The sequence below is a fragment of the Cibotium barometz genome, chromosome 48 (assembly GCF_041138505.1).
Source record: "Cibotium barometz isolate CiBa-2024 chromosome 48, ASM4113850v1, whole genome shotgun sequence".
Taxonomy (NCBI): domain Eukaryota; kingdom Viridiplantae; phylum Streptophyta; class Polypodiopsida; order Cyatheales; family Cibotiaceae; genus Cibotium; species Cibotium barometz.
Genome location: NC_141093.1, coordinates 10,050,886 through 10,122,974, shown reverse-complemented (window position 1 = coordinate 10,122,974; position 72,089 = coordinate 10,050,886). Strand labels below are relative to the sequence as shown.

Sequence of the window (72,089 nt, the reverse complement as noted above, 5' to 3'; positions counted from 1 at the left end):
CAATATACATTAGGGTTTGCTCCTGTGTGTGTGTCTCCTCCCCCTGTACCGATCTTTCAACATAAAAGGGCCAGTGCTGGGATAATATAGGCTGGATTTTTCGGGGCAGAATGAGTAGGGGAGCGGGCTGGAAAAAGTACAGGCGTGAGGGAAAAAACAGAAGCAAAGGGAAGCGGGGGTTATTCCAGAACAGGCCGCAAAGGAGCAGTGCTGGAAAAAGACGCGTAGTTGATGACGGGGGCAGCCAGGAAAGGGCGACGGGCTTGGCATAGCAGGTCGGCTTGATAGGCAGGTCTGGGCAGCGGCGCTCCTTGCAGCAGCTCTACACTTTTTTTTTTGTAAACCATTGATTTATTTACAACTGGGAAACCTCAAATCGAGGAAAACCCTGAAGTGACAAAGTAGCCTCAGACTGCATTATCTAAAAGCAGTCAAAGTAAATTCTAAAAGCAGTGAAAGTAGCCTCAGACTGCATTATCTAAAAGCAGTCAAAGTAAATTCTAAAATCATCTAACGTGATGTCTCCAGCATCATATGCAGAACGTAATGCCTGGCCAAGTGAAAACTTGAAGTAATGGAAAGGATCAATATCCATTTTGTGGAACAACATGCAGTTCCTTACAAATAGTCCAGAAAAGGCAAAAACGAATCCAGCAATAACACATCAAACTGGTGCTGAGAATTTTTCAATTTTCCAAACAGCCAAAACCAGCGCCCGAAATTGCCCGAAGGAAAGCGTAATGGAAGAGCATTGGAGATCCGACGAACAAACGATTTGGTCCGTACACAATACCACAAAAGATGCGGTACAGTCTCCAAATTACTTTTACATCTGATACAATCTGAGGGTGCAATACACCGAGCATGCAAAAGACTACCAACAGGAAGCACACCTACCAAACAACACCAAAGGAATAGGCGTTCTTTCAAAGGCAGACCACTTTTCCAAATACTAGACAACATTTTCTTCCACCACCTAGAGGGTTTGGATAGGGACCATAGTCGATTACTGTGAGTCACAATCCAAATATCCTGTTGTAAGAATGTGTAAACCGACTTGGTGGCCGAAATACTTCGCATACCCATGGACCCAAGTTTCCAATCAGACAGGCGAGAATCCTCATTTAAAGGAGGTACAGGAGAGAAATCATTGATCATCCACCAAATTTCTCCCCATATGCAAGAGTAATGATTACGTAATCCAAAATGAGCAACTGCAGCAGAAAAGGGCAGAACCTGCCCCGCATCATCCACCACCTGGCCTATGTTACATATTCCTTTTTGAGAAAGAAAATATGCCTGACGAGGCGAATAATCAACCAAGGTGGATGAAAATACTTGACTCCAGTGCAAACTCTCTAGGAGCACGGAATTGCCAAGCGAAGAGGTCGAACCATGCCAACTCATTCCTAAAGTCACCGCCTTCCAATCTAAGATAAGAGACGAGGTGAAAGGGCATCCTGGAATGTTTCCCTCAATCTTCCCGCAACAAATAACATCCCAGAAAGATGGTTGCCAAACAATGACCAAAAGAACGCGTAACAATGTGCTCACACACACAAATAAGAAACCATGAGAGCCCATGGCTGTTTCTGATCCAGCATTGTCGGTAGAAGGGAAGCCTTTTTGGCTAAAACATGACGTCTGAGATCCAGAATATTCAACCCTCCTAGACGCTTGGGGGAGCATAACTTTTCCATAGACAACAACCGAAGGCCCTTACTTCTGGGGAGGAGGTCCGCCAGAAATGTTCCAGAAAATTGGACATAAGGGACATCAATCGAGATCGAGACCAATGTAATAATGGAAAAAAGAACTGAACATAAGCTATGAGAATACATTGTACAATCCTCAAACGCACATGAAGTGGCCAAGTTGACAACTTCCAATAATGAAGCTTAGATTGCATTCTCAAAAGCACCCAATCCAGTTTTTGCTTCGAAGATACTGTCCAACCCACTGGATAACCCAAATGACGGACCATGATGTGCGAGGGAACAATTTCACCCGGCCAAAGCAGCTTATGCCAGTCATATTCAGTCAAAACCAATAACTTTGATTTCAAGAAATTCACCTTGAGGCCTGCTGCCAAGCCAAACAAATGAAGAACGTGCATAATAAGTTCGACATCATTCCGGTTATTACGAGGCATAAGCAAAGTATCATCTGCGTATGCTTGGCCAATAAATTGCTTGCTTGAAGGCAGTCTCAAACCCTGTAAACTTCCAGAGGAGGTCAAGGACTCCAAATGCAATAGGAGGGGATGAGTAACAATCGCATAAAGCAACGCACTCAACGGGCAACCTTGCCTTACCGAGCGACCCAACAGCCATGGCTCGGTGAGAAAACCATCAAGTAATCCGACACAGGTACTATCAGCATATAATAAAAAGTGAACGACCCGGGAGAGCTTCGGACCAAAGCCCAGGCGACACATGGTCTCCTCAATGTAATCCCAAAGGACCGAATCAAATGCCTTCTCAATGTCAACTTGTACGACCAAGACATCTTGCTTAGTATACTTGGCATACTCCATGCCAATGATGACATTTGCGAGATTGTCCATAATTTGTCTACGTGGAATGAACCCATACTGAGAAGGATGCAAACCGTCATGCAATGATTTTTTAATTCTATTAGCAATCATTTTAGCAAGCAATTCGTAGACAACAGGCATAAGAGTAATCGGTCTCGCCATTGTGAGAATTCTTCACAAAGCACGTGCTTAGGGAGCAACTTGAGCAATCCTTCTTTCCAGGATGCCGGCAAAGCTTGTTTTGCCCATGCAGTGTTTATCATGAAAAGCAAGGGTTGTTCTAGATATTCCCAAAAAGAGCGGAAGAATTCCACAGTAAGGCCATCCCAACCAGGGGATTTCCATCGTCCCAAATCATAGAGACTGGACTACAACTCTGTTTCTGTGAAGTTCTCTTCTAGACATTCAACCTGCTGAACCGATAAAATCGGAGTAACATGCGATAGGAACAAGCAGCGAGCCTGTCGGCCCTCCTGCGAGAGAACTGGCGGAGCTTGAAAGATTTTGCCATAATGATTTTCCATCGCCCTCGCTAGCTCGATACGAGATTTTGTCCAATCACCACCCGAGAGTCTAATTCATTTAATGGCTTGAGTCTGCCTGGAATAATGCAGATGTCGAAAGAATTGCTTAGAAGCACATCCTTTATCTGCCAAAGCATGTTGTCGTGCACAAATTTGCCATTTATCCAATTTTCTCTCGTCATTATGCCGTAACAACACTCGAGCAGAAAAGAGCTCTCCCATCTAGGAATCATTAAGAGGAGAGATGTTAGCAAGGTGCATTAAGTCTTGAACTTTGTCTTTAGCCTCTTTAACTCGTTGTCTCAAATGCTTCAAGTAGTGCGTGCCATAATCTTGAATCACACATTGAATACGCATAACAAAGCGAACCCAAGCCGTGTCCATATCCATACACATTTGAGAAGTCAATGGCAAAATAACCTCCACCACCATCTTTCTGTATACCTCATGTTTAAGATATCCATTATTAACATGTAAGAGCCGCTTTGCACACAAGGGATCATCAACATAACCCGAGGACAAATGTAACTTCAAAGCAATCGGAGCATGGTCCGAGAGTCCCAGCGTCGAGTAATCTATACTCATGTCACACGCAAAATTATCATACTGCTGCATTCGAAAGAGATACCATCTGTCCAGACGGGCCCGATAAGACGAAAGAGCATTGTGTTGAAACGTGAACCCTGGATTATTTGCATGCAAAAGGGGCCACAAATCTATTCTCTCACTTGTCCCTCACTTGTTTGCAAAAAAAGCTCCCAGGCTTGTCGTTCGACCTGAAGCATGTGAGAATGTCCAGAAGTATTATCCATCGAATTTGGTGCATTATTAAAGTCACCGCAAAGAAAAGCATTCGAACGCCAACAGTACGAGGAAATATCACACCAGAGATTGGCTCTGTCAGCAGAGGCTGTGTATGCATACACACCTCCGAATTCAAAAACTTAACCATTGATAAGGCATTGAACTACCATCCATCTTCCAGCAGGATCATTGAAAGCCAACGTGGGAAATAACTCATGGCGAATAAGCATCAATACACTAGAGTAGTTAGCAGTTCCTGCGTAGGCTATCCAATATCCAACAAAATGAGACGTTTGTCCTGCAAACTGATGCTAGTTATGCTCTTGAAAAACAACTATATCTGCTTTGCAAGTATATACATAGTGCCAGATGAGCCTCCATTTATCCAGATTACACAACCCACGCACATTGTATGAAATGCACTGTATAGAATTATACATGAGCTACAATATGTACATTAAGCAACCCAATCCACCGTAAAAGCTTAAGAGTATGTGCCCATGGGCACATCCTCATCTAGTCCAGAAGCGGTATTAACGACATTGGTACCGAAATCCGGTGCTCTGTCCAATGCCGAAGAGGGCGTCCCTGCAACAACCACCTCTTTGTAGGACCTAACAACTTTATCCCATGCGTGGGCCAAAGAGGTGTTATCATTACATGGCAATTTTTGCTGGATTACATTCTTTAAGGGGGGCACATAATTCCACGAGGAGGGTGCCTCACGTATTTTAATAGTTTTCTTCGGCGTGGTCCAAGCTTGAGAAGCTGGAAGCTTATCTTTCCCTTTCTCAGGTAATTTCGTGATAGCAGCAGCAGTTGACAATTGAGGTTGTTTCCCTTTTCCCTTATTTGTTATCACTGCCGATGTGGATCCTAAAGCACATTCAAATTGCCCCTAAGAGGAAGACTTCACAGGAGGCGAAGACAAAACAGTAGGAACAGCTGAAGGAGGTGGTTGCAGATTTGGTTCCAAGCATTCCGATTGCATATGACCAAATTTGCCACAGCGAAAGCAGGAATTTGCAAATTTTCCCCACTTGAGTTTGAAAGGGCGTTTTCCAACCACCGAGTCCCCTGAATCAATTGTGATGCCCGCAGGAGGAGGAAGATCAGTGTCCCATAAAATGCAGAAATGATTGGTGTTTGCATCTAGCTTCGGAGGACAGATCACTTTACCCAGCTGAGCCACCAGCAATGGGAGAAAGTGACGCCAAGTTCGGGGAAAATCTACCACCTCAACCCAAACCCAAACTGGGCACTTGTGCCGAATCAAGTTCTGATAATCCTTGGTCAGAGCCCAAGGAAGGACATGAGTCATCTGTGTATTAAAGTAAAGAGGGGACATTTCTAACAAGGCATCTCTAGCTTCCATGTCCGCCAGTAAAACCTCGTAGAATCCTCGTGCCCCAAAATAGACGCCCCTGACCACCTGTCTCTTGAGCAAGAAATCCACCCATTGCCCAATGTCCTGAGCAGTGGGCATCTTGCTTGGGAAGAACAATATGACCGCATTCAAGGCATATTGTGCCAACGGATCCATAAGTTCCTGTATAGGGATTCGTACTTCCATGATTGGAGAGGGGCCTTCCCAAGCTCCCCTTGCATCTTCAAAATCTTCATGTAGACATTCTTTGATGAGAGTCATCGCATCCAAATTAGAGGTATTCATCATGGCCTTGCGATGCTTATACATCACCTACTCCGGCGATTCCATTAAGTTTGCGAATTTCTGCAAGTTTCTTCTCGAACCTCTGAGTAGACTAAACCTGTAGGTAAAAAACACACAGACACACACACACTGTCGCAACATAGACAAAACACACACCCCACACACACACACACACTTTTTTTTACACTGCAGACAGACTCAGATTTTAGGGTTAACGCAGGAGGACAGTAGTACTGGCTGTAGGTCGCAGATATGTATAGGTTCTCTCTCCGCAGTAGCTCTACACACACACACACACACACACACACACACACACACACACACACACACACACACACACACACACCACACAGAGCATCGATACCCCAACACACACACACACATTACTTGTGCTGGCCGTGAGCTTGGGATTGTGAGAGGAAGTCGATTGTTTGAAGCTGCTACAGTGCGCGCGAAACGAAACTACACGCTGAAGTTTTTTTAAAGATTTGGTCTCATAAATGACCCAAATAAAAACATGGGTTATGCATCGCAATTTCGATGCTTATGCCACTCAATTCCAGTTTGCTATGGTCGCTACTACGGTGGCATATAAGACTACATTTTAAAGGTCGCATAAGCATCCACGAAAGCGACCCCCGCTATTTTCTTCATATTTGTATGAGGGTCGCTATGTATAGACCATTCTTGTAGTGTGGTAACAAGATACTCCCCGATCTTGTTTGACCATGCTCTCGGTGCTTGCTTCAAGCCATACAAGGCTTTGCATAACCTGCACACAAAATCTAGATGTGCTTCACTCTCATAACCTGGTGGCTACATCATGTACACTTCTTCTTGTAGATCACCATGCAAGAAACCATTATTTACAACCATTTGATGTAAAGACCAATCCTTCGCTGCTGCAGCCATCGCAATGACAGCTCTCACGGTTTCCATTCTTGCAACCGGGGTGAATGTCTCCTCATAGTCTATGCCATAAGTCTGCGCATAGCCCTTGGCAACCAATCTTGCTTTGTACCTGCTCAGTGAATCATCAGCATTGTGCTTGACTTTATACACCCACTTACATCCAATTGCCTTCTTTTCCTTAGGCAAAGGCACTAACTCCCATGTTGCATTTGCATCCAATGCTGCCATCTACACATCCATGGAATCTTTCCATTTCTTATTTCCAATTGCCTGCTCAAAAGAAGTGGGCTCAATCTCCTGTATTGCTTTTACCATGTAAGCATAATGATGGGATGTATATCCATCATATCTGAACTAGTCATCAGGGTATCTAACCCTCGTAGACCTACGTACACTTGGATCACTACTAGGTGTCCTCAATGCTTTCCAATGAGCCTTAGTTCACTTGATTCATGCATTGTTGAGTAGTGCATTAATCCCTTCTTGGTTAGAGAAATCTTGTGCAGAAGTACCGTGGACAATGGATGCCTTGAATGCATTGAATTGGGGCTTTTCACAATTTCAACTATGTTATACGGGACCACAAAACCCTCGGGGGGTTCACAATTTCAACTATGTTATACGGGACCACAAAACTCTCGGGGGGTTCACTATATGTAAACTCTCTATATCACCTGTGTTCAAGGCCTAATTTAAAAACCTCTTATCTATAATTTTTTCATGAATTAAACACACCCTTTTTCTATTCAATCAATAAATACCCCCCTTAAATGCTACCCTTATATATGTACAAAAATGTCTTAAAAAAGGATTTAAAAACCCCTTCTGTTGAACCCCCGTGCTACGCTTACATATTTATGAGTGACCCCCTGAGACAAAATCCTAATTTAGGCAAAATTGGTTGGGGCTGTTTTTTGAGTGTTTAGATAGCCTTTTAGAACTCCCTAAGAGCTATATCTACAGCTATCAAGCTCCCAATTTTGGTACTATTTGCTATTCCAATTGGTAGGTAAAAACCCTAATTCAGTCATATCATATTTTGTATTCTTGGCCAAGTGTTTATATATTCCAAGAGTACTCCTTGAGAGCTTTGAGAAAAGCCATTGAACTCCCTGATCCATTACTATATGGTTGGTCAATGGACATAGTTGACTTTTTTGAAATGGCCAAATTATATTTTATTGAGTTTCTACAAAAACATCAAAACAAAGAGCGCTTCCACTTTGACTGGGCACAAAAGCAAGTTGAAATTTGGCAAGTGCATATCTCTTGAAAGTGATTTCCAACAAGCCTTATTTCACTTGATTCTAGTATTCTATCATCTCGTGTCCCATTTGAGAAGCCATGGATTATGATTCTCATGATGATAGAGCTATGACTATGATGGTGACTCCTATAGCACCGGCAACGGTAGTTGCACTGATGAAGATGAAGATTGCATGGGTTCTAACATTGAAGATTACATCTCCAATGGGGATGGTGGAAATCTTGAAGACTCCACATGCATGGATAGTGACAATGAAGATGTAGGCTTTGATGCTTATGCCTATGATGAACAAGGTGATATAGATTATGTTTATGACCTCAAAGTCATATCGAAGATGTGGATTGTCCTATTGGATAGCATTTTTTGGCCAGATTTGCATTTTGGGTGCGAGCCTCGTTTCGTCACTTCAGGGTATTTTTGACAGTTTTTTAGATGTTCTGGGTAGAGAACTATTTCTACTCGAAATTTTACTGCAGTGCAGCAGTGCATTTTGGAAGTGCACACAAGGTTTGCACATGTATTGTTGATACTGGTTGTATGTACATGTACTACTCTGGTCACATTTGGTGACACACAAGCTGTACTGAAGTACCACTGTGCAGCAGTTACAAGAGATATTGTTGTATTATAGGTTGCATACAGAAGTTGTCTGTTTGTAAGTTATTTGATTGCTGCAGGAAAACATGTCTGACAAAATTAATCACATTTTTAGTGAGAAGATGGATAAGAATAACTTCCATGCCTGGAAGTTCAGGATGACCAATTTCCTAATGGGTAAAGAATTTTGGGATTGTGTAGAAGGAGACAATGAGGAGCCTCCACATTTATCTGAGGAGAATGCCACTCCTACAGATATAAAGACATTCAAGGATTAGAATCAGGGTGTAAGAAAAGTTATGTACTGGCTTTCAATTAGTGTCACAGACACTAGGATAGGACACATACAGGATGCAAACACTCCAGCAGTTCCATGGCAGAATCTGGTTCAAATGTTCCAGACACAAAGGCAAGAAAGTTGCAGTTAAAGCAAGACTTGCATACTATGGAAAAGAAAAGCATGTCCATTCAATGAATATGCCTTAAAGATCAAGGGCATTGTTGAATCCCTTGGGTCTATCAATGTATCAGTGGAGGATGATGATTTGGTGAGTGTCTGTCTAAATGGGCTTGGCAAAGAGTACAAGCCATTCAAGACCTCCATTGTAGTTAGGAAGAATATTCCCAAATTTCGGGACTTGATATCTATGCTGATCATAGAAGAAAAGGCTTTAGGTGAGGATTCTTCTTCACAAATCAAGAACACATCAAAACACGCCTTCTACTCTAATTTAGGTAGAGGGAGGGGTAGAGGCCCTGGTCGAGGCCAAGGTGGTGGCCGACAAGGAAATCAGAATTCTGTACAACAATAGTCCAATGATTCACAACAACAATCATACACAGGTGGAAGAGACCAATCTAGAGGCAAGGGGAGTCAAAGAGGCCTAGGTGGTTGGCAAAGAAATCAAAATACAAATAGCATAGAGTGCTATTATTGTGGCAAACTAGGACACATGGCAAAGGACTGCTACAAAAATCAGAATGACATTAAAAGTGAGAAGTTACAGCAAGGCAACTATGTATCATCTAGCAAACATGGAGGTGATGACAAAAGTAAGCAGCTACTTGTGATGCAGCACATGCTTAGTTCCATAACAGGGGATGTGTCAGGATATCAAGTTATATGGTATGTGGATTTTGGCACCTCTAACCACATGACCAATAATACTGAGTGGTTTAGAGATATGCAAAAATGAAAAACCAGATTATTTAGAAACAGGTGATGATACTGCGCATCCCATTGTGCATGTTGGTAAAGTGCCATTGTGTATGCAGGATGGCAAAATGATATACTTGGCTAATGTACTTCATGTTACGAATATTACAAAGAACCTGGTTTATGTTGGACAAATGGTTGAGCAGGGTCGGTAAGTGAGGTTTAATCCTCAAGGATGTTTTGTGGAAGACTTCAAAAATAAGTGTCGCTTAGTTGCAAAGGGTAACAAAAATGGCAGGATGTTTACTTTGGATGTGAACATGCCTGAGATAAAGGCAGCCATGCTTGCACATGGAACAGGTGTCATTGCAGATATTGACATATGGCACAAGCACATTGGTCATGTGAATGTACAGCGATTGAAGTCTATGCAGGCCCAAAATATTGTTGTAGGTTTGCCAAAGTTTCAGGTTGATGGTATGCATAAGGTATGTGAAGCATGCCAACTTGGTAAATAGGCCAACCATGCTTTCCCACATGAAAATCATGTCGGTGCAAGGCCATTGGATGTCATACATTCAGATGTATGGGGACCGACCAAGACTGCAACAATTGCAGGTTGCAGGTACTATGCTACATTCATTGATGATGACCACACTAGGAAAGTGTGGATTTATTTCATGAAGGAGAAAAGTGAGGTGGTTGCTCACTTTCAGAGATTTAAAGCCTTGGTCGAGAAGGAAAAAGGAATGCAAATAAAATGCCTAAGATCATATGGTGGGGGAGAATATTTCTCCAATGAGTTCATCGATTTCCTGAGAAAGCAAGGAATCAAGAGGCAGTTTACATGTAGGTACACTTCGCAATAGAATGGTGTTGCAGAAAGGAAAAACAGGCACATTGCAGAAGTGGCACATGCCTTGATGGTTGAAAAGAATATGCCACATTACTTTTGGACAGAAGTAGTAGCAACTGCTATGTACATTATGAACAGGACACCCATACAGCTGTTCATGGTATAGCTCCTGAACAGAAGTTTACAGGCATAAGACCGGATGTGTCTCACTTGAACGTGTTTGGGTGTATTACATATCTACATGTTCCTAATGAAGTGAGAACAAAGTTGGATCCAAAGGCAGAGAAATGCATCTTCATTGGTTACGCTATGGAGAAAAAAGGTTATAGATGCTATAACCCTACCACTCGTGATATGCGAGTAAGCAGAGATGTCTTCGATGAGATGAGTAGCTGGTATGAACCAGTAGTGAAGGCAATAGAAGATGCAGATGAAAGAAGTGCTGATGTTGCACCACATGTAGAGCAGCAATCATCACAGGTGCTGAGTGGACCTGGGGAGTCCTCAAGCAGTGGATCCAATGTTAGCCCATTGTCAAGCAGGTTGAGGAATGATGTAGGTGCACATGTATCACAGAAAGGGAAGGAAAAGGTAGATCAACCTTTTGTGCCTCATCTGCCACCACAGCAGGTCACTCATATGTGGATGGTGACTCTAGTGACTCTAAGCAGAGCCTTGATGAGGAGCTTGGCATTCCGCCTATGGTTACTCCTGGTGTAAGGAGAACCAGAGATTCACTTTACGAATTGAAAACCATTCCAATACCAAATAATAATGGATGTTGATGACATGCTACTGCCGATCTCCCGACCAAGTCTTCCCACTTTCTTACCGAAGTTTATGATCCAATGGCAAGGACCAGGGCCAAGTCTTCACCTCCATGTACCTAATACTCCATCTAATCACTTTTCCAAGGTGCTCTCACAAATAGGAAGATTCAAGCCATGTTCCCCTTTGGCTTCTTCACCAATGCCAAGGAATTTATACAACTTGCCAATCCAATCCAAAAATCATTACAAGATTTTAATATCAATGTAGAGGATAGCTTAGTTTAGTGTATTGTAGCTTCTCTAATAAGGTCACATCAACACATCAAGTCAAAGCCACCCAAACAGGTCTTCATCACAATATTAGCATGTGTATTTGTATTCTATTGAGTATGCCTTAGTAGTAATAGCATCCCCTGACTCGTCGTTATGTCCAATAGTATTGAATCTTCACCAATCATGGATATAGATGGCACAAATACACATGAAATGACTCAAGTGTGCTCCCAAATGTAGCCAATGCTCACAAGTAGCCAATGATGTGTTAAGATGGTCCAATCTTACATGATTGTAGATTTGAATCAACAATAAGCCACCAATGAAGTATTCAAGTGATGTAATCAACCATTGGTGTTACTAATGATGTGTGAATAAGGTATCCATTCTTCAAGAAGTTAGGGTTTAATGGTGATAAAGCCTCAAATATTTAACACAATATTGACTTCTTTGGGAAAAGCAATGAATCACAAGCTTATTTTGTGTCAGAGAAAGGTAAGAGAAGGGTAACAAGCTTCATCCAAGGTATTAAGGTAATCTTTAACAACCCAATTTATGAAGAAATGTCCCAATTTCAATATGAGGGAATGCATACGAATAAAATGCATAGATTCTTGATCTAATGGATTATTAGTGTTGTCATTCCAAGATTATAATAATTTAAAAATCTCAATCCTCATGAAATCCCACAAATGTTGATGCTATGTATTGAAATTTTCAAGAATTGATATAGAACAAGCATAGCATGCATCAATTAGCAACAAGTAATGTGATCTCCAAACCTGTAAATGCAATCTTGAATAGGACTAATGAAAATTAGTACACAACTTTATACCAATGTATGCATTAATAAGACTTAATGCATACACTTGAGGAGAAGCTTAATGCATATTCTTGAGGAAAAAAGGCTTCCATTAAAGAATTAAAGCACAAATTGAAGCATTAATCTCATTTGAAGAAGGTGAAGTGTGGAAACAACTTGGCAAGAAAGAGAATAATTATGCAAGAAATGATAAGGAAATCTCATCACTGGGTGGTGGTGAAGCTGTGTCTTCCATGGAACAATGAGGCGCGGTCGTGCGTAGATCCAAGGGTGGAAGAGGATGACACCATCAAACGTGCAAGTTTTTCCCTTTTTTTGATGCAGACGTTGATTCGCGCGATTTACTCCTCTCTATAATCAATGGTGTGCCATGTTTGCCTTTACATCAGAAGGCAAACAAAGGATCTTACAAGAGAGCTTCATTAAACCCTCAAATTGTAGGCACATGTAGCATGTTGCAGGCGGCCATGTTTTCCCCTTTTTCCATTTTTTTGAAACATTTTCACATCTCTTTGTCCAAAAACAACTCCACACTCCAATATGCCATATTCAAGATGACCAAATTCTCATTAACCTATCCAAGCCGCATGAAATTGATGCCCGATTTGCTTTTAAAACTCTCTATAGCCACCAATGACACCTAAATTCAACACTTCTATCTGCCAATGGATGACAAGCTACGTGACAACCACATTTTGACTACTAAAGTATGGCATAGTTACAGTGTTAGCTCATATAGTCAGGTTCACACTATGGACAGACCATTGTATGTTATAGTTGGGGATTACTTTTCCTCATAACATGTACTCTTATCCCTTTAGTTTATGGTTGTAGAGAAGAGTAGACAGAAGAAAATTTATCCATCCATCTCTCTTATGTCTTGTTTTCTCTTGTGTGTGTTTGCTTGCAAGAACGCAAGCGTTCTCTTTCCCTGGCATTCTCTTTATAGCACGTATCCCAAGACCATGCTATTTTCCTCCAAGTATGTAGACCTATCACAAGAATGTAAAACTACACCGTATCGAAACGGTACACCTAACTTGCTTTGATGATAAGTACTTGAGTGTTTGTTTTGTAGACTAGATTCCCTTCTCTGTGGGAGCCACCTACTATGCAGAGATATGTCTTGCCCGTAACTTCTCATCACCACCACTTGTGTAGAGGCCTAAGCCTCTGGCTGTGCCGTCGCCCAGTGCTGCCCATGCAGCGCCCAGTTCAGCCACGGTTGTGCCACCCTCTGCCGCCACAGCAGTGCCCAGTTCAGTCGATTATCGTCGATGTTCCACCTTGTGCAGCGCCTGTTCCGCCCACTGCTACCTGTGTAGCGCTGCCCCCTGCTCTGAAACTCCCTATACAGTGGTGCCCCCGGCCACTGGGACTCCTTGTGTAGCACCACTGCCAGCTACGGCCACTTCTGCACCTGTTTTGCGACGCCTCCTGCGTGTCATGCTCCCTTTGCAGCACCCAATACCACAGCAGTTGTGCCGCCTTCAGCTGGAGCGGTCACCTCACTCGTCTTAGTAGCACCGCCTGGTCCCCTGCTACGCAACGTAGTGCCTATAACTGTTGCCGTCGCCACCTGCCTTTAACAACAATGTGCTACCTTTGCTGCACCTGCACCACCTGCTAAACGACTAAAATGCTGCCACCTTTTGCTATGCTTGCTTTAGATGATGCGCCTGTGTCGCCTACCTGTTGCACAGCTTAGTGCAATCTGGTCCAAAACTTATAGAAAAGCTTCTGTTGCGCCTGCGTCGCCTGCCTGCTAAAGAAACACCTCTTGTGCCTATACAAAAGTGGGAGGAGTTTTACACAATAGCTTAAACCAGCTCTGATACCAAATGTTGGTGCAGGGCAGGGCAGGAAGACAAGAGCAGAAATGGAAAGCTTGTAGATACCCAGCTTGTAGATACCCAAAATAAAGCACAATTATCGACGAACATACAGAGGTTGGTAGTGGAATACCTCATGTAGGAGTCGTGAGTGAGATACTTTAGCAAAAGAGTAAAGAAACTTCTAAATACAAAGTACCAAATGGGGTCAAACCAAAGCGTGCCAAGTGTCCCCACTATAAATGTGTGAGTCCAAGGTTATAAATCATGTATAAGTGACTCAAAAAACTCTAGTGTGCCTAGCACATATTAACCCCTAACACCTACGTATATATCCACTACTAGTGTGCATACCTCCTACAGCCTCGCCAAAGCTCAAGAAGCATACACTAGACAAGTCAACAAGTCTAGAAGAGATGTCAGCTACAAAGAAGGGGATTCTGTGTATCTCTTGACCATAAAGCAGAGATTGAAGCAAGTGGGCAAATGTTGTCCCAAGCTCTCATTTCAAAGCTTTGGCCCTTTTCTGATCATCAAAAAAATCAGTGATGTCTCCATGAAGAAAAATCTACCAAAGTTAGACGATGCATATAATGTCTTTCATGTTTCTTGCTTGAAGCCCTATGTTGGACTAGCATTACAGGTGGTCTCAGATGAGCAATAGCTTGAGATGGTTGACGAAGCCAAATTCATCATCGAGCCTGAACACATTCTCCTCCACCAATGGAAGCATGGGTCCAGTTCGTCTCGCGGGACAAAGACAATTCTACATGAAGTTCAAGGACCAAGGCACTCATGAAGCCGTATGGCTAGATGAAACGTTCTTCCAAAAGTACTCGCACAAGTATTGTGGGCCTACTTGGAAGCCATGGCTAGGATCGATTGTGACATGCACCTTGGACTGTGGTGTTATGTGACACACTGGCCCAACATTTAATGTTATGTTACACATTATTAATACCCTTTTTAGGATTATTTATCGTATGTCATGGCCCCATTGTGATCCTCAATCTAGTGAGAGCGTTTTCAACTCTCACACTAGCTACAACTAGCTAGCACTACAAGAGGGCTTGATTACGCGAAGCTGACATGAGACACCACCCCAAACCCCACAAAATAGCCACACATACTGAAGGTCTTGGTGGCTTTCCTCTCTTCAACTCAATGGTTCTTGCTTAAATGTAGCTCCATACACCTCCTTATGCTCATTCAGACAACTTTTGATTCGGACGCTTCTGGCTCTGACTCTTTCTAATCTGACTAGTCTTGCTCGACGAGTGTCCTGATTCAACCAGCTCTCATGTTTTAGAAATCTATAAGCAAATATTCGTCGAACGAAATCTAGAAAAAGAGAAATTGAAATAGTACCTTTCGAGAAAAATAGTTTAGGAAGAACCTTTCCAGACCCAAACTCTGATTCAGACTATTGACCAAGACCTAATTCCTTTGTCAGTTTTTCAATCAATGACGATGTGCCCAGTTCACACTCAAAACACCCACCGAATCTGAAACTAAGTTAAGACTTTTGATTTTGATCTGAGGATCAAGTTAACAGAATTCGAGGAATTCTGTTTGGAATTCAGACCTGGATCTAGAAGTATATGGGATACGGATTTAAGATTTATTCATGGTATTCAAACAAAATCAAAACTGAAAACTTGCATAGAAACCTTGTTTTTCCTGAAGGACTGTCTTACGCTAGAACGCTGGAGGAAGCATTTGGCATATGTGTTTTCTAAGGGAAGTTCGGTTGCAACAGCTGGCGGGGAGTGTTCAAAGGATAGCTCACGCGGCAAAACCTGCGGAGGTCTTGACCAGCCTCGGTAAGGTTAAAATGGTGCGCTTCCGGTACGATGGACGAGGGCCGACGAAGTGGTCCCTGAGTGAAGTGCCAGGACACCTAAGGAGGATCCTGGAGGGTTCTGACCAGGCGATGCACGGGCTCGCGGTGCTGAGGACACCCATGCGTATGTCGAGGAAGATATTGTATGACAGACCAATGTTATTGTAATCTATCACACTGGATCTCGTTGTTGACTCGCTGGTCTCAACGGAGAGTCGAGAGTGATACTGTTTTGTGAGAAACAAAGACTCAATGGAAATTTTGAAGTATGACATGTGTAACCAGTAAATTATTTGTCAATGGATTGTTTTTTTTTATATTAGAGTTTTAAAGAGGAGTGTGTGCGTATCTGTTTTCTAAAGCTAAAGTTAAGAAAGGCATTCAATTATGGGTGGGTGAGTAATTGTTTGGTTCTACCGATTCTAGTGCCATGGGCCGGATGGGGTTAGGCTGGAATCAGTGGAGTTTTAATAATCAAACTAAAAAATCTTAGGATTACGCTAGGATTCAAGTAGATAGTTAATTCCCTGATAAATTTCTCGATTGAGTGTATCAACGGCTGTGCCTAATCTTGATTAGGAAAAAAGTGTTGAATTGCTCAGATGATCAAATTATATCAGTGATAGTTTCCTTCTATCTGGTTCATTCAGGTGGAGGATAGTTTAGATTTTGATCTCGTTAGAAAACTCGTTAAGAAAAATTCAAAAAGGTATCGTCCCCGCTTTTCGGGCATGGGAAATTTTCTCGGTTTCGGTTTTCGGAGTGACCAACCAGCCTAGTCTCGTGCCCGGACATTCGTGGGCGAGGCCCCGAGTGAGAAACCCTGCCCCGTGCATGAGGGGACTGCTTCCGCTGTCAGCTATACTGGGAATCCGGTGCGCGGAGGGGCGCGGAGGGGGCAGAGGGATCTCACAATTGGTATCAGAGCGAAGTTGAAAGATAATAAGGATAAACAAATTCTTATCAGAAATTGATAATAAAAACTCAGAAAAAGCATTTTTCATAATGTATTTTCATTTTGTAAGCTTCTTTAATGAAGAATTTTTAATCAAAGAAATTATTTTTATAGATGGAAATTTCCTATTTATCTGGTATTCCCGACCTCACCCAGTCTCAAGATATGACTGCATTCGCCTTCGAGCATCTCATTTCTTTCACCTTCAACTCGATCAAGCTGAGCAAGACTCGCACGCCATTTTGAGAATTTATATTTGCCTAACCTAGTGGAGAGACTACAACATAAGTGGTTTGCAGGGCAGTATGTCCACGCCTCTTGCGACCACCGTGCAATGCTGTGGCAGAACCTCTCATTGGCTATGATTCTGTTAAAGCTGAAAATGGTGCGTGGCGTCATTCTATATCATTCGACGCCTCGAAATTTTAGACTTTCATGCCAAGTCTACAGACTCCTTAGTTGTTTTATTCCTAAGGAGAAAATAATAGCTCCCTTGTCAGTAAGTGAACGTTTGTATCGGGGTATGCCTATGGCCCAGTACCGTCGTCTTATGCAACTCCCGAGGAGATTTTGAATTTTGGATCCGAGCTGCTCTATGTACATATTGCAACTTTTATATAAATAAAGAAATGTTTTTCGGAGAAAAATTCCCTGTTGTATGAGTGATTGTTTATATTTGCCCTTCTACTCAAATATTCACCACCTCTAGATGAAGACCAACTCATGGCCAGGTTCATTCGGGGAATGAACGAACCCTTGGACACACTGGTCAAAAATGCCAAGCCAGTGTCCATGGCTGAAGCAGTAAGAATGGCAAAGGATTTTGCCAAAGCCTTTGTAGTAAAGGTCCCGCCAAAGCCTTCACCTTCTAACTTTAAAAGATTCCAAGCCCAGGGAAGTACTTCAAACTTTCCACCCCCAAAGAGGTAGCAAGGCCCGAATCAGAATCAGGATGCAGGAAGATTTCGAAGAGAAGGAAGACCCTTCCCCTAGAATACTTTCTCAGGAGCCCCACCTCTTTCAAGAAATCAGAGGGATGAGCTCAGAACTGAAAACCGATGTTTTGGATGCCAGGGTTTTGGTCACCAGTTAAAAGACTGCCCGAATCCTGCCATGTCAAGGGGACAGGGAAGTCAAGGACCCCGAATGCAAAGACCAACCCCTTCATACCAGTCTAATCAGGGTCCGTGTCTCGCCCAAGCCAAGGTAATCCCAGAAGAACTCTAGCTCAGCCATCTGTCTCTGTCCAGAGTAACCTCAGAAGTCCTTCCCAGAATTGGGGCAACTAAAGAGAAAGAGTTCCGCCTTAGACTGCAGCAGCCAGAGCAGTCACAATTTTAGATGTAGTAGAAGAGGAAAGAGGGCAGATCTATACTGCAATTGAAAATCAAGGGCCTAACCATCAGTTCTCAGTCATCCATACTCCAGCAGAGTATCAGGGTAAGCCTTTTAAGCTTTTGATTGATTCAGGCAGTTCTCATTCATTCATTTCCCCTGGATGCTTGCGTAAGCTAGTCTTAGAACAGAAATCAGGGAAACCTATACAAGCTGAATTGGCCAGTGGGAAGACTCTTTTCACTCACCATGAGACAGATCTTATCCAGTTCAATCTAGATGGTAATGTAACCGACTATCAGTTCAAAGTCTTACCTCTAGGAGTTTTTGACGGGATCCTTGGAATGGATTGGCTCCACAAAAATCAAGCTGACATACATTGTCACAATGGAACCATTTCCTTCCATGACCTTCACGGGAACAAAGTTCAAGGAACTGGAGTTTTCGGATCCCCAGACCTTCAGTTAGTAAAAGCTTCCAAGTTGCTGAAAGGACTTAGGAAGAAGCAGCAAATTTATGTTGTCAAAATGAACCCAGTAGACTCAAAACTTAAGGCTAAAGAACCAGAATGGTTAAGTGAGCTTGATGATCTATTCCTAGCAGAACTAACTGAAATGCCTCCAATCTGGGAAGTAGATTATGTGATTGAATTAACCCCAGAGCTCAGTCCCAGTAGCCCTACGCACGTACAAAATGCCAGTTCCTGAAGCCATCAAACTCAAGGAACAGCTTAGGCAGCTGTTAGAACAAGGGTTTGTTATATCCAGTGTTTCACCTTGGGGAGCGCCAGTTCTCTTTCAGAAAAAGAAAGATGGAACGCTTAGACTCTGTGTGGAGTCTGGGACTACAGAGGTCTAAATCAGCTGACAGTTAAGAAAAAGTATCCTATCCCAAGAATTGATGAGCTTCTGGACAGGCTGAATGGAGCCCAGATCTTCACAAAGATAGATCTCAAATTCGGGTATTACCAGATCAGGATCAATGATCAAGATATACCAAAAAACAGCCATCAATACTCACTATGGACATTATGAATTTACTGTCATGCCGTTCGGATTAACTAATGCCCCAGCTACATTCAATTGCCTAATGTAGGACATCCTCAAAGAATACTTGGATGATTTTGTTCTAGTTTTCTTTGATGACATTCTGATTTACTCAAGGAATGCAGTTGACCATGAGACTCATGTCCGAAAAGTTCTTAAGATTCTAAGGAAGCATCAACTCTTTGCCAAAAAGAGCAAATGCACTTTTTCTGCCGACCACGTTGAATACTTGGGCTTTCTGGTATCCAAAGATGGAATTTCTCTAGATTTCGTGAAAGTCCAAGCTGTCATAGATTGGCCGGAACCAAAGACAGTGAAAGAAGTCAGAGGATTCTTGGGATTGACTGGTTTGTATAGAATTTTTATACCAAAGTATGCTCTCATAGCTTCCCCCCTGACTAACCTTCTCAAAAAGGATACCCCATTTTAGTGGTCTGCCAGGTGCCAGAGTGCTTTTGATAAGCTGAAGACCGCTTTGGTAACCAGTCCCATTCTGAAGCTGCCATATTTCTCTCTACCCTTTGAGGTAGTAACTGATGCAAGTGGTTTTGCCGTGGGAGGTGCACTCATGTAGGAAGGTCATGCAGTAGCCTATGAATCCCGAAAGCTCAGAACGCATGAGAGGAATTATGCTGTCCACCACGACCTAGAATTACTTTCAGTAGTCTATGCCTTAAAGTTGTGGAGACATTACCTACTGGGAAAAAGATTCACTTTGATGACAGATCATCAGAGCTTAAAGTGGATCTTTACTCAGAAGGATCTCAACATGTGCCAAAGAAGGTGGATGCAGACCTTACAGGAGTTTGATTTTGAAATTAAGTATTGCCCAAGCAAAGAAAATGTGGTAGCAGATGCCCTCAATAGAAAAGCCTCCTTGCTTGCAATTACTGTAGTATCAAATCCTTTGATTATTGAAGATAGAGAGAAGATCATGTAGGATAGATTCTTTGTCCCTATTGCTACCCTACTTATGCAGGAAAGCAAAACTCCTCAGGAGTTGAACAGAGTTCAAGGGTACAGCCTGGATGATGGCATTATGTATTATAATCGTAGGCTATGCATTCCCAACGAGGGAACCAAGGACCAAATTCTGAATGAAGCCCATGACAGCCTTATAGCAGGACATCCGGGTTTCATCAAAACCTACATGTCTGTAAAGAAAAGCTTCTTTTGGCCTGGTATGAAAAAGGATGTACTGAATCATGTACGTCAATGTCTGACATGCCAGAAAGTCAAAGCTGAAAGAGTAAAAATGCATGGGAAGTTACATCCATTGTGGACATCCCCTAGATGAAGTGGGAATGTATCAGTATGGACTTTATTATTAGATTACCTTCAGTGCAATCAGGTTACAACTCCATTTTCGTGGTAGTTGACAGACTAACCAAAGTTGCCCATCTGATCCTAGTAAAAGAAACGTACACTGCAGTGGATGTGGCCAGAGTGTTCCTCAAAGAAATCTTCAGATTGCATGGACTACCCAGGAGAATAGTAAGTGATCGAGATCCCAAGTTTACTTCAAGGTTCTAGACTGCATTTTTCGAAGCAGTAGGAACTTTCTTGGATCTCAGCACAGCTTATCACCCTGAGACCGATGGTCAAACTGAAAGGGTAAACAAAGTAATTGAAGATATACTTCGGTCATGATGTGGCAGGGAACCCAAGAAATGGCTAAGCTATCTGCACTTAATCGAGTTCGCCTACAATGCTTCTTATCACCGAAGTATCGGGATGAGCCCTTTTAAAGCTCTGTATGGACAAGATTGCTTAACTCCATTAACTTGGTCCGACCCATTGATTAGGGTCGAGATGTCCAGACAGATGCATGACGACATGGAGCAGCAGATGTAGTCAATTCGTAAAGATATTAAAGCTGCCCTAGGATCGACAGAAGCAGTATGCTAATAAGAAGAGGACAGACAGAAAGTTTGAAGAAGCAGATATGGTCTTCATTAGAGTACGGCCCAAAAGAAGTTCTCTATCTCTTGGAAAGTACAAGAAGTTATCCCCCAGATATTGTGGGCCATATTTGATTACAAAGAAAGTAGGTGACTTAGCCTGTAGATGAGCTTCTTCTGCCTCCTCATCTCAAAGTTCATAATGTATTTCATGTAAGTCTTCTAAAGAAATATGTGCCAAGCCCAAATCATGTACTTGATGATGAAATCCTAACCTCTTCAACCCAAGGGCAGATGGAACTCCAACCTGAAGAAATTCTTGATGTTCGAGAAAAGATTCTCAGGAACAAAATTCTCAGAGAATTATTGGTAAAATGGAAGTTCTATCCTTTTGAAGATGCCACCTGGGAGAATGAAGCCGATTTGTTGCGGGATTACCCCCAGTTTGCGAGATGAGGGCATCTCGCGTTTTTCAAGTGGGAGAGAATGTAAGATTCCTCCCCAGCCTCTCAAGATGTCCAGCATCTTCCCCTGTAATCAAATCCCTCTTCGGAAATATAAAGATCTTGTTTCTACCAGTTTCCATTATCCTGGGGGTGAAGATTTTTTTAAAATTTTAAATTAAGGTTCCTATGGACCAATAAGATTCATCCAAATGTAGGAAGGAGATAAATAGAAGAATAAAAGGAAAATCCCCCCAAAATGAGTAAATACTCAGTTGACTAAGGACAAGGTTAATAGTTAAAAAAGAGAGATATTTAGGTGAAATGATGTATTTTTGACACCTTTGCATGGGGGAATTCCCCTCATGAAGGAGGCACCTATTTCACATGCTTAAATGAGTTTTAAACTCCCAAATAATGAGATATTTTTATCTCTCCTCTCTCCTGTTTCAACTAGATCCAAAAAGTGAGCAAAACTGACCTAAAAATGGTCAAAAATTGACCAAATTGATCTGGAAAATTCTAGAATCAGTTTGCTTGGTTAGAAGCTCACTTTTTCCTATAAATAGAAGCCCTCCCCTTTGTTGAAACTCAATAGTGTTTTGCACTGTTACCCTGCCTCTCCCAAGTGCCAAAAACAGTGAATTTTACTCATAATTCATTAGTTTTCGACCTTCCCTCTTCCAAAAGATTGGTGGCCACTCTTGTTTCAAACAAGAGTTGAACCCTCAAACCATCAAGCCAAAGGAAAGCTCTCAAATTATCTATGTAAGTTGGAGATTCTTCTCTTTTCTATTCTTTTTATGGTTTTTATGGTTTTTGTCTTCTCTAAATTAAAAATGATGTTATGCCTCATTACAAAAAGGCATTCCCCTCTCTTCTCTAGTAAATCCAACCATTGTTTATCCTAGATGAATGATTAATTTTTTCATAATGTTTCTCCTAAATTAAGTAGAAAAATGTTTACTTTAGAATGATTTAAATACTCTTGGTGCACTTCTAATTAATTTTAGAGACTTAAAAATTAAAAAATGGTCAGCCATACAAAGGAGGTTATGGCAAAATTTTTCAATAATTTGGAAATAAGTATTATCTTTTATTATTCTAAAAGAGTAATCCTTATGGTTTCTATATTCTAAAGTGTCATTTTCATGCATAGAAGATGCATTTTGATTATTTGTATAAAAGAAAATTAGTTTTATTATAAAAGTATTACTTTCATTATTATTGATTTTTATGCATAAAAGTATGCATAAAAGATTATTTTTATTATTATAAAAGTGTTACTTTTATCATATTTGATTTTCATGTATAAAAGTATGCATAAAAGATTATTATTTTTATTATAATAGTGTTACTTTTATCATATTTGATTTTCATGCATAAAAGTATGCATAAAAGATTATTTTTATTATTATAAAAGTGTTACTTTTATCATATTTGATTTTCATGCATAAAAGTATGCATAAAAGATTTTTTTTTAAATTATAAAAGTGCTACTTTTATCATATTTGATTTTCATGCATAAAAGTATGCATAAAAGATTATTTTTTTATTATAAAAGTGTTACTTTCATCATAAATGATTTTTATGCATGAACATATGCATAAAAGATATTTTTTATATTAAAAGTGTGACTTTCATCATAAATGATTCTTATGCATAAACATATGCATAGAAGATATATTTTTTATATTAAAAGTGTGATTTTCTTCATAAATGATTTTTATGCATGAACATATGCATAAAATATATATTTTTATATTAAAAGTGTGATTTTCATGATTAATGATTCGTATGTATAGAAGATATTTTTTTATATTTAAAGTGTGATTTTTATCATAAATGATTTTTCTGTATGAACATATGCATAAAAGATATTTTTTAATATTAAAAAGGTGATTTTCATTAAGGATTTTTATGCATAAAAGATATTTTTTTATATTAAAAGTGTGATAAAGATATTTTTTTATATTAAAAGTGTGATTTTCATCATAAATGATTTTTATGCATAAATGGGTGCATAAAAGATTTTTTTTAAATAAAAGAGTGATTTTCATCATAAATGATTTATATGCATAAAAGAACGATGTGCCAGGACACCTAAGGAGGATCCTGGAGGGTTCTGACCAGGCGATGCACGGGCTTGCGGTGCTGAGGACACCCATGCGTATGTCGAGGAAGATATTGTATGAAAGACCAGTGTTATTGTAATCTATCACACTGGATCTCGTTGTTGACTTGCTTGTCTCAACGGAGAGTCGAGAGTGATACTGTTTTGTGAGAAACAAAGACTCAATGGAAATTTTGAAGTATGAATTGTATAACCAGTAAATTGTTTGTCAATGGATTATTTTTTTTATATTAAAGTTTTAAAGAGGAGTGTGTGCGTATCTGTTTTCTAAAGCTAAAGTTAAGAAAGGCATTCAATTATGAGTGGGTGAGTAATTGTTTGATTCTACCGATTCTAGTGGCAAGGTGTGGTGGCTAACCCATGGGCCGGATAGGCTGGAATCAGTCGAGTTTTAATAATCAAACTGAAAAATCTTAGGATTACGCTAGGATTCGAGTAGATAGTTAATTCCCTGATAAATTTCTCGATTGAGTGATGCCTAATCTTAATTAGGAAAAAAGCGTTGAATTGCTCAGATGATCAAATTATATCAGTGATAGTTTCCTTCTATCTGGTTTATTCAGGTGGAGGATAGTTTAGATTTTGATCTCGTTAGAAAACTCGTTAAGAAAAATTCAAAAAGGTGGAATCGTCCCCGCTTTCCGGGCATGGGAAATTTTTCCAGTTTCGGTTTTTGGAGTGACCAACCAGCCTAGTCTCGTGCTCGGACATTCGTGGACGAGGCCCCGAGTGAGAAACCCTGTCCCGCGCATGAGGGGGTTGCTTCCGCTGTCAAAACCGGGAATCCGGTGCGTGGAGGGGGCAGAGGGATCTCACACAAGCTCAAGTAAATCTTGCTACTTGTGTGCTATCTTAGTTTTCAATCGTGCTACATTTTTAAAAATTTCTAAATTCTCTCTCAACAACCATGAAACAAAGGTTTTAGGTGCCCAAATTATGTTGGTACAATGTACCTTAGCTGAATTATTCTATACAGACAAAATGTTGCAAGTTTACTAAGGAATGTAATGCGTATGACTCAAGAATCTAAATCCAGAATTTTTGTTGTGTGCAGTTTTGACATTTTGAAACAATTAATATTTGTAGCTTACTAAGGGGCTTTTACATATAACTTTAAGATCTCAATGGATAGAGTAAGCATTGTATCACCTTAAAAAACTTGCAAACACATTAAAACCATGTATTGGTTTGGATATAAATGGATGCTAAAAAGTGGTGTATCAAACACACACAACTTCCTACTATTTTAGACACTCTCAATTGAATTTTATTTCATGTGAAACTTGCCAAAATCTTTGACACAAATATGAAATAATTACTTGGAATTTTTTACGAGGCTTAGTGATTTTTTTCTCTAAGCTTATAAGGCGGTTTTCTCAAACCTGAGTTGTAGTCTCATGCAAGTCCTATTTATGGGTGTAATTCCTTATCGTGCCAGCATCCAAATTGCAAGGTTACAGTTTTTAAAGACACACTAGGTCACATATTCAAACTCCTTGAAAGGGATTTTGAATATGTCTTTCCTAGCGCAAGTAGCATTTTATTTGCATCATTCGAAAAAGGACACTTAAGTGTCCTTTTTTGGTACCAAACTAGTGTTAAGAACTCCGTGCTTTAGTCCAACGTAGCATAGAATATTCTCTCATCTACCAGCATATGTGCATATCCTTAGACCAGCTATGGATTTACATAAGTGGCTTCCTAGAGTCTTCTACAGTGCTATTGGGGCTCCACATATGTTTAGCCTAAGTTCAATCTACCTCATCCTTGCGTTTGGTAGTCCATAGTCATCATTCACATCATCGTACAAAGTTCTCGAAAGCAATACAATCAGATACTCTTGCTTGAAGGGGGACCCTTCAATGGGTAATCGGGACCCAAACGCATGTCGACTCTCATCTTCTCTCTCTCTCTACTCCTCTCCCTTCAAGTAAAGTGGATTGCATAAACTCACAAGTTTAAAGAAGGCTTTGTTGTGCATTATGATGGTCAACCTATTACATGCTGCATTGGTATCTAACAAAGCTGTAGGTTGTGGCTACCCAAAAGTGAGCATCCCATGGATGGTAATGAAAAGATGCAGGGGAGAAGAGAGCTTGAGCTCTTGCAAGCACACACACACTCACAAAACCCTAAAAGAGAACACACAAGATGAGAGGCTGAAAATCTTCTTCTTCTTCACACAACACTCAACACACCATATACAAAGATAAGAGTACACACAATATGAAAAGGTACTCAACCAAATACATACTAGGGTTCTCTATAGTGTGAACCCAACTAAATGAGCCGGCGCTATAACTATGACAGTCCCTAGAATGGCTGTCGCACAACCTGTCATCCCACTGGCCGCATATCACCCATGATCTCACCAACCATGCCAGTGGTGTAAGTGTGGGGCCTATCCCCCAGGCGGGTCATCTTAGTGTCCACCGCCTCACTAGATGAGCTCGATATCTCAATAGTCCCCCTCGAGCTCAACTCCATCTCATGTACACCAAGTGACGCCTTGAATCTGCGGAGCTTCTCTGTACCCAATGCTTTGGTGAAGATGTCAATGATCTGATCCTGTGTGCTGACATAAACAAGGTCAACGTCTCCTGCCAAAACCTTCTCTGTGACAAAATGGTAGTGGACCTCTATATTCTTTGTGCGAGCATGAAAAACTGGGTTCTTGGTGAGCTGTATACTGCTAATGTTGTCACAGAAAATGACAACTTGTCTATCCACACATATAGACCCAGATCTGCAAGTAGCTTTCTGAAACCAAGCTACCTCTCACATGCTGCCATAGCAGCATGAGTACAGAGGTGCTGCCATAGCAGCACCTCTGTACTCAGCCTGTGTACTGGAATGAGCAACCGTAGGAGGCTGCTTCTTGCTGCTCCAAGTCATAGTAGCACTCCCCAAAGAAAACATGAAGCCGCTAGTAGATCTTCTATCTCAGATACTACCAGCCCAATCAGCATCTGTGTACCCATGTACACATATCTCTGTCCAGTTTCATAAAATAGTCCACAATGCAAAGTGGACCTCACATGCCTCAATATGCATCCAAATGCGGCTTCCGAGGAGCCTGCATAAACTGACTCACCAACCCAACAGCATAGCTAAAATTTGGCCTGGTGATCGTCATGTAGATCAAGCTTCCTACTATGCACCTATACATAGTAGGATCCTCCAAAATCTCTCCTTAATCTGCACTCAATTTGCCATTCTGATCCAGTGGCACTGAGATAGGCTTACAGCCTGTCATACCATACTTGGACAACATGTCCAAGCCATACTGTCTCTGCAATAATCCAATACCATGTGGTGACCTAATCACCTCAATGCCCAAGAAATATCTAAGCTCCCCCCAGATCCTTCACCCCAGATCCTTCATCTCAAACTTCTGTCTAAGCAAGATCTTTACATCAAAGATCTCTGCATCATGGTCCCCCATAATGATCAGGTCATCTACATAGATGACAACAAGCACAACCCCTCTATCACTGTGTCTCACATACAGCGAGAAATCTGCATTGGCTACATGAAAGCCAATAGTGACAAGATATTCAAAAATCTTGTCAGACCATGCTCTTGGTGCTTGTTTCAAGCCATACAAGGCTTTCTTCAACCTGCAAACATGCTCGGGGTGACTCACATCCTGATAACCAGGTGGCTGCAACATATACATCTCTTCCCATGTAAAGAATGCATTCTTTACATCCATTTGATGTAAAGACCATTGCTTTGACGCAGCCACTGCTATCACAACTCTCACTATTGCCATCTTGGAAACTGGGCTGAAAGTTTCCTCATAATCAATGCCATATGTCTGCGCATATCCTTTGGCTACCAATCTAGCCTTGTACCCTGCTTATGCTTCCTTGTTGTTATGTTTTACTTTGTACACCCACTTGCATCCAATGGCTTTCTTGCCTTCAGGCAATTGCACTAAATCCCAAGTCTTATTTCCATATAGTGCATCCATCTCCTCATCCTCCATAGCTTTCTCCCAACACACATTTCCAACAGCCTCATCAATGCATGTGAGTTCTACAACCTGTACAACTTTTGCCATGCATGCATAGTGACGTGCCACATAACCATCATAGGTAAACCTCTGCACAAGATTCTTCACCCTCCCAGATCTTCGCGTAGCTTTGCATTCATGGCTTCCATTGCCTTCTTTACACCAGGTGTTCTCATAGCTGGTATCCCAAGATCCTCATCAAGGCTCATCTCTGAGCCACTAGACTCTCCATCAACATGAGAATGCCTTGTGCAGAAATGTCAGGCATACTAAGGGGCTCAACCACTTTCTCTTTGCCTTTATGTGATGTACTAATCACATTTGCAGGACTGGTATTATGACGCAACCAGCCACTCCATGGTCTATCAACTCAACCACTAGATGAGGACTCTCCTGTTCCACTTAAAGACTGTGATTGCTGACTTGCATTCTGTGTGCAACCACATTTCCACTCACATCAGCCCCAACAGCTTCTTTTTCAGCAGCATACTAGCTTCTCATCTCATCAAAAACAACATCCCTGCTTACCCTCAACTCACGTGTAGCAGGGTTATAACACTTGTATCCCTTTTGCTCAAGGGAATACCCAATAAACACACATTTTTCAGCTTTTGGATCCAGCTTAGTTCTTAGCTCATCTGGTACATGCACATATGCAATGTATCTAAAGACTTTCACACGAGACAAATCAGGTTTTCTGCCCCAATAAACCTCTCCTCTGGAGTTACATCATGTATGGATGCAGTTGGAGTCCTGTTCATGATGTAAACTGCTATAGAAATAGCCTCAGCCCAATAGCTATGCGGCATATTCTTCTCTCCCATCAATGCTCGCGCAATCTCAGCAATGTGCCCGTTTTTCTGCTCAGCAACTCCATTTTGCTGCGGAGTGTATCTACATGTAAACTGTCTCTGAATACCATTCTTCTTGAAAAATTCAGAGAACTCATTGGAGAAGTACTCTCCCCCTCCATCTGACCTTAGGCACTTTACATATTTCGCTGTTTGCTTTTCAACCATAACTCTGAAATTCTAAAAATGAGTGAACACCTCACCCTTCTCCTTCATGAAGTATACCCACACTTTCCTTGTGTGGTCATCATCAATAAATGTCACACAATACCTACAGCCTCCCATAGACATGGTCTTCGTAGGACCCATACTTCTGAATGCACAACATCTAGTGCATTTTTGCTCACATTTCTGTCACGTGGAAATACATGCTTTGTTTGCTTTCCAAATTGGCATGCTTCACATATTTTTTGCATACCTTCAACTTTAAACTTTGGCAGCCGTGTTACAATTCCTCCCGGGGATTGCACTTGGTCGGATGTGTAAGGTACTACGTGAGTTCAAAATAAGGGGTATTTTTAGTCCATTGCCTTACAGTTTTCCACAAACAGTAGGGGTAAATCTATGTAGTATATGTAGATTTACATTATGGGTATTTTTATTCAAAAAATTTCAGAAACCCAGTACATTGCAGTGGTCTTGTAAAGCCTAGCTTTTGTCGGGTCTAGTTTAGCTTCTGTCGGGTCTAGTTTACATGTCCTTCTCACTATGAGTGTAGGTTTGTGGGATTTATATAATTGGTTCACATGATGGGCTATCCTACTTATGCTTGAGGCTCAATGTCTCCGCAAAAAAGTTTTCAAGGCTGAAGGGCGTGTTTGCCATGGGGATCTAAAACTAACAAAGAATCTTGGCATTTGCAGACACACTTCATCTCTAACTATGTGTGCGTGTGCGTGTGTACGCGTGTGTTTTTTTTACAAAACAAAGTCTTCTACACCAATCGTGAGATCTCTGCAAAAGCAATGAAAATTACAATATCGGCTCGAAGTAGTGCACAAGGCATTAAAAATCCTTATAGATAAAGATCTCCTTTAAAGTCACAAAGAGAAATGCAATGACAAGCCTTACCCAATCTGCTACTACCTGGGAAGATTATTGTGCACTAATGATCTGCTTTTTAAAGTCACAAAGAAAAATGCAATGACAAGCATCACCCAATCTGCTACTGGGAAGATTATTGTGAAAAAAAATTCATTAGTGCTTTGGCTGGGTTCAGACAGAGTGACGGCGCAGATTGGAGAGCAGGTGCGTGCGTCTGTTGTGGCGTGTAGGGATTGGCCAAAGCAAAAGGGTTTTTTCTCCGGACCCACAGAGAGTTGGGCGAGCCCCCCCCCTTGGAACAAAAATCTACCGGGTTACTTTTCAGCGCCACATGTGGAGAGCGCACGTCGCTTAGATCTGGCGGCATGCAGCGCCTCGCCAAACCGCTCGGCTATTGATTATTGGTTGACAATTGTTATCGCCATTTTAAATTTGTGAAGTACTGCCATCCTATGTGACAAGACGGGCGACGGTAGACTGCAGAGCGTGAGTGTGCCGCAGGACTCGTCTGAACCCGGCCTTTGTGTGAGGTATTTTCATTTCAGTGTGCATCCTATGACTTACGAATAAAATGAAGAACCCACCCACGTTCAAGTAAAAAGCCTCTTTAATGATTGTATATGCATTTAACACTTTGAAGCTACGTTTCCCTCTTTCCAATCGCCTTGCATAGAAATCACAGTAACTTTCGTAGCTTACTGAGAACTCACAAAAACCATGCCACGGGATATATTTGCTCATCGCAGGGCTAATAGTATCTTGTGATCTTACTCGTTCTGGTTGGGAGAAGTGGCAAAGCTCAACTAGTCAACGACAACAGACAGGTACAAGCTTGAGGGCAGCATAGAAAGTCATCACAAAGGGGCATATTGCCAATGCTCATAAGCTCTTTCTCTGCTTCTCAGTATATTGCCATTGCTATAAAGCTCTTTCTCTTCTTCTCCGCATATTGCCAATGCTGATGAAGCTCTTTCTCTTCTTCTCATTCACATATGTAGGAAGGCACATATGTAGGAAGGGAGTTCAGGTGCTCTACGAAGGAATGGCTTCCACCCAACGTTAAAATGACAATGGTTCAGTAACCCAAAATGGAGACTTACAGGGATGAAAGGTTTGTGTTGTCTCTTGTTATTTTGTATTGGCTATATGAGAGAGAGAGAGAGAGAGAGAGAGAGAGAGAGAGAGAGGTTCTTTCTATCATCTTTTTTTAGCAAAAAAATCCTCTCTTCATTTTCACAAGTTTTATATGCAAGCTAAGAAGGTGCCTGTTGAACTTTGGCTTGTCTTCAACAGGTTTGTCATCTTTTGCTTTGCCTTTTGCACTTACTGAATCATATGAAGTGGAAGCAATTTCATTTTTTTATAATCATCATAACTTTTAGCATGTTTTTCTTTTTATATTGTGCTTTTAGATATCAAGCTGGTCATCCATGGCTGCCAACAAGATTCGAATGAAGGTTTTTGATTATGTGTCTACTGAGAAAAAGCTTTTGGGTTACGTATGAGTTCTGGCTAATTTCACATATAGTGATGTTCGGAAGAAGGAGATCACTCAAGATGGGCTTGTCACATTCATTATTGAAGGTGATGATGATAGTGAAGCTTGCACATTAAATCTGACACAAGAAGAGCCGCTGGCAAGTAGAGAACGTCAAAGTTGTTGGTATTAGGAGAGGCTCAAGCACCATAATTGATGCGGTTCAAGATGAAAGCAGACCTACAAAAAGGCAATGTCAATATTTAAAGGAGCATGTGGAAGCTAGAGATCTTAAAGAAAGCAACAAATCTGGTGATAGTGAGCACAACATATTTGGCAGCCCGGAGTATAATAGAAACATGTTAAAAAGAGCACATTGATTTCAATGTCCACACTTCAAAGCTAGCAGAAACAACGTCATAGGACTCGCAAGAAGTTGAAGGAGCAAAACCCACCAAGAGATGATAGGTTTCAGCTAAGTACAAAAGATCTCAATGGTTGTGCTTTGGTTCAGATTTGGTGCCAGGAATGTGGAACCTTCTATGGGATCAGGATTCCCTGGAAAGTAATCACCTTACTCATGTCTCTCTGATTTCATGCAAACACATGTGTTAGAAAGTCAAGCTCACCAAAGAAGATATCTGGCTCATCGAGGCTTGAAGGTGGAAGCAGCAAAAACTAGCTTCAAACATGTAGAAGAAAGTGGTGGAGATGATATGGCTGCAATTTTAGCGGCGGTTGAGGACATGAATGCTTTCAATAACACTCATGAAGGCAAGTTTGTCTCTTTTGAACAATAAACCTTCAATAGCACATTCTATGATGCTTGAAACTTTTTATAGTTGTTGAACTACATTTTAATTAAGTGTTATGCTACTTTCTAACAAGGTTTTTTGAATGGATGTCAAAGTTCATTGCTAGTTGATTGTGAAGACTAACATGTATGTGTTTTGGTTTAAAATACCACATGATCTAATTTTGAGCTGATTGAGGCAACTTTGCATGATTATAAGGATAAAGCTAGGGTAAGAGTTGTATGCAAGTATGATAAAAAATGGTTGCACTTGTGTCCACGAAGACCAGATTTATAAACTCTTCTTACCGAGCACATCAAGTCAAAGTCTCATATCATGGCTGTAAACAAAGCATCACCGAGCGAATCATCTTTTGGATTAGCAAGGACACGTGGGCGGCCAAAGAAGCTTTTTGATGCAGACCCAGGACAAAAATCATTGGTTGCTTTTCTCAAGCCAGTTTGAAGTGGCACACCATCCCATTCAAAAACACCTTCTACTAATAAAGGTGACTCGTACATGCCTTCTTCATGCAAATCAAATCTTTTGTGTTGGGGGTTATGGCAAAGTACTGTGGCTTGTAAAGGGATCCAGATCGACATAAAACCTATGCTACATGATTTAAAAATAGGACGTGAGTGTGGTATCCAGAGCCATATACAAAAGCTACCCTCTATGATGGATGCAATGAATTTAAAGTAGATGGGTGCTATAGACACAAAGATTGCTTTCGTATTTCAAACTGTGGCAAGCCATTTGAGTGTTTTACATGTGAAAGTTGCAAACAAATTCTCACCTGTGATGATTTTTGCATGAGGGTTCAATGAGAGAGTGCTGCAAAAGAGAAGAGAGGGCTAGGCAAATAGGTGGTGGAAGAGGATTAGATTATCTCAGAGCGGTGAAGAGCTAAAGAATGTTGCATTGGAGTCAAAGAAAAACTTAAAAGAAGCCAAACGAAAGTTGCGATGGTTGAAAGCAAGGCTTGTTGTGCTTTTTGTGCTGATCATGTCTCTAAAAGAAGCAAATTTTGAGTGCGTCAATCGGAAGGATGTACGACGCTTTTGCAATAACATAATTGAGGCCCATAGGCGAGGTAAATTTGGAGGTAAACCTGCCTTGTGGGACTTTTTTCAAGATGTAGCAAAAGAATGCTCTAAAAGCTAAGCAGGCACAAAGGTTCTCTGAGTCCACAAAGATAATTTTTGAGGTTGTCAAACTATGGGGTGGGCCACGCTTGCATGACTTCTAAGTACTAACCTTGGAGGGCCATCCATGTACACTATAAAAAGACAAGGTAAAAAGGCAACCCAATTCATTTCTAGAGAGCACGAATACATATTCAATGCCATGGGCAAGATATATATGGATGCAAAAAGAAAACATGGAATAACATCGTTGGTTCCAGTCATCATTGTTGAGGATGAGACAACCATAAAACGTCGCATAAGGTAAGATTAGGTAGACATATTAGCACTTTTTAAGTTGGAAATTTTCTTTCTTTTTGTCATATAGATAAAGCATGCAAAACAAAAAGTGGGTTTGCTTTTATGTAGATGATGGAATGCCAAGGATGATACTCTGATTGGATTCTGCGGGGAAAAAGGAGAGCATCATCAATGTTCTTCAAATGACACAATCGTTGTGGGAGAGGGATCACAAGGCTATGACAAGATAGTGGATGCTTTTCAGAACCATGTGTGGTGGGGAGCTATGCCAGGCTTCTCATAGTAAACCCTCTTCATGATAGTCTTTCACACGGCTAGCTTTAATGGTGCAAGCCACATGTAATCGCTTTGATAGTGTTTTTGTTAGGAACCAATGGAATCTTGTGGAGAATCTCTGGAATGCAAAGCTAAAGGATGTGATAGGGCTGATAATTGGACACGCTTCAGATGGAGACAATAGACGCCGCAAGCTCATGCTTGATGATTACCTTGGAAAGAGCCATAACCAGTTCTTTATTGATTGGTATGGATGGAAGCTAAGAGGGAGAATAGTAGATGGCCATGTGTATGGTCTACACGATCAAGACTTTGTACATGGTGGAAAGAAGCTTGTTAGTCCGCTTGATAGCCCTACTCGACAAGTTGCCATAGGAAAGCTTGGGGGGGTCACTTAGTGTAAAGCCCCTATATCACGTGTGTTCAAGGCCTCTTTTATAAACCCCTATGTAACCTTTTTTGAGTAGTTTTCTCCACCCTTCTGTAAAATTTTGTAAATTTTATAAATCCCTTACTGTCAATATATTTTTTTTGAAGAGATATTTCAAATCTCCTTATATACTAGATACAATTATTTCTTTTGTAAAGATTTTGAGATGACATTGAGAAGGCAGTGATTGATCCTAGAAAAAGCCAAGGTAAAGTTGAAGCAGCCTGACAATGTGGACATCTACTACCCCCTGTATTTCAAAGTGGTGGGGTATTTTCTCTAAGGCCAAGTGCTATCAGTAATGAAGATCCACTATATTATGATACATTGGGTGTCATTATTTGTGCTATTGGTGCGAGATACAATAGTTATTGTGAAAATGTTGCAAGAACGTATTTGATTGATGGAGACCCAGTTCAATCAAAAGCTTACAAGGCACTTCAAAAAGCCCGCAAAGCTGCCATGAATGCTTTAAAATGTGGAAATCCTGCTTCAGCTGCTTACAAAGCAGCATTATATGTTATGGAAAGGGAAGGGCGGGAGTTCTTGCCCCATATAACTAAAATCTCCTGGCATAGGTATTGGCATTGAATTCAGGGAATCTGGCCGAAGCTTGAATTCCAAGAATGATAGGATTCTAAAGGCAGATATGGTATTCAATGTTAGTTTAAAAATGCAAAATTTACAGACATAGAGCTCATAGGACCCCAAGACAAAGAACTTTTTTTTGCTGCTGACAGATACTATAGTCATAAAAGAGAAAGGTCTTGAGAGTGCAACTTCAAATTGTTCAAAATATTACGATGATATTGTGTCTTCTTTCAAAGATGAGGAAGAGGAGGAGCAGGAGAAGCCAAAATCAAAGCTAAAGCTGCCATCGAGTAATGGAGCTAATGCCCAGTTTCTGAAAGCAACTTTGCACCCTGACAATCAAGAGATGACAAAGGAAGAGGTGTGCAAGCAGCATCAAGCAGAGCTTGCTCAACAAAAGAATGAAGAGACTATTAGGAGGCTGCTGGCTTCTGGGGGTCTGGGCCAAGGAGACGAGCAAGGTGTGGTCAGGACCACTGGAGATTTAGTGGCCTATCGGAATCTAGATGATATTCCTTTCTCAAAAGAATTAATGATTCAGGTAGATCAGAAGAACAAGTCAATTTTACTGCCAGTTTATGGTTTAATGGATACCTTTCACATAGCTACTATAAAGAGTGTTACCAGCCCAATAGGATGCAGGCCACTCCTTCATTCGAATGATTTTCAATGTGCCCGGTGCTGGTTATTCTGCCAAACTGACTTGGCATCACAGAAGTTCCCAGTGCAATTTACTGGAAGGAAGTTTCCTTCCGATCCAGTGATGTGAGACACACTAACCAAGTAGTCCAGCTGATTAAGACGTTGCGTTGCCAAGTTGCTTTGAGGGAATCAGAGAAGGTAGAGAGGGCCACGCTAGTGACACAAGAAAAACTATAACTTATGAAAGCAAAACCTATAAGACTATCAGATTTATGGATTAGGCTTGTCTTTGGAGGCAAGGGGCGCAAGTTGAGTGGTACATTAGAGGCACACACCAATGGTTTTAGGTATTCAACCATGAAAGCTGACGAGAAAGTTGATATTACGTACAGAAACATCAAGCATGCTTTTTTTCAACTTGCAGAGAAGGAAATGATTACCCTGCTGCACTTTCACTTGCATAATTTTATCATGATTGGGAACAAGAAGACCAAGATGTGCAGTTTTTTGTGGAGGTGATGGATGTGGTGCAGACCTTAGGTGGTGGAAGATGTAGCACTTATGACCCTGATGAGATCGAAGAAAAGCAGCAGGAGAAAGGGATAGAGAAAAAAAAATACAAAGTTCAAAATTTTTGTGAAGAGAGTTTCAGAGTTGTTACCTCAAAGCCATTGCTAGCTCAACGTCTCTCTCTGCTGGAGTTGCGTAGGCCTTGCAATCTCGTTATGGATTTGGTTCCCCTTGTCTTCGATCATGGCACATGCTTTCACAAGATACGTATGAACGTTACTGCTTTTGGAAGGATGCCCTCACGCTACATCTCTTCAAAGAAGCGAAGTGCTTGCTCTGAATGACCTTCTTGAGCATGTGTCCTGCAATCACTCTGAATGAGTCAACTAATTTACTACAGGACAAGCAAGGAATCCCCTGCACCATAAGAGGCCAGCAAGTACTAAAACAGCCTTTTTTATACTAAGGTAATCAATAATTGAACTCTCACTCAATCTGAAATCTTGATTACAAAGAGAACTTATGAATAAAACTAATTTTATGCTTTACAAAAGCTGTGTGCTTCGGCTTCACCTTGAGGCTTAAAAAAAGGTTTTCTTTCTTCGCTTCCATGATGGGGGTATCCAATGCCGTTTAAAGGCGATCAGGTTCAGTTGTAGTGGAGGTTGGTATCAAAAAAGGCGATCAGTGGAGGTTGGTATCAGAAACGGTACCATGTATTGCCTTCAGTGCTGGAATAGATGAAATGCCATGCAACTTTCTGAAAAAGGACAAGAGGTGGGGTAACCTTAGAGGAAACCAAAGGAAACTGGGTTGCCTAGAGAGCAGAACCACCAGGTCTTGGCAATGGCAAAAGTGTACCCGGATCCACTACTTGTGCTCCACACTCAAATTGGCATTAGCCCCAAGACATCCTCCAGGAATCTTTGGATAATGTGTGCAAGGCTCCACTGACTCGCCCAACACACAAGGAATCATGATCCCCTTTCTTCAACCCTAGAATGTACAAATGCAAATCACCCAACTTGCACAATGTACCCAAACATCGAATATTCACTAGTAGCCAGGTTATGACTATAGCTTAGCAACCACATCTCCACAAATGCTAGCTGAGCTTGCTCAAAACCCTTTTTCTCGAAGCCTTGATGCGACACAGAGTGCACCCTGACCATCTTCAGCAGCAGTCAAGAGCTTGTGCAGCATGACCTTTTGGTGCATATCCTGCAATCAATGCACTCCAAGAGACAACATCCCAAGAAAACAGCCCAGTTAACATACCCTTAAAACATCATCACATTTGGCATACATGTCCACTAGAGCATTGCCCAGCACAATGTTTTCCTGCAATGACCCCTGCCTTCCAATCTCGTGATGGACGATGATGGATCTGTTTCCCCTTAAGGCTACTCGGATCGTGGCACATGCTTCCAAGATGCACGTGTAGGTCACTGCATTGAGAAGGCTACTCGGATCGTGGAACATGCTTCCAAGATGCACGTGTAGGTCACTGCATCGAGAAGGATGCCCTCACACTGTAGGTCTTCAAAGCAGCAGTCAAGTGCTTGTGCATCATGACCTTGTTGTGCATATTCTGCAATTAGTGCACTCCAAGAGACAACATCCCAAGAAAGGAGCCGGTCGAGCACTTGTTGTGCCTTTGAAACAGCACCGCACTTGGCATACATGTCCACTAGAGCATTCCAGAGCACGACTTCATACTGCAGCAACCTTTGCCTTCGAATCCTGTCATGGATTTGTTTCCTCTTATTGGTTTCATTGATCGTGGCAGCTGAGACAACATCTCGAGAAGGCAGCCCGCCGTCAAACACTTGTCGCGCCTCTGAAACAACCCCGCACTTGGCATACATGTCCACTACAGCAACACCCACCACAATGTTGTCCTGCTGTGCAACCCCTGCCTTCTAGCCATGGATTTGTTTCCCCATGTCGGCTCTACAACTCTTCGAAGCAGTCAAGTGCTTGTTCAACGTGACCACCTTGTGCATATCCTGTGATCAGTGCACTCCAAGAGACATCTCCTCGAGAAGGCAGCCCTTCAGGAATCTTTGGATAATGTGTGCAAGGCTCCACTTACTGGCCCAGCCCACAAGGGGAATCATGATCCCCTTTCTTAACCCTAGAATGTACGGGTGCAAATCACCTAGCCCTTGCGCAATGTACTAAAATGTCGAATATTCACTAGTAGCCAGGTTATGACTATAGCTTAGCAACCACATCTCCACAAACGCTAGCTGAGCTTGCTGAAAACCCTTATTCTCAGAGCCTTGATGCATCACAGAGTGCACCCTGACCATCTTTGTCCCTTTCGTGGGCACCTTTCTACTGTTGATGTGTGGCTCAGAGAGAAGTGTGGCGATGTTCTTTCTACTGTTGATGAGCAACATTAGGCGGGCGCAAGAGAAAGGAGGCCTTTGCCCAACCCTCTCTTCCTTCAACGTACTGGCATGCATATTTGTGCTGGCTCATCGATGACTGATCTCTGCTTAAAAAAATCTCAGTCCAATTGTGATAAGAGCAGGCCTTGTGCACGATTCCCACACTTTGGCCAGAGTAGTAGGGATGGGCTTGAAGTGGGCAGGATCTCTGTAGAGGTACCATTGAGTTCTGCTTCAGCATGAGGTATCGTCAAGAATGTCATCCTGCCTTTTATAGTTGAGATGCACTGAAGCTGCTGCCGAGCTGCCGATCTTCTCCCACATCGAGAATAACACCTCTTTTGTGAGAAGCACGCACATAGAGGAGACAAATAGGAGAACTTCTCTCCATGGCGGCTGCACATTTCTCACCCTGGATTTGTTTTTGCTTGCTCCGCATGACTTTCTTGTACATATCTTGCAACCAGTGCACTCCAAGAGATAACATTCCAAGAAGGCAGCCTGCCAAACAGTAATCGCGCACTGCATTTGGCATAAATGTCCACTAGATTGCAGAGCACAATGTCGTTCTGCAGCAACCCCTGCCTTGAAATCTCGTCATGGATTTATTTTCGCTTTGTCAGTTGCTTGATCATGGCACAATGTCTGGATGCACATTCTTGTCAAACTGGTCCGATTGTGGCTCATGCGTTCAACATGCATGTGAAGGTTATTTCATTTGGAAGGTTGCATCTCTTCAGAACAGTCAAGTGCTTGCTCGGCATGACCCTCTTGTGCATATCCTACAATCCGTGCCCTCCAAGAGACAACATCCAGAGAAGGTAGCCGGTTGAGCACTTGTCGCGCCTTTGAAACATGACCGCACTTGGCATACATGTCTACGAGAGCATTGCCAACAGAGGTGAGATACATAAACAACATAGATGAGACACGATACATCCAACTTCATTTGTAGTCCACAAAGGTAGATACATAAACAACATAGGTGAGACAAGATACATTTAACTCCATAAGGTAGATACACAAAAAATGTGGTTCAAAAATACTCTGTTACAGTCCATTTCAGATTTTGGACATAAACCTCATCGACACTACTTTCTCTTTTACCGTACTAAATTATGAGATCGAAGGGATAGCTACAAAAAATGTATATACAAAACGTTTTTCTACAACCTATTAACTGAATGTAGCTACAAAATGTAGATACAAAATGTGTTTCTTCCATTGATAAAGCGAATGCCTTAAGCACCTTCACTTCTCATGTTTAAGGTAGTTTTCGCTACAATCCACACGCTGATGCATATATCAAAAACTTAATATTCAATCCAACTTTGTAGTTTGCACAAAACCTCATCAAAAAACTCCAATCTTGGTTTGGACAGCCATGTAACAACAAAAGTTATGTTCCTGCAAAAAAACCATAAGAGACCAACAGGTTACATCAAACAAGAAATATGTTGTAAATGTAGCTCAAAAACACAAACTCTTTTGCTTTTACACAGTAGGATTTAGTAAAGAAGACATGATGTACCTGCTAAATGCTCCTAATGGTCCTTCACAAACTCAGTGAAAACTTTCCAATCGTTTTCGTCAAGTTCTTATTCTTGTTACAATCATATGTGAGATTTGCTAGAGCAATGATGACGCTTTCTATATTTATCATTTTAAGGTCAGCCAAATCATATGTAAAGCATCTCGTTCCTTTTGCTTTTTGATACCATCCTAGTTGAACCTCCACTCCTGAAGGCCTATCAGAGAGGCTGAACCCTCTCTTGTACTCCACATATGCACCACCAACCTTTCTTCTCATCTTTTGAACTCGACCTAAGTACCATACGCTTTTTGTTTTCTTCTTACTTTTTGAGGAGCTTGGCTTGCATGACCACGTGATCTTCACATTGGTGTTCTCTTCTTGGAAGTATACCGCACAATCGCAACCAATGCCAAACAAATTTTCATTTGTCCCTTTACATTTTTCTTCCTTAGAGTAGTACACTCCTTGTCGAACCCTTGTCAGCCTATCTTTTGACAATGTGGGATTGCCATTCAATTGACTTACCAATGTGGACTTGAAAATTAACTTGTTCTCAAACTCTACAACCGAGTAACTTCTTCTTTTTCATCCAAAATAGAATCCACAACATGATAGAGACATCCTCATCTGAATCTGCTTCTTGATCTGTTGTAGGAGCCTCTTCATCTGTATCAGAGTCTTGGAAATCTGAGTTTGCATAGGCATCAAAAAATCCATCGACGAACCAGGGTTGCGACCACCATCTCATGTCTTGTGTACCTTTTGGCTTCATATGTAGGCGTTCACAAATCTGTTGAGCACTATGTAATCCCCTCTGTAAGGCACTGATGATCATCTCATTGGTAGAAACACAATCATAGTCACCTAGATTGGCTTCCTGCACACCCTCTTTGAGATTTAACTCCCTCCTTACATGCTCTTGCTTCTTGTGAGCTCTTGTAAATGGTGAAAATCTCTGAAATATTTGATTAACAACACCACAAAGTGGCATGAGATTTGCACATCCAAGAATGCCTCCTTGGTGATAAAGTTGGTGCTTAGAGTATATGTGCTGTGCTGTACAATCCAAGATCTCCAAATTTGGAAGAAGAAAGCCACTTTGGCTGCTAAATGAACTCTCTCTAACAAGCTCAAGTGCGGAGACAAGAAAATATCAATGTAGTCTCCAGCAACTTCAAGATAGGCTAGCGGATTTGCAACAAAAACTCTTGCGTAACCACCAATGATACGAGTCTCAAATGCATCAACAATCACATTATAACCTTCCTTTCCTTCTCCAACTTTGATCGTGCAAGTAGTCATGCACTCATGGTTCCCTAATTTATCCAACAAGCGTGTATCATCCTTCGGATTCCACCTACAACCAAAAGAACAATGTATAGGAGATGCATGAGCTGATTGTAAGCCTTGTGTAAGTCAGAACAGAAACTTAGAGTTTGTTATGTTTACCTGATACGCTTTTTTATGGCAGTCTCATCTTCCACTAAGATGAAGGGAATCTGTGATGATGCAATCCCGTGTTTGTCTTTCTCCTTCTGATAAATTTCAGCGATGGCATCAAAAACATAGCCATGTATGCCTGAGACAAACTGTATGCCCTCTCTTTGTAGTTGACAATGAAGGGCCGTTAAGATTGACACTTAGGAAATCGTGCAACCTTGGTCCACCCCACATCTTTGCAACCTCAAACATAGCCTTTGTGTTTTCACTGTATCTTCGTCCTCTATTTGACCTCAATAAATTTGTAGCTACATCCTGTAAGAAGTCCCATAAGGCAGGTTTACCACCAAACTTTCCTAGTCTATGGGATTCTACGATATTGCTACAAAATCTCTGTAAATCCTTTCGGTTAAGAGACTCCATGCTTGCTTCTCTTAAAGTTCGTATCCTCACTGAAAGCACTGCAATCTGAGATTTTTCCCACCATAGTTTGATAGTGAGATCTCTTGCATGTTTTTTGGCCACTATAGCTGTTTGTCTAAGCTCTGTTCTAGTGAGAAAATCTAATCTTCTTCCACCATCAGTTCCCCTATTGCCTCTCTTCTTATCGACGGTCTTCTCTCTGTAGTACAATCTCATCCTAAAATCATGGAGCTTTGATATCCCTTTGCAGTGGCTACATGAAAAGGCTTCAAATGGTTGTCCGCTCCGTTACTAGAAACACGTAGACAACTAATGTGACGAAAGCATCCATCTATGTGAAAGGTAGAAGTTCCATCATATAAGGTTGCCTTACTATAAGGCTCTGTAAACCAAAACTTACCAGCACATTGGTCATCCAACAAGGGCTTTATGCAAACATTCTTGTTGTTCACTTTAATCTCATGATTCCACAAACCCCAACATAATAAATTTAGACTTGTTAAAGAAGTTTCACCTTCTTCATGGTTATTGAGAGAAGAGGAGCCACCCATAGTAGTTGAGCTTGCAATTTTTGTAGAAACCACAAAATTACTGAGTGATATTTGCTTTGGATTGTGTTTCTTCTCCTTTCGCGCGGACGCCCGCGTAATCCCGTGAACAATGGCTTGGACTTTTCCTTCTCTTTTGCAACTGCCTTGTTATGGGTATGGACTTTGTGTGCTCGGTAAGAACTGTATGCAAATCAGATCTTGGAGGACATAAGGGCAACAATGCATCATCGTACTTACATCTCACTCGAACAAAGCTCTTGTCTTTCAAATCATGTAGTGTCACTTCTACGACCTCAAAATCCCAGCCTATGTACACACAAGACATGATTAAAAAAAGTTATAAAATTGAAACTCTATTCTAAAGATATTGAACTTATGAGCAGAACTTAACAATAATACCTTCATTTGTTGCCATATAAGAATGCAATTTCTCTATTGAGTCCTCTATGACTTGTCTATCACCCTCTTCATGCTCAGTGACTCCCCATGGTGCATAGCTTCTTTTCGAAGCCCACGAAAGCCATGTAATTCTTCTCATGTTTTTTGCTCTCCAATATGTGGGTCCTCATGAAGTTAGCGAACCAATTATAAGCATCTTTCTTCCCTTCTACCGAGCCTTTTCCATATAAAGAACCACATTCATGACACCATATTCATACTACACGGGGCTGCCCATCAAAGTCTTCTGTATATGCAACTCAAACCTATCATCCCTTGGGATATTCATTACTTTCAGCTTTGATCTTGTTCTATCGCATTCTTGTTGCCAATGCTCTAGAACACTTGCGCTCAATAATGTACTAGAAATCCTTGAACATGGGTTGCTTTGAGTATCATGATTTTCTTCAACGTTTGCTTGAATGCATTGTCTCTTACTCGGAGAAGATGTCCCTTCTACATTAGTGGCACTCCTCTTGATCCGAACTAGAAGTCTTATCATCTAGTGTCCAACGCTCTTCTTGTCTCTTGTTCAAGATATACTTATCATCATCTATGAACTCAAAGACTCCACACAAAAGCTCATCACCCTCAATCTCTTCTTGAACTTGAGAAAAAGTGGGCCTAAGTGTATCTTGTCTCACCCTCACAAATCCTAGTTGCTCCTCATTATCATCGTTGATCACTTGAATCTTGTAGAAAGATCCCATGGTGCCCAAAATGTATTCAAATAAGATCGCACTTAATACCTACATAGCACAAAAATTGATCAAATAAGAGGATTACTTGGTCCATGCATAAAACCAATTTATCATAGCAAAAGAAGAGATATCATTATGATGATCTTGCAAGGACATACATTCTAACATTGTCCCTATCAAATATTATTCATACTCCAATCATACATTGAGAAAGAATATTTGAATAATTTTAAGCTACTATGATTTTCTCTCTCACCACATGGAAATACATTTCCCTCTCTCCCACACCCCCTCATCAAAGTGCATTTTGTATAGGTAGAAGCTTCTTGATATAAGAAGACTTGTAAAGCTTTATTTTAGAATTGACTCTCTAAAGAATCATTAAAAATAAGAAGCTGAGCTTTTATTGAGCGTGGGCCTCAAGGATTTGAACCCACAACGTTTGGCATGCTAAAATTTTGACCTTTATCATCTATGCCACTCTTCCTACATTCTACTTGTGTCATTCTAAGTGATTGGCAGTATATATAAATATAAAATACCCTTTTGTAAATAGAATGCCTAGGAGAAATTGGCCTCCCTCTGTAAATAAATTTATGTGAGTCCATCCTAATAAATAATGCCTTATGTTGAACGCACGTGATAGACACTTTTACATGTTAGTGACCCCCCCCGAGTAGGAAAGGTTTGGATTACACTCAATCATGTTGCAATGGTCTACCAGGCGTTTTCAATTGATCAACACAAACTACAAGAGGGGGATATACACAGAAATGATCACCTAAATTGGGGGGTAGCTCAAAGGATTGCAAGAAGTAGACAAGTGTAGAACTGTTTAATGAAGCTTCAGAAGAAGGAGAGAAGCATGTAAGGGATGAGGGCATATTTGCAAATTATGGCTGATTACATTGATATTTTTGTGTCGCCGTACTTAGACTTGAGGGAGCGCGTGGTAATGGCAGCCAAGGTTACTTTCTTTTTCAAGCTTTGGAGGTTATGGATTCATTGCATTCAACATATAGCTTGAAGAAAAATTTCATCAGTAAAGAGGCCTATATGGATATTCAGCTTTCATGCCATTTTGTCGTGCTTCTCATAAGAATGTTTCGAGACTTCTATCCTACTCTCAAGTGTCCATTACATCTCACAGGGTCAGATGCAGCTGAAATTTATTTTAGTAAGATTGGAGGTATGATAGGACAAGAGTGAGCCTTCGACTTTGGAGACCTCTTGCATAGTATCGGTAGTTTGAACAAGATTGCCATGCATGAATGCGGTTCAGATGGGCTGATTTTTTCACGAGCTCATAAGAAACAAGAGCACATCTGGAAGAGTTTGAATAGCCAAGAAGGAATTCTAGAAGCCGATTTAAGTAACTATGAAGTAGTGTCCTTTGATGAAAGAATAGTCGATGCATTGAAAGAGGGCCTACAGCAAGCTCAAAACTTGTGTGTCATTGGGATTGAGACCCAGCAAAGAGGAGAGCTTGAAGTGGTGGTCACAACCTTGGGTGGATACAGATTCTACATGGTCAAAATTAGGTGCTGAAATGGGAGTGGCAGACGAACATGATGATTTTGAGCAGCCACTTAGCGACGATGACCAGTAATTAGAAGAAGGTCTGGATGGAGATGATGAGGTCATTGAGATACGACATGAAATTGATGGCATCTTAGATGAGAATCATGAGCTAAATATAGTCCCTGGAAGACCAAAGATCAACCCAACCGTAGAAGTTGATGGAAAGTACATCTTCAAGTCTACATTAGTCAGTCAACTAAATGGGAATTCAACATTGTCAAAGGATCGATTAACAAGAGTAAGACAAGGTGTATATTTTTTCCATAAACCAAAACAAGAATTTTCAAGCAATGCAAATTTCTTTGGGATAGGTAGTGCTTGTGCTGTCTATTTTGTGGATGACACACAAGGGCAAGAATGCACCAAGCATCAGAAGCGTAATGGAAAGGCCATAAGCTTGAACCAAATGGATATATCTCATGGCACTTGGTACTTGGGAAGAGTCCAAAAGATGAGGAAGAACGTGGGAGGCAGGTATGTGGACTATAAACAAGGCTTTGATTTGACAAATCCACCCCAAGGCATAGAAGTGCAGCTTGGCTGGTATCAAAGGGTTAAAGGATCACGGATGTTTACATATGACCTAACGAACTTGAATATGGTTGCCATAGAGTCAATCATAGCATTGGCAAATTTGATATATAATGTGTCAACAAAAAATACCAACTCGATGAGAGTGACTACAAACTTTTCAATGATTTTCTTAAATCCTCTGACTAGCAGTTAAACTACAGAATTTTCAGCATCATTTTTGAAGTAAGTAGATCTTTATCTACAACAAGATTTGAATTGTTTGTTGGATAAGCTCAGCATTATTTATTACGATTTTTTTCCTTGCAGGCTTTGGATCTTCAAGGTAGCACTTGGCAGGAGATTTGGTTATCCTAGTTTGCTTCAGTGTTGAAACTAAAGGCTCTTTTGCTATCTCTACAATATCAGTCGTATGCAAGTGTTAGGTTGCTAACAAACATGTGGTATGGCTAAAGTACAAAAGCAAATCTAACAAGGTTGCAAGTTAACGCACCGTAGCTAAAGCATAAATATTGAAGGTAGAAATTGACCATTTTCTCTAATGTTTACTTGTGCTCCTATTGTAATGTATGCTCTTGTTGAGTAAGTCATTGACAAGAGTGATTTGTGTTTGGTTGATTTCAGATCAGTAATCTTGCAGTTTGATCGTTTTGGGAGCAGCATAAGCTATGAAGCTAGCGGAATCACATAATCTTGCATATTGTCTACGCATAGCTCATCATGCCATACATAGAGGAATACAGAAAGGGCTTGTGGTTTTTGGAGAATTTTGTTCGTTTCTATTTGTCTCGATGCTGGCCTTCATAATATATTTGTCATCTCTCAATTTATGGTGGCTGCATGTTTTGATTCTTTCCAACTAGTTCAGAAGCTCATGTAAATTCCTTTTTTGCCAATTTTCTATGAGTTTAATGAGATTCAGCTCTATGATGTGACAAATTATGATATCAAGTAGTTCTGTGAGTAGAATATGGTGGCTGTGAATTGTTGTCTTCTTTTGTCGATGTGAGATGCTGGTATGATGTGCTAGTGTGGAATGGTCCTACACTGTCATCAAGGTACCAGACTCTTGCAAAACCATGTTTGGTTGGCGATGCTTTGGTCATGTATGCCGAGTGTGATCGCATGATTGCATTGAGAGCTAGTTCATCAGCCTTTGTTGGACTGTTATGCACATGGTTGAGGGCTAAAATCGCCCCAACTCATCAGTTGTTTTCTGGACTGTTATGCATGTAGGAGTGCATATGATCTCGGGTTGATTTGAAGCCCCGTTTGAGCTGAAAAGTTAATTTTATTTTTAGCCATTTGCAGGTTCTTTCGGGCTGAAAACTCGGCCTTGCATTTGTAGCCAGTTGCAGGCTTGCTTGGGACAGCCATTGTGACCATATTGAATCTCAGGGAGATAGCATATGGGGGGACATCCTCACGGACTTCACATATGTATAGCAGTTACTCAACGAGGCAGATGCAGTTTGGGTGGACCTTTTTGACATACATGTAGCGACTCATGAGACCTACCAGCAGGATCACGACGAGATGGACATGAGGGGACTCACGAGATATCTTGATAGAGCTTGGCGACAGATGTGTGACCGCATTGAGTTCACAAAGGAGACTTGCGCATTCTTACGGAGTCGCATAGGGAGTTATCGGGCAAATTTTGAGAGTTTGGAGCGGGGTGACATGCATGAGTCCGAGCACAGTATGCCGGATCAAATGTTGCCACTTGAGGACGCGCATCAGATGTCGTTGCTGGATCAGCCAGCACCATTGACATATGAGGACAGGGATGTGGATGATGTAGCTACCAGAGATGAGAGTATTTATGCATGCCGAGGGTCTTTTGATCGACTCAGATGTCGGTCATTTTCGGTATACGAGTGATTGCCCCGAAATGGGCCACTTTGAGGACATCTTGCGCGCAGTGGATGCACTTAGTAGTGGGCTGAAATAGCCCTAGTTCGTCAGCCTTTATGCACATGGTTGAGGGCTAAAATCGCCCCAACTCATTAGTTGTTTTCTGGACTGTTATGCACGCAGGAGTGGATATGATTTCGGGCTGATTTGGAGCCCCGTTTGAGCTGAAAATTTAGTTTTATTTTTAGCCATTTGTAGGTTCTTTCGAGCTGAAAACTCAGCCTTGCATTGTAGCCAGTTGCGGGCTTGCTTCGGACAACCATTGTGGCCAGATTGAATCAGGGAGATAGCATATGCGAGGACATCCTCACGGACTTCACACATGTATAGCAGTTACTTGATGAGGCAGATGCGGTTTGGGTGGACCTTTTTGACACACATGTAGCGAGTCATGAGACCTACCAGCAGGATCGCGACGAGATGGAGATGAGGGGACTCACAAGATATCTTGATAGAGCTTGATGACAAATGTGTGACCGCATTGAGTTCACAGAGGATATTTGTGCATTCTTACGGAGTCGCATATAGGGAGTTATCGGGCAGATTTTGAGAGTTTGGAGCGGGGTGACATGCATGAGTCTGAGCACGGTATGCCGGATCAGATGTTGCCAGTTGAGGACGTGCATCAGATGTCGCTTGCTAGATCAGCCAGCACCATTGACATATGAGGAGGGGGATGTGGATGATGTAGCTACCAGAGATGACATGGACAGAGATTTATGCGAGGAGCATGGTATGGTTGCTGTTATGGATGTAGGTGATCGGGATCATGGTTCTCACCTTTTGGATGAGGTAGGGGTTCTCCTAAATTGCCGAGATCATGGCTAAGTCTAGTGCTGGACACTGTGTGGAGCCTTATGTACACAAGAGTGAGGTAGACTTAGAGTATGAGTCAGACAAGGAGTACGAATCTGAGTTGGAGGATGAGTATGACTCAGAGGATGAGGGCATAGACGAGGAGATAGTATGCAATGACTTGAGCAGGTCCGAGGTTACATTTGGCCAGCGTGAGCCTCTGTCGGATGAGTTGTCAGAGAGAGATATGGAGCACAGTGATGCACCCAATTTGGACCAAGGGATGCACGTTGCGGTTGTCGGATCTCAGATTCTTTTGGAGGATTATGTGGACCTTGTCAAGCCCGAGAGGGAGTTAGACACAGATCAGCCCTCTCTATCTTTGCAGCCTAGTATGGATAACACACTACTAGACATAGGAGGTTTTATGTTCCATCTCGTGTGAGGACCAGCCAGGTCCAGACAGCAGGGAGGAGCACATGACTTACGTAGAGCACCATGAGGAATCTCGGGACACAGGTTATGGCTATGACGGGCCTTTAGGCATGTTGTATCAGGATGTGGGGATGTGTATGTTTGGACAGCAGTGGCTCTCCATGTATACGGGGATGTTGGGTTAGGGCAGAGTCAGATAGACTCTTGGGCCCGGGTTGATTTGAGGACGGTCTCAAATCAGCCCCGTTAGTGGGATGCCATACAGGAGTTTCGCTCACTTGGACACATCACAGGCCATGTATGTTTCTACTGTCGGGGATACAGAGTTTGAGGAGATTTTTTGTCCCTTACCACACGAGACACCTTGCCCCATGTCTATGTGCAGCAGCTAGTGATGTACACATATGTGGTTATTTCACTGACACCACAGAAGAGTTTACCCCGCATGTATGCCATGCCTGAGTCTCCGTCATCATCAGGAGATTTTGATGCAACAGTGCCTCGACTTTTATACACTTTATGTCGCCAGGGATGTCACTGTGGGTTGACTTCGTATCTTGGATTACACCCACTAGAGAGCTATCTATTGGCGTGGTCAGATGTAGTTTGGGCGTGCACCTTGGGAGATGGAGATAGTCTCGACTCATTGGTTTGCTGATGGGGGATATCAGCGAGGACTCTTCCACTGCCAGGATTGATTAGGACCACTCATGTCCATCAGCTCTATGCCCAGTGGAGGTGCACAAATTTCCATTGCTTACTTCGAGTTAGTGGTACACCATGCGGAATCTCGTTGCGAGAGCTTCTTCTGCATATATTTGCAATTCCGGACCAACCGGACTACCACGAGTATGGGCTGATGTGGGGTTTCTCCTCACCCACTAGATGCATGGTTGCGTAGTACTTCGGGCCAGGATGGGGAGGTTCATCAGATATATCGAGTCAGCCATACCAGCTCTCGTCGAGACAGGCCTTGCCTTCACTATATGTGATTCTAGAGGGGACTCAACACTTTAACAAGAATAGGCGCACATGGTGCACGGATGTGCAGCCATTGGAGCCAAGAGATGTAGTCTCAGTGGTTTTCAAGAGTCAGCCATATCTGCAATCCATTTTGTAAGTGAGCTCAATGTTTGTACTCACTTAGGTCTACTGGATGAGGCTCAAATGCTTGTTCATATATAGCATTAGGGAGAAAATCTCCTACAAAGACACACATACTACGGTTGATCTTTTCTAGCGTGTAAGCCATTTTGATGAAGCTATGAGAGTACTACCATTTTGATGAAGCTATGAGAGTACTAATGATAAACACCATCATCTGATTCTAGAGTTTGATATAATCTTCCTAGTCCGTGTCAAAAATGGGGAAGTTTGGAGTTTAGAATATTTGGCTTTAAGTGGGCACTAGAAATAGGCAAATATAATGCTACAGGATTTGTCTCCATAAGTAACATATATGCAGCTGCTTGCATACTCAAAGGACAAAGTATTGAAATGCATGAGTTAGGAATTGTGTCCATAAGCAAGTAGTGGACTTATACATGTGGAAAAGTTCATGGATTTGTTGTTGAGAACATCGAGCATACATTAAAGCAGACAAATTTTATGTCAACTTAAGAACTCCACTTGAAAATTAAAACTGGTGGTTAGAGGTAGGCAGAAGCAAGCACCCGGATTAATGCCGGTGGATACATTTCTAAACATAGTTGGAAACATTGATGTAGTCTAACCTATTACAAATTCAAAGATAATAGCTTTTACTTGTACATATAACGGTATGTCCAAAATTTCCCTTAGCATCAGAAAGAACATATGGGTATGCCAAGATTGACGATTTTTAGTGCTCACACAGGTGCAAATTAGCTGTAATCTTTTTAGAAGTTGAAAATGCATGATTATTAGCAAAGAAGGGTAAAAGAAGCATCAACTTTTGGTCCTTCTTGTGTTGTTGACGGCGGCAATTGCATACTTAGTGAAAGAAATGTATTTTAGGTAAAGATTTCTTTGCTTTGAGGTAAGGTGCTCTCTCTCTCTCTCTCTCTCTCTGTGGACATATTGATGGCTTGTTGTGAATAAGCGTAGTCAAAGTGCATCCATGAGAAAAGCTACCCTAGCATTGATTTATGTGATAGTTTTTTTGTAAAATGTCTTTTAGTTATGCCAAAATCTTGTGTCCATAAGTATCCTTGTTGTGCACAACACAATTCTAGCTTTTTGATGAATTTTGGGCATGAATTTTAAACGCACATGCTATCTCTCTGTCTCTCTCTCTCTTCAATAAGGCAAAAGACTCCACCACCTCAATGAGATGTATTGTGGAAACAAGGAGGCCTTGAGTCCACCGAAAGACAATTCTAAAAAGCCGTCCCTAAGTAGGTCCTCTTGTATGGTTTGTTAAGTTGATATCTATGTAAGTAGTGTGCTTGTCTTGGCTATTGCATGGTTGGCAGGTGTTGTAATCCCATGCTTTGTAGGTCATGATTTGGCACGTGCTTCAAAGTTCTGACTTGAGAGACAACATTTCATGTCGCCATGGGATTTTTGATAGCCATCGTGTCTGGAGTGTAATGTCTATGTTCAATTTCGAAAAGTACAAAAGGGGGCTTAACAAGACGTGACTTCATAAATTTTAAATTTACAAAAAGGATATATATATTTCCTCCAAAACTTACAAAAGGGGTACATAAAATGCAAGAAAATTTTAAAAAAGGGATTTTTCTACTATCTAGTGAACGCACGTTATACACAAGGTTCGTACTAAGTGCACCCCTCGAGCAATTCCTTTAGTCTGCATAGACTTCATTCTTTACACATTCACATGTCCAATTCTTTTATGCCAAATTTCTGTGTCTGCAACAATTCCTGTACCATTTGCAAACATCGCAGCACTCACTTCAGCATGTTTACATTCAATGTAAACATTCTGCCCACTCTGTTGCCTTTTGCAACCAACCTGCACTTGTCTTTAAAGTCTTCAACATAATAACCATCAGGGTTAAACCGATCACCTGACCAACTGAAACCAGATTCTTTGTTATGTTCGGAACATGAAGTACATCTGCAAACAACAAGGAACTTCACTTTGCCATCGTGCATAGACAATGGCATATCTCTAACATAGGCAATTGGATGAGCAGTGTCATCCCCTGTTTCCACAAAACCTGGTCTTTCAAGGTTTTTCATCTCCTTGAACCACTCCCCATGACTTGTCATGTGGTTCGAAGCACCTGAATCAACGTACCATACATCATCTTTATGTGTTGCTTCAACATTTTCAGACATGGCATTAACAACATGCTGCATAACAAACAATCTTTCATTATATTCATTGTTTCTGCTTGAGGATGCATAGTTGTTTTGCTCTGCAATTTTTCATTTTGCATATCAGCCTGGTTCTTATAACAATCTGCATGCACATGTCCCGGCTTATCACAATAAAAGCATCCATGTGTATCATTATACTGTCTTTGCCAATTTCCACGACCTCTTTGACTCCCCCTACCTCTGAATTGGCCTCTTCCACCTGTGTGTTGTTGTTTGTGAATTCTGGGACTGTTGTTGCTGCTCTGCTGGCCATAATTTTGATTACTTGTTCGGCTACCTCCTTAGCCGCGTCCACGGCCTCCTCTAGCTCATCCTCTTCCTGAACTTGTGTAGAAGGCCTATTGCTCTGAATTGTTTTTGTTTTGTGAAGATTGTTGGTCTTCACCCAAGCTCTTCTCTTCTATAATCAACATAGACACCAAATCTGTGAAATTGGGAATGTTTTGCCGAGTCTGAATAGATGTCTTGAACGCCTTGTATTGTGTCCCGAGACCACGTAGACAGACTTCCACATTATCATCATCATCTACTGAAACACCAATAGATGCAAGGGATTCCATAATGCCCTTGATCTTCAATGCATAGTCATTCACAGACATAATCTTTTTCTCCACAATTATACTACACTCAAATGTCACAACCAGTGACCTTAATGTGCATACATACACCCAATGGCAACTGTTTTGCCTCCTTGCAGCACACATAATGTCTGCACAACCAATCTGTCTTCCTGTAGTTCTTAAAACAGAGTTCTACACAAAATCGATGACTTACCTGTAATGCTCGAAATCGCCTGCTTTCCGAAAAACGGAGGTCCTAACGCACCCCAAACGCGTTTTCGGCCCGAAAATTTTCATCCGAAAGGACAATATAGTTGCCCTATAGCTTTGCTCTCGCAAAGAAAGCTCCTCAATCAAAGATCGTTTGCCAATGCTTCCTGTAGAGCTTGCGACAAGGGTGTAGTCGCCAACACAAATAGGGAAGAGTAGATGAAGCTCTTACCCTCGTACCGCTTCTTGTGCTTCTCTTGCTTGCAGCTCAGTCCTTAGCATGAACCAGGCTCTGATACCATGAAAAGATGTAGGGGAGAAGAGAGCTTGAGCTCTTGCAAGCACACACAGACTCACAAAACCCTAAAAGAGAACACACAACAAGGTGAGAGGCTGAAAATCTTCTTCTTCTTCACACAACACTCAACACACCATATACAAAGATAAGAGTACACACTATGAAAAGGTACTCAACCAAATACATACTAGGGTTCTCTATAGTGTGAACCCAACTAAATGAGCTGGTGCTATAACTATGCCAATCCTCAAGAATGGCTGTCACACAGCCTATCATCCCACTGGCCGCATATCACACATGATCTCACCAACCATGCCAGTGGTGTAAGTGTGGGGCCTATCCCCCAGGCGGGTCATCGGTGTCCACCACCTCACTAGATGAGCTCGATATCTCAACAGGTAAAACCGTAGTCAAGGAAAACCACCCAGGCCTCCACATTGTCTAGAGAGACGTCTTCAAAAAGCTACAAAGAGACATGGAAGGAGAGATCAACAAAGAAGATACCACCAAAGAAACACTTCCACACTTCAGTGTGACGACTTCGTCAAAGCTTCCTGTTTGTCCTCAAAAAATAGTTGCTTCCTTCCCAATACATTACCAATATTGAGGATAAGGTCTACGACTCTCCCAGAATGGGTCTCCAGTATTGACATACTCAAACAAAGTTATCACGTTAGCGTGCAAGCAGTTGGAGATATGATGATATCCGAGGAGGATAAATTGAAACAGTTAATTAGGGAGTTGGATATAAACATTAGGTTCACCATGTGTAATTTTAATCCATGGTCATACAATAGAACCTTTAATCTTGCTCAGATTCAGGACATGATGTTAAAGGGGGATAAGCTCATGCACATCCATGGTCATACAATAGAACCTTTAATCTTGCTCAGATTCAGGACATGATGTTAAAGGGGGATAAGCTCATGCACATCCAAGCTAGCTCCAAACCCCAGCAAGCAACATCCACCACTCAATAATCATCATCCCAGTTGGGAAAGAAAGCTCAAAATAGCAAGGATTCAAAGAAAGGTTCCCATAGCACCTCAAGAGGCAAGAAAGAAAGGAAGTTCAGGCCTAAGAAGACACATAAGGAAAAGCCCAAGGAAAGCATTACTAGTGGATATCTCCAACCTAGACGACCAAACTGGTACAAGGCAGAGAACCAATGTTTATTCTACCACACCATGGGGCATGGTAAGAAAGATTCTACCAAGTAGCATGCTGCATAAGCCTCCAAGACCTATGCCTCCAAAGTCGTCACTGCTACAGCTTCATCCACACCTCCAACATCGGCCACTAATGTTGTCAAACTCTGTACCAACCTTGGTATTTGATGATAACGTGATTGAGAGTATTTTCCTAGAAAGGATAACACATTTTCTAATGCCTTGAGTTAGAAAAGGTTTGTATCTTCCCTTGGTGTTGTAGTTGGAGAATAGCCTTTATGCCATTTAGGGTGAATATCATGATTGCCCAAAGTTTAGTAAGCAAAGTTTCATGTTCTCACTAATAGAAATTGTTTTGTGATTACACTGCAAGGCGGAATCTACAACAAAGTCTTCTAAACATCATCAAGTCCTTGATGAATCTCATGTTTATTTCGAACAGTTGCAATCTAACCATCATTCAAGGCCAATGTTGCAAGAAGGAACCCGAGGGGCACCAAGATAAGTAGTTCTACAGATTCTAGGCATAGTGGATTTTAGCTTTAGGAACACTAACATGGTGGAAGGCAAGGAGGAGGGTGTTTTACACATGTTCTTCACCTTCCAAAATGATGCAGAAGGGGACTTGAGACCCTCCAATTATAGCTCCAATTTGTGTGAAATTTGAGAAGGCAAGTAAGAGGCAAGAACAAGGCAAGTGAGGAAGAGATACATGGGTATATCTTTCCTTCTTTGATTTTGAAGTAACACCTTTGGCAGCTGTGAGAGGTACATGAAGACAAAGAAGTCATTGGCTCACATTGAGGTATCCTGCTGGATGAAGGAAGTGTGCAGTTAACTTTGTTAACTACAATTTAGTGTGTTTTAGTGTGCAACTTCTTTGTCAATGCCCGTTTTCTCCTTATGTGAACTACTCATCCAAGCGAGCCATGTTGAACTGCACATCTCTTGCAAATTGCTTATCCAACGAGCCATGCTGAGCCGTGCATCTCCTAAGAATTGCTCCTCTAGAAAGCCACACTGATCTGCACATCTCCTCTGTGGTCCCTTCACCTCGACCTAGTGCAGCACTACAGTTGAGGTTTTTACAAAACCTCCATTTATTTAAGGAGTGGTTCACATGCCCAGGCCTTGATTCATTGTACCTATCGCCAAACCCATTGTTCACATGTTGATTGTGCCTTTCACCCATTCACATTCTCAAGTCTTTTCAACCTCATTTGAGAAGTTATTTCCACACTCCACATAATACCGACATTAACACTCTTGATCAACAAGTGGCTCCATGGCAAGGGAGCTATCTACTATCGATAAGTTTAATTGTGAAGGATTTCACGCATGTCAAACAAAAGTGAAGTATATGCTCATGTTCAAGGGTCTATGGCCATATGTTAGCAAGAAGAAGGCAGTGGATTCAACAAAGAAGGATGAAGTCAAAGACGACGAACAGACCCAAGCTATTATCATGCTTCATCTTGACAAATGCTTGATCCATCATGTGGATGAATTGAAGACCGCCAAGGCAAAGTGGGATGAATTGGAGACTCTTTATGGTGCTAAAGGTAAAAATTCTAAAATTGCCTTGAAAATTTAATTCTTTGGTTTTCCAATTTACACAAATCAATCTTGGCACCATCATCTCTTGAATGAAGGGACTCATGGTGCAGTTTGCATCAATAAATGCTATGGTAGATGATGAAGATGCGGTTGTAGTTTTACTCAAGTCAGTGTGGCTGAGGTTTATGGTACCTTGGTCATCACCTTGAATAATGTCCTTGATCAAACACTAGAGGGGGTCATCTCATCTCTTGTTGATGAGATGAGGAGAAGAGGATCAAGGCAAGTGGGGCATCATCATCTGGTAGTACCATCATTGAGGTTTTATATACCCAATCAGGCTCACTCAAATGCTATTTTTGTAAAGAACGGGACATACAGAAGCCAAGTGTTTTAAGAAGGATCCTATGCATAAGAAGTGCGACAAATGTGGAAAGCACAGTCACTTTAGTCAGGAGTGCACCCGTAAAAAGAAAGAATGTAACTTTACTTCTAGTCAGCCTTCATCCTTATCTGACACACTCTTTTGATGAAATTTTTTTAGTACCATGACTTCCATTTATCCAATCTTGTAATAAGCTTGTCTTATATAAAGAAATTTTCAATTATGTATCCATTGATGTAGTGCAATACCTTACCCATGTCATGTCGATATTGAGGGAGGGTGTTAAAATTGTAAATGAGTGTGATTGGTTGTGTTTAGATTGGATAGGATTTTATGGTCATGGGTGGTTCCTTGTTGTATTTGTATCTATGTACACACAAGGAGCCTTCTCTCTTACATGGGTGATGGTTAATACAAATGTGTTGACTTATTCTCTTGTGTGTGTAACCTTATCACTTCTCTTGTCTCTCACGTATTCTCACACCACTTACACACACTCTACTATCCACTCGTCTCTGTGCTGATGGTCCATATTTATTAACACTTGGTTGTGTGTGAATCCTCTCAATTATCAAGATAAAAAGCTAATGAAATTATACAATTTTTTAATTAAGGCTTTTGTGTGTGATATCACTATGTACGTCTTCTTTTTAGGGCTTCTCACAAACTACCACAGCTTTGCAGAGATCAATCCCACATAGAATAAAGAGGCTTTGAGTGCTAGGGTATATATATATTTTTGAACCTTATTTGCTTTTAACGTTTGAGTGAGAGATAGAGCTTGTATATTTCCCATGCAGGTGTGCACATTGTCAGCTCTCGCACCTGCCCTGCCTTCTGTGTTTCTACGCTTGGATGTAGCGCTCGGTCCTACTTCTTGTTGGTGGATGTGGGTAATTATCTATGTGCATTATTGTGGTGCTATCTTGAGCCACGAGTTGTGGTGCCTGTTGCGGTCACTTTAGTCAGGAGTGCACCCGTAAAAAGGAAGAATGCAACTTTACTTCTAGTCAGCCTTCATCCATACCTGAGACACTCTTTTGATGAAAAACATTTAGAGCCATGACTTCCATTTATCCAATCTTATAATAAGCCTGTCTTATATAAATAATTTTTCTATTATGTATGCATTGATGTAATGCAATATCTTACCCTTGCCATGTCGATATTGAGGGAGGGTGTTAAAATTGTAAATGAGTGTGATTGGTTGTGTTTAGATTGGATAGAATTTTATGGTCATGGGTGGTTCCTTGTATTTGTATCTATGTACACACAAGGAGCCTTCTCTCTTACAAGGGTGATGGTTATTACAAGTTAATGTGTTGACTTATTCTCTTGTGTGTGTAACCTTATCGCTTCTCTTGTCTCTCTCACGTATTCCCACACCACTTACACACACTCTACTATGCTTCCGCTATCCACTCGTTTGATGGTCCGTATTTATTAACGCTTGGTTATGCGTGAATCCTCTTAATTATCAAGATACAAAGTTAATGAAATTATACAATTTTTTAATTAAGGCTTTTGTGTGTGATATCACTATGTATGTCTTCTTTTTAGGGCTTCTCACAAACTGCCACAGCTTTGCAGAGATAAATCCCACATAGAATAAAGAGGCTTTGAGTGCTAGGGTATGTATACATATTTTTGAACCTTATTTGCTTTTAACAATTGAGTGAGAAATAGAGCTTGTATATTTCCCGTGCATGTGTGCACATCGTCAGCTCTCGCACCTGCCCTGCGTTGTGTGGTTTCCACGATTGGATGTAGCACTCAGTCCTACTTCTTGTTGGTGGATGTGGGTAATTCTCTATGTGGATTATCCTGGTACTATCTTGAGCCGCCGGTTGTGGTTCCTGTGCTATTGTCCACATGCTCCATTCTTTTTCATTTTGTGCACCCTGCCGACAGCTTCTTCGTAAAAAGGGTGTACTAAACATAATACAAAATTTTGATTCCCTTCAAGAATTCCCTTTCAACATTTTGAGTGTGTCCCTCTAAGGGTTCCCCACCATTGCTATTGTTCATTTCTTTGTTGTATGAAAAGATGCAGGGGAGAAGAGAGCTTGAGCTCTTGCACGCACACACACAATCACAAAACCTTAAAAGAGAACACACAAGGTGAGAGGCTGAAAATCTTTTTCTTCTTCACACAACACTCAACACATCATTACTTAACACACCATATACAAAGATAAGAGTACACACAATATGAAAAGGTACTCAACCAAATACATACTAGGGTTCTCTATAGTGTGAACCCAACTAAATGAGTTGGCGCTATAACTATGCCAGTCTCAAGAATGGCTCACACAGCTTGTCATCCCGGCCGCATATCACCCATGATCACACCAACCACGCCATTGGTGTAAGTGTGGGGCCTATCCCCCAGGCAGGTCATCAGTGTCCACCGCCTCACTAGATGAGCTTGATATCTCAACACTCCCCCTCGAGCTCAACTCCATCTCATGTGCAAGCAAAGCCCTGAATTTGCGAAGCTTCTCTGTACCCAATGCTTTGGTGAAGATGTCAGCGACCTGAACCTGTATGCTGACATAAACAAGGTCAATGTCTCCTGCCAAAACCTTCTCTCTGACAAAATGGTAGTGGACCTCTATATGCTTCGTGCGAGCATGAAAAACTAGGTTCATGGCCAACTGTATACTGCTAATGTTGTCACAGAAAATGACAACTTGTCTATCCATTGATAGACCCAAATCTGCAAGTAGCTTTCTCAACCAAGCTACCTCACATGCTGACATAGCAGCACCTTTGTACTCGGCTCTGTACTGGATAGAGCAACCGTAGGCTGCCTCTTGCTGCTTCAAGTCACAGCAGCATTCCCCCAAGAAAACATGAAGCCACTAGTAGATCTTCTATCTGGGATACTACCAGCCCAATCAGCATATGTGTACCCATGTACCCATGTACACATGTACACATATCTCTGTCCCAGTTTCATAAAATAGTCCACAATGCAAAGTAGACCTCACATACCTCAGTATGCATCTCAATGCATCCAAACGCGGCTTTCGAGGAACCTGCATAAACTGACTCACCAACCCAACAGCATAGCTCAAATTTGGCCTGGTGATTGTCATGTAGATCAAGCTTCCTACTATGTGCCTATACATAGTAGGATCCTCCAAAATCTCTCCTAAATCTGCACTCAACTTTCCATTCTGATCCAATGGCACTGAGATAGGATTACAGCCTCTCATACAATACTTGGACAACATGTCCAAGCCATACTGTCTCTGCAGTAATCCAATACCATGTGGTGACCTAATCACCTCAATGCCCAAGAAATATCTAAGCTCCCCGAGATCCTTCATCTCAAACTTCTGTCTAAGCAAGATCTCTGCATCATGGTCCCCCATAATGATCAGGTCATCTACATAGATGATAACAAGCATAACCCCTCTATCACTGTGTCTCACATACAACGAGAAATCTACATTGGCTACATGAAAGCCAACAGTGACAAGATATTCAGAAATCTTGTCATACCATTGTCTTGGTGCTTGTTTTAAGCCATACAAGGCTTTCTTCAACCTGCAAACATGCTCGGGGTGACTCACATCCTCATAACTAGGTGGCTGCAACATATACACCTCTTCCTGCAAATCCCCATGCAAGAATGCATTCTTTACATCCATCTGATGTAAAGACCATTGCTTTGACGCAGCCACTGCTATCACAACTCTCACTGTTTCCATCTTGGCAGCTGGGCTGAAAGTTTACTCATAATCAATGCCATATGTCTGCGCATATCCTTTGGCTACCAATCTAACCTTGTACCTGCTTATGCTTCCATCGCTGTTATGTTTTACTTCGTACACCCACTTGCATCCAATGGCTTTCTTGCCTTCAGGCAATTGCACGAAATCCCAAGTCTCATTTCCATATAGTGCATCCATCTCCTCATCCATAACTTTCTCCCAACACACATTTCCAACAGCCTCATCAATGCATGTGGACTCTACAACCTGCACAACTTTTGCCATGTATGCATAGTGATGTGCCACATAACCATCATAGGTAAACCTCTGCACAGGATTCTTCACTCTCCCAGATCTTCGCAGCTTTGCATTCATGGCTTCCATAGCCTTCTTTATACTAGGTGTTCTCATAGCTGGTATCCCAAGATCCTCATCAAGGTTCATCTTTGAGCCACTAGACTCTCCATCAACATGAGAATGCCCTACAGAAATGTCAGGCATACTAAGGGGCTCAACCACTTTCTCTTTGCCTTTATGTGATGTACTAATCACATTTGCAGGACTGGTATTATGACGCAGCCTGCCACTCCATGGTCTATCAACTGAACCACTAGATGAGGACCCTCCTGGTCCACTTAAAGACTGTGATTGCTGACTTGCATTCTGTGCAACCACATTTTGTGCAACCACATTTCCACTCACATCAGCCCCAACAGCTTCTTTTTCAGCACAGCTGCTCATCTCATCAAAAACAACATCCCTGCTTATCCTCAACTCACGTGTAGCACGGTTATAACACCTATATCCCTTTTGCTCAAGGGAATACCCAATAAACACACATTTTTTAGCTTTTGGATCCAACTTAGTTCTCAGCTCATCTGGCACATGCACATATGCACATATACAATGCATCCAAAGACTTTCAGATGAGACAAATCAGGTTTTGTGCCAGTAAACCTCTTCTTTGGAGTTACATCATGTATGGCTGCAGTTGGAGTCCTGTTCATGATTTAAACTGCTGTAGAAACAGCCTCAGCCCCAATAGCTATACGGCATATTCTTCTCTCCCATCGATGCTTGCGCAATCTCAGCAATGTGCCTGTTTTTTTGCTCAGCAACTCCATTTCGCTACAGAGTGTATCTGCATGTAAACTGTCTCTGAATACCATTTTTTTACAAAAATTCAGAGAACTCATTGGAGAAGTATACCCACACTTTACATGTTTCCCTGTTTGCTTTTCAACCATAACTCTGAAATTCTGAAAATGAGTGAACACCTCACTCTTCTCCTTCATGAAGTATACCCACACTTTCCTTGTGTGGTCATCAATAAATGTCACATAATACCTGCTGCAGCCTCCCATAGACATGGTCTTCGTAGGACCCCATACATTTGAATGCACAACATCTAGTGCATTTCTTCTCACATTTCTATCACGTGGAAATACATGCTTTGTTTGCTTTCCAAATTGGCATGCTTCACACATTTCTGCATACCTTCAACTTTAAACTTTGGCAGCCCTGTCACAATTCCTTTAGTCTACATAGACTTCATTCTCTACACATTCACATGTCCAATTCTTTTATGCCAAATGTTTGTGTCTGCAATTCCTGAACCATTTGCAAACATTGCAGCACTCACTTCAGGCATGTTTACATTCAATGTAAACATTCTGCCCACTCTGTTGCCTTTTGCAACGAACCTGCACTTGTCTTTAAAGTCTTCAACATAACAACCATCAGGGTTAAACCGAACCTGCAAACCTTGCTCAATCATTTGGCCAACTGAAACTAGATTCTTTGTTATGTTCGGAACATGAAGTACATCTACAAGGAACTTCACTTTGCCATCCTGCATAGACAATGGCACATCTCCAACATGGGCAATTGGATGAGCAGTGTCATCCCATGTTTCCACAAAACCTGGTCTTTCAAGGTTTTTCATCTCCTTGAACCACTCCCAATGACTTGTCATGTGGTTCGAAGCACCTGAACCAACGTACCATACATCATCTTTATGTGCTGCTTCAACATTTTCAAACATGGCATTAACGACATGCTGCATAACAAACAACCTTTCATTATCCTCATTGTTTCTGCTCGAGGATGCATAGTTGTTTTGCTGCAATTTTCCATTTTGCATGTCAGCCTGCTTCTTATAACAATCTGCCTGCACATGTCCAGGCTTATCACAATAAAAGCATCCACGTGTATCATTATACTGCCTTTGCCAATTTCCACGACCTCTCCCCCTGCCTCTGAATTGGCCTCTTCCACCTGCGTGTTGTTGTTGTTGTGAATTTTGGGACTGTTGTTGTTGCTGCTACTGGCCATAATTTTGATTACCTATTCGGCCACCTCCTTGGCCGCGTCCACTGCCTCCTCTACCTCGTCCTCTTCCTAAACTTATGTAGAAGGCCCGTTGCTCTGAACTGTTTTTGTTTTGTGAAGACTGTTGGTCTTCACCCAAGCTCTTCTCTTCTATAATCAACATAGACACCAAATCTGTGAAATTAGGAATGTTTTTTCGAGTCGGAATAGACGTCTTGAATGCCTTGTATTGTGGCCCGAGACCATGTAGACAAACTTCCACCTTATCATCATCTACTGAAACACCAATAGATGCAAGGGATTCTACAATACCCTTTGTAAGATCCCTGTTCCCACCGAGCACAGATTCGGGATACTAGCAGCGGAAGTAGCACTCCTCGCGCGGGACAGGGGTCCCACATTCGGGGCCTCGCCCACGGATATCCGGATAAGAGACTAATCCGTCGGTTGTTCCAAAACCGAACCCGGAAAAACTTCCTTTACCGGAAGGCATGGGCGATTCCACCAGGATAACTTTTTACTCTAACGTAGTCAAGATCATTTCTGACCGAGATGATCCAATTACATCTATAAGATACTTAGTCAGTTCAAGGAAGAAACTTGCACTTGGATCATTGGGATCAACGCTTTTTTCCCCATTCAAGAGGCACAGCCGTTGATTCCTATCCATAGAACAGTTACTGTCCGGGTTTTTTTTTTATCTATCGTAAAAACAAAAGTTTGAGTCTCGATTTACGGATCCATCAGTCCAGCCTAACCCCATCCAGTCCCATGGGTTAGCCAACCGCCCAACCACTGTAGTGATGGGATCCAATTAAAAATTTGGTTAGGTTTTGTCCCGGGTACCAAGGAAAAGAGTTCCAAGGCCCCCTAGCCGGATGTTCATGCAAAATAAAACTAGTCACACCACTCACACACCCAATATGAAATTGCCTTTTTCAACCAGATTCAACCAGTTTAAAACAATCCTTTAATAAAACCATAGTATCATTGATCACCATCTTTCAATTTATCCAATTGATTCTTAATTTCCCATCATTCCGTCATCAGAGTATCTATGGCATCATTGGCAACTAGAACGCTCAGGAGCCGTTTCGATAGTTCCTAGCCCATAATACTTGGCAATATAATCACTTAACATGATGGACTCTCGTTGAAGATCAGCAAGATCAACCAACAGATCCATATAAGGAACCATGGACTCATCCATTGAAGACCAGCAAGGTCAATCAACCAGATCCATGCTCGATTTCAGAAAACAACTCCAACTCTGTTCCAATATCTTCCTCGACGCACGCGTGGGTATCCTAGGCGACCCAGAGCCCGAGCACCGTATGGTCAGCACCCTCTAGGATCCTTCGCAGGTAACCTAGCGCTTCACGCATAGGCCGCTTCCTTGGCCCCTCATCCACCGTACCGGAAGCTCACCATTTTAATCGCACCGAGGCTGGTCAAGACCTCGGCCGACCTTGCTACGCGAGACGTCCTTCATTGACTCCCCGTCAGCAGTTGCAACTTTCTCATCACGACCTTAATCACAAGACGGTCAAAATGCTCCCCCCAGCATTCTTGACATAAAACAATCATTTACAGACAGCATTTACAAACAGCATTTACAAACAGTTTACAATACAATTCCTATTTTAACTTTCATTTTTCCACATTATCCCTCCTCAATCTACATTACTTATTCCATATTCCATTTATATGTATACTCATCCCATCACATCATTTCCATCTCATCACTTCAGATTCCCTCACATCACAATCGTATATTCACATCCATACATCCACAACTATATGCGCACATTCACATCTACATGCATACATCTACATCTCTATACATACATCCACATCCACATTCACATTCACCTCCATACATCTACATCTACATGCATACATCCACTCCACATCCACATCCACATCCACATCTATACATCTACATCTACATGCATACATCCACCTCTACATCCACATCTACGTCTATACATCTACATCTACATGCATACATCCCCATCCACATCCACATCTACATCTATACATCTACATCTACATGTATACATATACATCTCCATTCACAACTACATCTACATGCATACATCCATATCTCTATTCCCATCTACATCTATACATCTACATCTACATGCATCCATCCACCTCCACATCCACATCTACATCTATACATCTACATCTACATGTATACATCCACATCTCCATTCACATCTACATCTATACCTCTACATCTACATGCATCCATCCACATCTCCATTTACATCCTCATCTACACATCTATTTCTACATGCATACATCCACGTCCCATGCATACATCCACCTCCACATTCACACTCACATCCATACATCTACATCTACATGCAACATCCACATCTCCATGCATAATAAAATTCTTTTAATTAATCTAGGATGATAGTTCCTAGAATATGGTAGGAAGTCCTCTTTTTATGCTTTGAATGAATTTATTTTATGCGTAATTTCTATAAAAATTTTGCCATAGCTCCGCTACTATGACTGATAAATCTCAAAAAAAAAAATTTCTAAGGGATAAAGCTCATTATTAAAGAAATAATTAGAATGGTCTCTAATTGGATCATCAATCCATAATGGTCTCTAATTGGATCATTAAGAAAACAATTAGAATGGTCTCTAATTGGATCATCAATCCATAATGGTCTCTAATTGGATCATTAAGAAAACAATTAGAATGGTCTCTAATTGGATCATCAATCCATAATGGTCTCTAATTGGATCATTAAGAAAACAATTAGAATGGTCTCTAATTGGGTCATCAATCCATAATGGCTTGAATCATCAATGTGCATAAACTAAAAGCATAGCAAAAAGCCATTAATTTGGCCTCAAGCATAGCTTAATCTTGGATTAAGGAAAAGCTTCATTTGGATTGAGAATGGGTCATGAGTATGACCATTTCTTGAGTGAGAGAGAGAAATTATAAAAACCATTAGAATTTAAATATAAGTGGAAATTAACTTCTATAGAATTTATTAAATTATGTAACTCTTCACTATTATTCACCAATTAACTTCAATAGCATTTAAAAAAACCATACCAATTAAACTTCTCAAGCTTGAGAGGGGTTGAGAAGAGAGAATCATTGAGAAATCATAGAAAAGATCAAAATTCAATATACTTACCTTATGATTTGCTTGATTCTTTATTCACGGTGGAGGCCCCCAACCAATCAATTGGTTTAGTATGTTGATGGAGCCACCAATGGGGATTGAAGAAAGAGAGAAGTATCAAAAACTAGTGAATTATTAAAGAATTCACAACTCTTGGCTTAGGTAGAGTAGAGTAACAATGCATAAGACACTCTATATTTTGGCTTAGGTGGAGTAGAGTAACAAGCATAAGACACTATCTAATTTGGCTTAGGTGGAGTAGAGTAACAAAGCATAAGACTCTATATATTTTGGCTTAGGTGGAGTAGAGTAACAAAGCATAAGACACTATATATTTTGGCTTAGGTGGAGTAGAGTGACAAAGCATAAGACACTATATATTTTGGCTTAGGTGGAGTAGAGTGACAAAGCATAAGACACTATATTTTTTTTCAACAAGGGGAGGCTTCTATTTATAGGAAAATTTGAGCTCCTAACCAAACAAACTGATTCTAGAATTTTCCAAGTCCGTTTGGTTGAATTTGGACTAGATTTGGACCTAGTTTGGTTACTTTTTGATTCGGTTTGGTTCCATTTTGATTTGGTTTGGTTCAAGAGAGGTGAGAGATAAAAATATCACATTATTTTTGAGTTTGAAACTCATTCAAGCATGTGAAATATGTACCTCCTTTAAAGAATTCCCCTTCCTTACATAGGTGTCAAAATTTTATTGCTCATAGTTTTTTTACTAATAAACCTTGTACATTTTCAACTCTTCATCTTATGTGAAATATGCACCTCCTTTAAAGAACTCCTTTTCCTTACATATGTGTCATAGTTTTTTTACTAATAAACCTTGTACATTTTCAACTCTTCATCTTATGTGAAATATGCACCTTCTTAAAGAACTCCTTTTCCTTACATATGTGTCATAGTTTTTTTTACTAATAAACCTTGTACATTTTCAACTCTTCATCTTATGTGAAATATGCACCTCCTTAAAGAACTCCCCTTCCTTACATATGTGTTTATTTACTAATAAACCTTGTACATTTTCAACTCTTCATCTTATGTGAGCATTTACTCATTTTTGGATACCCAAAATATCTCATATTTTTAATAGTGCTCATAGTTTTTTACTAATAAACCTTGTACATTTTCAACTCTTCATCTTATGTGAGCATTTACTCATTTTTGGGTATCTTCTTTTACAAATTGGATTTATCTCCTCCCTACACATGGATTGATGCTATTGGCCCATAGGAACCTTAATTGGACCATAATCTAAAAATTTCTGAAAATCTAGACCCTTAGACTAAGGTTCTTTATACTTATTTCCAATTAATTCCAATTGCACATTGGAAAATTCTTTTTGAATTTCTATTTCAGGGAAACTTATTTTAATAAGATGAGTTAATTTTCTATCCAAAAATATTCATAATCTGAATATTCTCTCTCTAGCATATTTTTCTCTCTCTAGGCTAAAACAGTTAGAACAAGGCCTTTATATTTCTGAAGAGGGATTGATTACAGGGGAAGATACTAGACATCAAAAAGGGGTTGGGGGAGGAATCTTACATTCTACCCCACTTAAAAAACGCGAGATGCCCTCATCTCGCAACTTGGAATAATTTTGCAAGATGCACGAATATGAGACTTAGAGAAAAATTTTAATCACGATTAACCACCAAGAAAAGTCTTAAAGAGAGCAAGATTCAAAATAAGAACAAGATTTAAACTTTATTCATTCACGGGACTTATACAGTAAAGATAGAAGAACTCTTTATACTTCCATAAGCCCGTCCATCATATGGTCACAAAAGCAGTCCTCACAAGCTGCACAAGTATAGGGTAACTCATCTATGGGAATGATTCTGCTGGTTATTGCCGCACCTATCTCAGTGGTATGAGGTGATCTAACAAAAGGACCTCTGAGAGGCAAGCCAAAAACGGGGTAAAGGCATATCTTCTCATGAGGAAGAAAACATGCCAGTAAGAAGACCCGCTCAGAAAACCCAAGATGCCTTGATCTCATGACGCAGTAGTATCGAGGACCCAAACCCAAAGCTTCAATAACCATGGCCAAGCGGACATTGTTACGAAAGTGCTGCTGACCCCAGGGTGTTACCCTAGTTATGTTTTGATAGGTCCGCCATTTGGTCTGCGCTACAGAAGTTCCTAGGTGAGGAAAAAGTGAGCGCTCATACTGTTCTATAAAGTCTTTCTTCACAGACTCTCTTGCGTCTTGAAGGTGAGAAATCATCAGGGATAAAACTAATTCCTGTTGCCAAGCCATGAAGGAGATTAAGAAAGAAAGGAGATTGATGGGAGTAAGATTACTGTGAGCGACAAGTAAAAGTTACGACTTATATAAAGGAAGGAGCTAGCGTAACCTAGAAGCCAACGGTAACTTGCCACTGAAGTTTTACCGTCTTTCCATGATTTGTGTTTGACACATTTTTCTATAGAAGGCATTAAGAATTTTGAGATGAGGAGATAAGAGAAACTTGTAGGCTAAGTCACCTACTTTCATTGAATTCAGATATAATGATCACAATATCTGGGGGATAACTTCTTATACTCCCCAAGAGATAAAGAACTTCCTTTTGGGCCATACTCGAATGAAAACCAAAACCTCGGTATCCAAAACACCGATTCTCACTTCTAAACTCATTGTTCTAAATCCTTAAAATAGGCGTGACTCCTGAGAAGTATTTTAGGAAAAGGGTATTCCTTTTTTAAACAGAAACTTTCTTTTATTTTAGAGAGGGAATAATTATAAGATCCGAAAGGGAGATTCTTACTCCTATATACCTCGAAGGCTGGGGAGGAATCTTACATCCTACCCCACTTAAAAAGTGCGAGATGTCCTCATCTCGCAAGGTAGAGGACAGCTCTTATTCTTAAGATCCAATTTTTATTCTGGGGTTGCTTATATTCTGGTCAACCCAACAGAACACTGGGATAAATATCCCTTATATAGAACTCATCATTAAATAACAATTCATTCAGATTATATCATTCATATCTTTAACATGATAATGGTCCATTAGACCGAAAGTTTCCTTTGGAACATTCCTCCACACGGAAATTTCAGTCAAGCAAGTTCTCAATTTGACATCCCTTAACTTGATCTACCGGTCAAGTATTAACAGTAGCAATCTGACAGCACAACCCACTAATCTCATAGTGATTTGCTGAATTCGTTATCATCATTCTAGTTATGAATATCATCACAGGGACTCGTCCCATTCCCCCTCATTGTGGTTTCATTATATTTCAACTAATTTCTAAAAATCAACATTTTTCAATCAGCATTTTCAATCAGAATCCAAATCAATTCATTCATTCTCAAACAGAATTAAAAATCATATCAATCACATTCGAAATCATCATCTAGATAGCATTAACGCTTATAATTTCAAGTCTTAGATTTACTCGTATATACTGTCAGTAAAGAGCTGCAGTATACTCTCGGTATATACGGGTAGTCACGGCCCTTGGAATTATAAGGTAAATACTATCATGTCTAGGCCTCAAGCAAGTCAGGGATTCTATATAATTGCGGTACTTCCATCTGAAGACCCAATTACCAAAATTACGAATTTCAGTTTGAATATCAAATTGTATGAATTATCTCACACAATTATAACCTTTTTGTGTTTCTTGATAAATTTTTGACATATTTGTCTTCTCAGTTGTTCTTTATAAACCAAATGCTCTGATACCAACTGTAAGATCCCTGTTCCCACCGAGCACAGATTCGGGATACTAGCAGCGGAAGTAGCACTCCTCGCGCGGGACAGGGGTCCCACATTCGGGGCCTCGCCCACGGATATCCGGATAAGAGACTAATCCGTCGGTTGTTCCAAAACCGAACCCGGAAAAACTTCCTTTACCGGAAGGCATGGGCGATTCCACCAGGATAACTTTTTACTCTAACGTAGTCAAGATCATTTCTGACCGAGATGATCCAATTACATCTATAAGATACTTAGTCAGTTCAAGGAAGAAACTTGCACTTGGATCATTGGGATCAACGCTTTTTTCCCCATTCAAGAGGCACAGCCGTTGATTCCTATCCATAGAACAGTTACTGTCCGGGTTTTTTTTTTTATCTATCGTAAAAACAAAAGTTTGAGTCTCGATTTACGGATCCATCAGTCCAGCCTAACCCCATCCAGTCCCATGGGTTAGCCAACCGCCCAACCACTGTAGTGATGGGATCCAATTAAAAATTTGGTTAGGTTTTGTCCCGGGTACCAAGGAAAAGAGTTCCAAGGCCCCCTAGCCGGATGTTCATGCAAAATAAAACTAGTCACACCACTCACACACCCAATATGAAATTGCCTTTTTCAACCAGATTCAACCAGTTTAAAACAATCCTTTAATAAACCCATAGTATCATTGATCACCATCTTCCAATTTATCCAATTGATTCTTAATTTCCCATCATTCCGTCATCAGAGTATCTATGGCATCATTGGCAACTAGAACGCTCAGGAGCCGTTTCGATAGTTCCTAGCCCATAATACTTGGCAATATAATCACTTAACATGATGGACTCTCGTTGAAGATCAGCAAGATCAACCAACAGATCCATATAAGGAGCCATGGACTCATCCATTGAAGACCAGCAAGGTCAATCAACCAGATCCATGCTCGATTTCAGAAAACAACTCCAACTCTGTTCCAATATCTTCCTCGACGCACGCGTGGGTATCCTAGGCGACCCAGAGCCCGAGCACCGTATGGTCAGCACCCTCTAGGATCCTTCGCAGGTAACCTAGCGCTTCACGCATAGGCCGCTTCCTTGGCCCCTCATCCACCGTACCGGAAGCTCACCATTTTAATCGCACCGAGGCTGGTCAAGACCTCGGCCGACCTTGCTACGCGAGACGTCCTTCATTGACTCCCCGTCAGCAGTTGCAACTTTCTCATCACGACCTTAATCACAAGACGGTCAAAATGCTCCCCCCAGCATTCTTGACATAAAACAATCATTTACAGACAGCATTTACAAACAGTTTACAATACAATTCCTATTTTAACTTTCATTTTTCCACATTATCCCTCCTCAATCTACATTACTTATTCCATATTCCATTTATATGTATACTCATCCCATCACATCATTTCCATCTCATCACTTCAGATTCCCTCACATCACAATCGTATATTCACATCCATACATCCACAACTATATGCGCACATTCACATCTACATGCATACATCTACATCTCTATACATACATCCACATCCACATTCACATTCACCTCCATACATCTACATCTACATGCATACATCCACTCCACATCCACATCCACATCCACATCTATACATCTACATCTACATGCATACATCCACCTCTACATCCACATCTACGTCTATACATCTACATCTACATGCATACATCCCCATCCACATCCACATCTACATCTATACATCTACATCTACATGTATACATATACATCTCCATTCACAACTACATCTACATGCATACATCCATATCTCTATTCCCATCTACATCTATACATCTACATCTACATGCATCCATCCACCTCCACATCCACATCTACATCTATACATCTACATCTACATGTATACATCCACATCTCCATTCACATCTACATCTATACCTCTACATCTACATGCATCCATCCACATCTCCATTTACATCCTCATCTACACATCTATTTCTACATGCATACATCCACGTCCCATGCATACATCCACCTCCACATTCACACTCACATCCATACATCTACATCTACATGCAACATCCACATCTCCATGCATAATAAAATTCTTTTAATTAATCTAGGATGATAGTTCCTAGAATATGGTAGGAAGTCCTCTTTTTATGCTTTGAATGAATTTATTTTATGCGTAATTTCTATAAAAATTTTGCCATAGCTCCGCTACTATGACTGATAAATCTCAATTTTTTTTTTCTAAGGGATAAAGCTCATTATTAAAGAAATAATTAGAATGGTCTCTAATTGGATCATCAATCCATAATGGTCTCTAATTGGATCATTAAGAAAACAATTAGAATGGTCTCTAATTGGATCATCAATCCATAATGGTCTCTAATTGGATCATTAAGAAAACAATTAGAATGGTCTCTAATTGGGTCATCAATCCATAATGGCTTGAATCATCAATGTGCATAAACTAAAAGCATAGCAAAAAGCCATTAATTTGGCCTCAAGCATAGCTTAATCTTGGATTAAGAAAAAGCTTTATGAAAAGCTTCATTTGGATTGAGAATGGGTCATGAGTATGACCATTTCTTGAGTGAGAGAGAGAAATTATAAAAACCATTAGAATTTAAATATAAGTGGAAATTAACTTCTATAGAATTTATTAAATTATGTAACTTTTCACTATTATTCACCAATTAACTTCAATAGCATTTAAAAAAACCATACCAATTAAACTTCTCAAGCTTGAGAGGGGTTGAGAAGAGAGAATCATTGAGAAATCATAGAAAAGATCAAAATTCAATATACTTACCTTATGATTTGCTTGATTCTTTATTCACGGTGGAGGCCCCCAACCAATCAATTGGTTTAGTATGTTGATGGAGCCACCAATGGGGATTGAAGAAAGAGAGAAGTATCAAAAACTAGTGAATTATTAAAGAATTCACAACTCTTGGCTTAGGTAGAGTAGAGTAACAATGCATAAGACACTCTATATTTTGGCTTAGGTGGAGTAGAGTAACAAGCATAAGACACTATCTAATTTGGCTTAGGTGGAGTAGAGTAACAAAGCATAAGACTCTATATATTTTGGCTTAGGTGGAGTAGAGTAACAAAGCATAAGACACTATATATTTTGGCTTAGGTGGAGTAGAGTGACAAAGCATAAGACACTATATATTTTGGC

The 72,089-nt window shown here is 41.0% G+C and overlaps 1 long non-coding RNA gene and 1 pseudogene across 1 annotated transcript; both read left to right on the top strand.

Annotated features, from left to right (window-relative positions):
- The first annotated feature begins 33,631 nt into the window (after positions 1-33,631).
- LOC147610798 (FACT complex subunit SPT16-like) lies at positions 33,632-35,925 on the top strand (annotated as a pseudogene).
- Positions 35,926-45,473: 9,548 nt separating this feature from the next.
- Positions 45,474-46,509, top strand: LOC147610797 (uncharacterized). The gene is made up of 3 exons (XR_015263948.1): positions 45,474-45,577; positions 45,662-45,870; positions 45,977-46,509. It is a non-coding gene; the product is annotated as an uncharacterized LOC147610797 (long non-coding RNA).
- Positions 46,510-72,089: the final 25,580 nt, after the last annotated feature.